The sequence below is a fragment of the Trematomus bernacchii genome, unplaced genomic scaffold (genome assembly GCF_902827165.1).
Source record: "Trematomus bernacchii unplaced genomic scaffold, fTreBer1.1, whole genome shotgun sequence".
In the NCBI taxonomy this organism is placed as follows: domain Eukaryota; kingdom Metazoa; phylum Chordata; class Actinopteri; order Perciformes; family Nototheniidae; genus Trematomus; species Trematomus bernacchii.
This window is the reverse complement of record NW_022987732.1, coordinates 1,354,084-1,425,442: the sequence shown is the minus strand read 5'-3', so window position 1 is coordinate 1,425,442 and position 71,359 is coordinate 1,354,084. Positions and strand designations below refer to the sequence as shown.

The 71,359-nt window shown below is 39.7% G+C and overlaps 5 protein-coding genes across 5 annotated transcripts in view; 3 read left to right on the top strand and 2 right to left on the bottom strand.

Moving 5' to 3' along the window:
• LOC117494746 overlaps positions 1-11,791 on the bottom strand; it is a 15,353-nt gene extending 3,562 nt beyond the window's left edge. Inside the window, exons 1-21 of the mRNA XM_034145694.1 lie at positions 11,636-11,791; positions 9,183-9,455; positions 8,286-8,477; positions 7,731-7,912; positions 6,985-7,108; positions 6,289-6,408; positions 6,126-6,185; positions 5,816-6,003; positions 5,079-5,447; positions 4,482-4,546; positions 4,206-4,287; positions 4,005-4,118; positions 3,046-3,417; positions 2,448-2,512; positions 2,172-2,253; positions 1,971-2,084; positions 1,213-1,372; positions 992-1,104; positions 401-465; positions 125-206; positions 1-37 (exon numbers count right to left, since the gene is read on the bottom strand). The exon at positions 1-37 is cut by the window's left edge and continues 77 nt beyond it. Coding sequence (XP_034001585.1) covers positions 1-37; positions 125-206; positions 401-465; positions 992-1,104; positions 1,213-1,372; positions 1,971-2,084; positions 2,172-2,253; positions 2,448-2,512; positions 3,046-3,417; positions 4,005-4,118; positions 4,206-4,287; positions 4,482-4,546; positions 5,079-5,447; positions 5,816-6,003; positions 6,126-6,185; positions 6,289-6,408; positions 6,985-7,108; positions 7,731-7,912; positions 8,286-8,477; positions 9,183-9,455; positions 11,636-11,791 — 3,015 coding nt within the window. The remainder of the gene's footprint in view (positions 38-124; positions 207-400; positions 466-991; positions 1,105-1,212; positions 1,373-1,970; positions 2,085-2,171; positions 2,254-2,447; positions 2,513-3,045; positions 3,418-4,004; positions 4,119-4,205; positions 4,288-4,481; positions 4,547-5,078; positions 5,448-5,815; positions 6,004-6,125; positions 6,186-6,288; positions 6,409-6,984; positions 7,109-7,730; positions 7,913-8,285; positions 8,478-9,182; positions 9,456-11,635) is intronic.
• Positions 11,792-18,613: 6,822 nt separating this feature from the next.
• Positions 18,614-49,714, bottom strand: LOC117494779 (SWI/SNF complex subunit SMARCC1-like). The gene is given in 30 exon segments (XM_034145738.1): positions 18,614-21,558; positions 23,158-23,221; positions 23,223-23,284; positions 24,224-24,542; positions 27,480-27,614; positions 28,839-29,017; positions 29,619-29,772; positions 30,828-30,883; positions 32,568-32,631; positions 32,633-32,730; positions 34,269-34,527; positions 34,994-35,053; positions 35,261-35,371; positions 36,190-36,343; positions 36,830-36,943; positions 37,074-37,145; positions 38,235-38,356; positions 39,271-39,308; positions 39,430-39,489; positions 40,103-40,233; positions 42,404-42,522; positions 44,222-44,347; positions 44,668-44,743; positions 45,882-45,951; positions 46,242-46,311; positions 46,448-46,540; positions 47,101-47,182; positions 47,395-47,480; positions 47,620-47,739; positions 49,486-49,714. Coding segments are annotated over 30 exon segments (3,375 nt in total). The 5' UTR covers positions 49,675-49,714; the 3' UTR covers positions 18,614-21,466.
• Positions 49,715-53,265: 3,551 nt separating this feature from the next.
• LOC117494771 (fucolectin-1-like) lies at positions 53,266-56,652 on the top strand. Its single transcript, XM_034145731.1, has 6 exons — positions 53,266-53,455; positions 53,717-53,784; positions 54,561-54,846; positions 54,975-55,129; positions 55,633-55,912; positions 56,062-56,652. The coding sequence occupies exons 2-6, from the start codon at positions 53,721-53,723 to the stop codon at positions 56,210-56,212; spliced, it is 936 nt and encodes a 311-aa protein (XP_034001622.1). The 5' UTR covers positions 53,266-53,455; positions 53,717-53,720; the 3' UTR covers positions 56,213-56,652.
• A 720-nt stretch (positions 56,653-57,372) lies between these two features.
• LOC117494765 (pentraxin fusion protein-like) lies at positions 57,373-61,564 on the top strand. The gene is made up of 6 exons (XM_034145724.1): positions 57,373-57,548; positions 58,428-58,524; positions 59,063-59,348; positions 59,507-59,661; positions 59,870-60,155; positions 60,383-61,564. Exons 2-6 carry the CDS (start codon positions 58,461-58,463, stop codon positions 60,531-60,533), a joined length of 942 nt encoding a protein of 313 aa, XP_034001615.1. The 5' UTR covers positions 57,373-57,548; positions 58,428-58,460; the 3' UTR covers positions 60,534-61,564.
• Positions 61,565-64,675: 3,111 nt separating this feature from the next.
• The window catches only part of LOC117494745, a 15,923-nt gene continuing 9,239 nt past the window's right edge, over positions 64,676-71,359 (top strand). The window contains exons 1-8 of the mRNA XM_034145693.1: positions 64,676-64,731; positions 65,238-65,334; positions 66,147-66,432; positions 66,629-66,783; positions 66,992-67,277; positions 67,509-67,656; positions 69,817-69,945; positions 70,843-70,939. Coding sequence (XP_034001584.1) covers positions 65,271-65,334; positions 66,147-66,432; positions 66,629-66,783; positions 66,992-67,277; positions 67,509-67,656; positions 69,817-69,945; positions 70,843-70,939 — 1,165 coding nt within the window. The 5' untranslated portion in view covers positions 64,676-64,731; positions 65,238-65,270. The remainder of the gene's footprint in view (positions 64,732-65,237; positions 65,335-66,146; positions 66,433-66,628; positions 66,784-66,991; positions 67,278-67,508; positions 67,657-69,816; positions 69,946-70,842; positions 70,940-71,359) is intronic.

The window sequence follows — 71,359 nt, the reverse complement described above, 5'->3', positions numbered from 1 at the left end:
TCTTTTCTTGCTCTCCGGTGAATCCTTGACTCGCTTTCTGCATTTTAAAGAATGTTTTTTTAGTTTTTAACCACATGAATTGTAACAGTGAGCTTCAAACAGTAACAAATATAATAACACCTACTTTGACACGATGTGGGACGCTAAGAAAGTGTCCCACGTCCGTTTTCTCCCCGGTTTTATTTCGGCCACACGGATCGTAGTCTCTGGATAAAAGGACAAGGAAACAAAGCAAAGGTCAATCAAAAACTGATTAAATGAATCACCAGATTCTTAGATTCATCCGCCTGTGAAACATCCCCTCTTAGTTTCAGATTTAAGATCTGCACCAGCTGTGTGTAAGTATAAACTATAAACTACTACTAAAATTATTATTTATGAACAGTTGTGTTTTGCCTACTTTTTGATGTCTGGATGATTTCTGTGTTCCTGCTCTTGCTCGATGGTCTGTCTCTCTCCGGGCTGCTGCATTGACAAACAAATGGGTTTTAATATCTCCAATTATAACTGTAAATATCATATCATATAAAAAATGAATTATTGCGTTAATTCTCTATTTAAACAATATTTAGAAATGTTGTGTTAAGATATGCAAACAAGGCATTATATCCTTTCAAATGAGCTAGTTTACATTTTCTTGAACAAAGATCTTTCATTATTAAGCAAAAACAAAACATTGACATATTAAATTCAAAGGTTTAACTAAAGGAATTTGTTAATATCCATTAGTATCACTACATAAATCAGAACACACTGTCTAAAGCCATACAATAAATCACAATTTTTGATCAATAAACTACTCTGTAAAAACTTTCTAGAAAATGGCTTTTAAAGATGTGTAAAGTAATAGTAATATGAAGTAAATGAAACACCTCTGTGTGTAATTTGCACGTTTTCTCTCTACTACACTGATAGAAAACATGTAATAGAAGAAATGTCCTAAAATGGACCTGTGTGTGTACATAAAGATCTCCGGTCCTACAACACTTACCTGTCGTCACCGCGGGGTTTTCTCCTCGATGATTTCCTCAGCGCCTTCCTCCCGGTTCTCTCTTGTTGGCAGGGTGGAGGCGCAGTGCTAACTTGCAGCGGCGGGGACACAGGCTTTACAGCAACAGGCGATTGAGGAGGGGGTTGTTGTTGTTGTTGTTGTTGTTGTTGTTGTTGTTGTTGTTGACTCTCTTCATCGTTTATGTAGAGGCTGTCCGATACCTGGGACGAGATGCCCAGGATGAGGGGGTGTTCTTGGGTCCTGAACCAGGCGGGGGGGCCCTCTGCTCCGCTGGTGGAGGGCGACAGGTTCATCTGACCCCCGTCAAAGCCCTCACTCTGATCCAGGCAGACCTCCATCTTTTCACAGCTGGATTTCACGCTGAAAAGAAGAAGAAAAAACATTGTTAAAACTAGGGATGCTCCGATCGCCAATTTTGAGGCCGATCGCCGATCGCCGGAATCAGTATCTGCCGATACCGATCGCCGATCCGATCGAGTGGGCGGGGCCTAAATGGAAGATTTAAACATCACTTTAAATCTTCCATTTAAAGTGATGTTTAAAACTCAGTTAATGGGGCTCATTCACTGGAGCTTCCACAAACAACAATCAACTTAATTATTACATTCAAATTATGTATATTATTCAAGTTTACATTCACTTTGGATAATACCACGGGAGAAATGAGCAAGCGCTCTCTTCTCCTCTCTCTCCCTCTCTCTCCCTCTCTCTCTCCCCCTCTCTCCCCCCCCTCTCTCCCTCTCCTGACAGCCCGTCAGTATCGTCTCATGCAGCTCGCTGATCCAGTAATGTGTGAGGCCGACAGTGAAGAATAAACATATTTATAACTAGTTTAGCTTGTTCCAGAGGTAGATAAAATAGCTAAGTGTGTTAGGTCTAACTCTTGTGTGTTTCGCTCCGCTCACCGGTTTCTATTCTATTATATTCAAACAGTACAGACAAAGAGAAGAACACCTACCTTAATCCTGAGGCTACAAAAGTGTCCCACGTTCGCTTTCTCCCGGGTTTTCTTTCAGCCTCAGAATCATCCCTTTTTCTTTTCTTGCTCTCCGGTGAATCCTTGACTCGCTTTCTGCATTTTAAAGAATGTTTTTTTAGTTTTTAACCACATGAATTGTAACAGTGAGCTTCAAACAGTAACAAATATAATAACACCTACTTTGACACGATGTGGGACGCTAAGAAAGTGTCCCACGTCCGTTTTCTCCCCGGTTTTATTTCGGCCACACGGATCGTAGTCTCTGGATAAAAGGACAAAGAAACAAAGCAAAGGTCAATCAAAAACTGATTAAATGAATCACCAGATTCTTAGATTCATCCGCCTGTGAAACATCCCCTCTTAGTTTCAGATTTAAGATCTGCACCAGCTGTGTGTAAGTATAAACTATAAACTACTACTAAAATTATTATTTATGAACAGTTGTGTTTTGTCTACTTTTTGATGTCTGGATGATTTCTGTGTTCCTGCTCTTGCTCGATGGTCTGTCTCTCTCCGGGCTGCTGCATTGACAAAAAAACGGGTTTTAATATCTCCAATTATAACTGTAAATATCATATCATATAAAAAATGAATTATTGCGTTAATTATCTATTTAAACAATATTTAGAAATGTTGTGTTAAGATATGCAAACAAGGCATTATATCCTTTCAAATGAGCTAGTTTACATTTTCTTGAACAAAAATCTTTGATTATTAAGCAAAAACAAAACATTGACATATTAAATTCAAAGGTTTAACTAAAGGAATTTGTTAATATCCATTAGTATCACTACATAAATCAGAACACACTGTCTAAAGCCATACAATAAATCACAATTTTTGATCAATAAACTACACAAACCTCTGTAAAAACTTTCTAGAAAATGGCTTTTAAAGATGTGTAAAGTAATAGTAATATGAAGTAAATGAAACACCTCTGTGTGTAATTTGCACGTTTTCTCTCTACTACACTGATAGAAGACATGTAATAGAAGAAATGTCCTAAAATGGACCTGTGTGTGTACATAAAGATCTCCGGTCCTACGACACTTACCTGTCGTCACCGCGGGGTTTTCTCCTCGATGATTTCCTCAGCGCCTTCCTCCCGGTTCTCTCTTGTTGGCAGGGTGGAGGCGCAGTGCTAACTTGCAGCGGCGGGGACACAGGCTTTACAGCAACAGGCGATTGAGGAGGGGGTTGTTGTTGTTGTTGTTGTTGTTGTTGTTGTTGACTCTCTTCATCGTTTATGGAGAGGCTGTCCGATACCTGGGACGAGATGCCCAGGATGAGGGGGTGTTCTTGGGTCCTGAACCAGGCGGGGGGGCCCTCTGCTCCGCTGGTGGAGGGCGACAGGTTCATCTGACCCCCGTCAAAGCCCTCACTCTGATCCAGGCAGACCTCCATCTTTTCACAGCTGGATTTCACGCTGAAAAGAAGAAGAAAAAACATTGTTAAAACTAGGGATGCTCCGATCGCCAATTTTGGGGCCGATCGCCGATCGCCGGAATCAGTATCTGCCGATACCGATCGCCGATCCGATCGAGTGGGCGGGGCCTAAATGGAAGATTTAAACATCACTTTAAATCTTCCATTTAAAGTGATGTTTAAAACTCAGTTAATGGGGCTCATTCACTGGAGCTTCCACAAACAACAATCAACTTAATTATTACATTCAAATTATGTATATTATTCAAGTTTACATTCACTTTGGATAATACCACGGGAGAAATGAGCAAGCGCTCTCTTCTCCTCTCTCTCCCTCTCTCTCTCCCCCTCTCTCCCCCTCTCTCTCCCTCTCCTGACAGCCCGTCAGTATCGTCTCATGCAGCTCGCTGATCCAGTAATGTGTGAGGCCGACAGTGAAGAATAAACATATTTATAACTAGTTTAGCTTGTTCCAGAGGTAGATAAAATAGCTAAGTGTGTTAGGTCTAACTCTTGTGTGTTTCGCTCCGCTCACCGGTTTCTATTCTATTATATTCAAACAGTACAGACAAAGAGAAGAACACCTACCTTAATCCTGAGGCTACAAAAGTGTCCCACGTTCGCTTTCTCCCGGGTTTTCCTTCAGCCTCAGAATCATCCCTTTTCCTTTTCTTGCTCTCCGGTGAATCCTTGACTCGCTTTCTGCATTTAAAGAATGTTTTTTTTAGTTTTTAACCACATGAATTGTAACAGTGAGCTTCAAACAGTAACAAATATAATAACACCTACTTTGACACGATGTGGGACGCTAAGAAAGTGTCCCACGTCCGCTTTCTCCCGCGTTTTATTTCGGCCACACGGATCGTAGTCTCTGGATAAAAGGACAAAGAAACAAAGCAAAGGTCAATCAAAAACTGATTAAATGAATCACCAGATTCTTAGATTCATCCGCCTGTGAAACATCCCCTCTTAGTTTCAGATTTAAGATCTGCACCAGCTGTGTGTAAGTATAAACTATAAACTACTACTAAAATTATTATTTATGAACAGTTGTGTTTTGTCTACTTTTTGATGTCTGGATGATTTCTGTGTTCCTGCTCTTGCTCGATGGTCTGTCTCTCTCCGGGCTGCTGCATTGACAAAAAAACGGGTTTTAATATCTCCAATTATAACTGTAAATATCATATCATATAAAAAATGAATTATTGCGTTAATTATCTATTTAAACAATATTTAGAAATGTTGTGTTAAGATATGCAAACAAGGCATTATATCCTTTCAAATGAGCTAGTTTACATTTTCTTGAACAAAAATCTTTGATTATTAAGCAAAAACAAAACATTGACATATTAAATTCAAAGGTTTAACTAAAGGAATTTGTTAATATCCATTAGTATCACTACATAAATCAGAACACACTGTCTAAAGCCATACAATAAATCACATTTTTGATCAATAAACTACACAAACCTCTGTAAAAACTTTCTAGAAAATGGCTTTTAAAGATGTGTAAAATAATAGTAATATGAAGTAAATGAAACACCTCTGTGTGTAATTTGTACGTTTTCTCTCTACTACACTGATAGAAGACATGTAATAGAAGAAATGTCCTAAAATGGACCTGTGTGTGTACATAAAGATCTCCGGTCCTACAACACTTACCTGTCGTCACCGCGGGGTTTTCTCCTCGATGATTTCCTCAGCGCCTTCCTCCCGGTTCTCTCTTGTTGGCAGGGTGGAGGCGCAGTGCTAACTTGCAGCGGCGGGGACACAGGCTTTACAGCAACAGGCGATTGAGGAGGGGGTTGTTGTTGTTGTTGTTGTTGTTGTTGTTGACTCTCTTCATCGTTTATGGAGAGGCTGTCCGATACCTGGGACGAGATGCCCAGGATGAGGGGGTGTTCTTGGGTCCTGAACCAGGCGGGGGGGCCCTCTGCTCCGCTGGTGGAGGGCGACAGGTTCATCTGACCCCCGTCAAAGCCCTCACTCTGATCCAGGCAGACCTCCATCTTTTCACAGCTGGATTTCACGCTGAAAAGAAGAAGAAAAAACATTGTTAAAACCAACGTTCCGAGTCAGGATGTTACTCCACTTTACAGTACTGATAGTTAGTCGTTTTTGCATGCAGTTATTTCTGAACTATTGCGTCACTTGCACATCTCTCTTGCACTATTTTTATGTTATCTTTACGTCTTCAGTTTGTTGCAGTGTTAAAGAAGCCTTGGATTTAGGATTTTAATTCTCAGAGCTACACTTTTACTATTGTGCAGACGACAATCAAGTCTTTTGAATCGTATCAGAATCAAAAGTAAATAAGATAATGCATTGGACCCAATCAGCGTGATGCGGCCTCTCTTTCTTGTTGCAGATATTCTACAACAGTTGTAATGAGGACTCACTAGAAGCTGTTCTGGTGGTTTTGAGCGAGGCGGTTCAAGGTGATGAAGGGATGCTGAAGAAGATCGCTGGGGGAAATCCTCCGATCGATGTCCAGGTGAAGCATCTTCTTCAGCAGATCCAGGAACACCTTCCGGTCTTCAGTTTCTGCCACGTTGTCTTCGTCCAACAGGTGGCGGGGGGGTTTTAACTGAATCAGAACAAACCAGGAACATTATAGTTAAACCTCTATTCATCTCGGTGGATCATGGAAACAGATTTACGGCAGATGTTCTCATGTTTAACAGCTCATTTTCAAATAGTATTTCCTACCTTTATTATACCATTCAGCGATTTGAATTGTCTGGCACTTGGGTTGGTTTCTCCAGACTGCTGAACGTTTTAAAGATAAATTATATAGGATTAGGTAACCTGTCTCAAAAGGAAATTAAAAACAGTAAGATATTTTAGTTTAAAAGCAACTCAGTGCTGGTACCTTCAATATCCAACGACGTCTCCCGCTCTTCCTTCTATAATGGAAAAACCAATGCGTGTGGACGCCTTTGACCATGAGACGAGACGGAGGATGACCCTGAGTCTGCACTATATGTCGCAGCTGTTGACAAAACACAAACAAAGTCAGTTACACTTACATCAATATTAGGATTTTCAAATAACATAGAAGTGCTTCAGAAAAGTTTACAAAAAGCCAACGTTTTACGCAGTTACAGTATCTCCCCTTTCAAAGAGGCCCTACTATGCTTTCTAGGAGTTTCCCACCGTTTTTTCTGTTGCATTTTATGGTGAAATACACACATTTGCTCTCTTGCACAGAGGTACAGATCGATACGTCTCTGATGTCGGGGCATAAAGTATATTTCTATAACCAGGAAGTCATTAGCTTAATCTAATTTAGGAAACATTTTAAGTAAAAAGTGTTTCTTAGTGAGAGAGCAAGGCTAGCGGTTTGTAGCTGCGGTCAGTCTTTATGCTAAGCTAAGCTACTGGATAATACATTTGAGCGTGGTATTGATCCAACTCCTGGAAAGAAAGTGAAATGAAATGTTTCTTAAAGATATTGTTTAAGCTACCACGACTAATATAAAGTGTTCGCATAATTGTGTGCGTGTGTATCCTGCTTATTATCCCTTCTACATAATAAATTAAAGTTCTGCAGTATTGCTACACCCACCATTTCGTGCTCGGTGTCTCCAGGGTAGAGCACAGCGCCCGCAAACAGCTCCGCGGCGATGCAGCCCAGAGACCACATGTCGATGGCTGACGTTGTGGGGAATCCTAGGATAATCTCCGGGGACCTTAGAAAAGACAAATAAACATATATCGTTTTAGTTTTGAGTCATTTTACAATTTAGTTTGCTATTTAACTTCTTAAGCATTAAAGGTCCCCTATTATACTGTTTTTCATCAATACATCACAGGTCTCAGATATATACAGAACATGTCTCTGATTGGCTGAAACACCAAACAGATCATTGCAGCATCCCACAATCCCCTCTGTTTCAGCCCTGTTTCAAAAGTGCTGATTCTCTGTCTGTTACTTTAGATGAAAATAAGGAGCCCCTCCCCACGCCCCTCTGAGAGAGATTTGGTTACAAAGAACACAATGGTGCTCTAGGAGGAGATTCAGGGGATAAGGTGGGGAGGGGGTTACCTTAGTTGGTGATTGGCTAATGGTTACACAAGACAACACATTGTTATGACATCATAAAGTGGCCAAAATCTGATCAGCTCATTTTCAGACAGGTTTTTATATAAATGGATCAGGACAAAAAGAGAGAGAATCTTTGTTCCTGAAACTTTCAGAATCTCTTTACACAGAGGGGACACATGTTGATGTAGAAAAGAGACATGAACAAGTGGATTTCTTTGCACAATAGGTGACCTTTAAATCTTCTTCCCCCGCTGCTGGTTTCTCACCTGTAATGTCGTGTCTGCATGTAGTAGCCCAGCTCCGACTGAGCGACGTGACGCGCCATGCCGAAGTCGATCACCTTGATTCTCCACGGCTGCTTCCTGTGGTCCAGCAGCATGATGTTCTCCGGCTTCAGGTCCGTGTGCACGACTCCCAGACTCTGGAGCAGCTGCAGCGTTACGGAAACCTGAAATATAAGATCACGAATAAGTCTTTATGCTAAGCTAAGCTAAGCTACTGGATAATAAACACACATTTGAGCGTGGTATTGATCTAACTCCTGGAAAGAAAGTGAGATTAAATGTTTCTTAAAGATATTGTTTAAGCTACCACGACTAATATAAAGTGTTCGCATAATTGTGTGCGTGTGTATATTTTTATCCCTTCTACATAATAAATTAAAGCTTTGCAGTATTGCTACACCCACCATTTCGTATAATCAGTTGCAAAAATGTTGCTTAATTCTTGCAGGCAGGATATTTCTTATCAGTTCTGTGGAAATGTTCAGATGTTCTCTTGTTTTTCTTTATAAATGTGTGTGTGTGGAGCATCTAGCGTACCTGGTACAGGATGGGGCGGATTTCGTCCAGCGCCAGCGAGCGGTGAGGTTTCTGATAGAGGAAGTCAAACAGACTCGTGTCCAGGATCTCAAACTCCAGACAGACGTGTTTCCCGGAGACAAACACATCGTTGAACGTCACAAAGTTAAACCTGTCAGAGTCAAACGCTTTGAGCACTTCCATTATCTCCATCTGGGGAACAAACGATTGCATGTTGAGAAAATACATCTTTACAGGGCAAGATGAAATACAGTTAAAATGATGATGGACGTCCATTTGAAGTATTAATAACATAAGAAGTAGATACATCGTTACGTCTACCTCGAGGGTCATTAGTAAGGTTCTGTATTTATACCTCACCCATTTTATCCATTCTTCTTTAAGTATATGAACTTGATTTCCAATTGTCATGCCCATTTTATATATTGCTTTGACAAGATCCTCCCATTTATAGTTAATTATTGCAACTCTAATGACTAGGAATAAGTGAAAATCTTTATTTATTGTCGTCTAATTGTGTTTTTTAGCAGGAAATGTGGGGTTTTATCTACAGAAAAACCCCAAAAAGCACATTATCTCCAGGATTTTGAAGATTAATTTGTATTTATTTGACTTTTAGTTGTGTTAAAGTATTAAATAATAATCTTCCACATATATTATTCCCAAGAGTAAGATGTATTTTGAATGTTTCTGCTCTTTACTTCCCAGTCGGTTGATGGTATAATGCAGAAAACGAACTTGATGGTTCATTTGGATTATCACAACCAAACCAATTTAGTTGTTTGTACAAAGCCATGAGTCATTATTATGGTTATAACTTATAATATAATAAATCTATTAATAAGTCAAGAAATGGGAATTGGGGAAACCATAGATGTGATCAGAGTTGTTCCCTACCTCAGTCTTTGCCTCTGGTGTTAAGTTCTTTCCCTTCGCGATCTTCACAGCCACCGTCCTGTTGGTGGCCATCTTTAAGCACTTAACGACTTTCCCAAAGGTGCCCTCCCCCAAAAAGGACTGGATCAGGTATTGGGAGGAGGGGGAGGAGAGGACACCCATGGGTTTGCACACTCCCCCTGAAGGAAAGTAGCATGAGGAGGAGGAGGAGGTGGTGGAGGAGGTGTTCGTCTCTGCATCAGGTGACGGAGTTGAGTTGGGGTCTCGGTAAGACTACAGGAGGAAGAAGAAAGAGTGATTAACACATGAAGTCACATTTTGTCTCATCAAAGTCTTTCTGAACTATACAAAACTAAAATATAGCAAAAAGTCAATACAAATGTCGGCTGATTTCACAATTTGGACGATTCAATTCGTGCTTGAGCTATTTTTCTACTAGTTTGAACATCTCAAAATGACATTAAATGACATTTTACTGCTTTTTTGATAAGAATAAACACATTATTTGTTCATTTATAAACCTTAACTAGTATTCAAGATGGATTGGAAGTTGTTAACTCATCTTGTTAGTGAAATATATTAACATATTACAAAAAAACAAGCGCTCTAATGTACAGTCAATGCGAAAAAAGTGGGACTCATTGACAATTCGGATGTTTCTTTTCTTGCTCCTGCTATTTTTTTGTTTGTTTTTAACGTCTTTGTTAACAAAAACAACATTCAAATTACATTTAACTGCTTTTTTTGATAAGACTAAACTGAATTTGATGAATTAAAAAACCTAAAATCAGGTGCAAGATGAAGTAGAAGTTGTTAAATCTTCTTGTTAGTGAAAAAAAGTGTGATACAATGGGATTATAAGAATATATTTTAACATAAAATCGAATTTCTTTGTAAGAAAACTATTATTTTTATGTATTTACTACCAGATTTGATCAACTCACCATGTTGTCACTCGTGTTACTAATCGTGTTTGAAAGTTTTGTTGAGATTAACAAAGTTGAAGTTTCTCCTGGTTGTGTTAACCTGACTGAAGACAGAGTCCAGGTCCAGCCGGAAGCTTCCTTCTCCTGAACATTCCACGGCTTTGTTACGTCACATTCCAAATGGAATCTTAGTTTGGAATGTTCCGGTTGTCATAGCATCGAATAATTCTAAATTAGAACAATGGTGGCTAAAGGTTTTGGAATGTTTATATCGCTGCTAACAAACAATAAAATGACAATTAATAACTATTTGTAATTAATAACTGTGCGACTGTGGCTGCGAGGGGGTGCGTTTGTTTCCACCAGAAGGTTGTGGGTTCGATCCCAGCATTGGCACATTGTGTTTTTATATTTGTATTGTTTTTTTAAAGTGCAGCGCGTTTCTTCTAATGGACATTTTTTTGGTCCGTTGTTACGTGTTTGCCTCTGTCAGCCACCGTACAGGGATTGTAAATGAAGGAACTGTAAATTAAATATACATGCATAATAAGACGTACAAAATATTTAACACTAGTTAAAAAACCTTAGACCTTAGATTTGTATACAATAAGACAGAGATGAGCCTGTGATTGTACACATCTATTCTTAAAGGTTCCATGTCATGCTTTTCCGGTTATTACCCGTCCCCTTGTGTGTTATGAAGGTTTTTCTGCATGTCAACGGTCTGCAGAGTCACAAACCCTCAAAGTACACCCTGTAGCGAGTAAAACTCTAACACAGAAAATACCTGTCTATGCTGCCCCAGAACGCCTCGTTGGAGATTTCTCTTTTTCTTCCTGGGTACAGTGACGTGCCCATACCCAAATGGACCAATCCGTGGAGCCTTTACGTTAAGTCTGCGCAGCCGTTACTTTAAGTCCGTGGATTGGTCCAAATTGACCAATCCACGAACTTCCTCACACACACACACACACACACACTCAATCTTTTCTCAGCTGCAGCTCCGCCGATTTCTCCTCCCTGAGACGGTGGGACGCGGCGAGGCTGTGAGTCGGTGTGTGAGCACACACACAAACTTCCAGCCAGGCTGCGGGTGTGTGTGTGTGTGTTCAGGCTGAGTTTCGCTGTGTCTCGCTGTCTCATAGACGGCCACTGGGCTCATAGCGAGGGGGGGGGGGGCAGGAGCTCCAACAAGCCGTTTAGGACAGAGAGTGAATACACATACTATACAGAGATGCTGTATGAGAAACCAATGCGATTTTGGAAAATTGAACAATATACATCTATTTTAGTATACCTCAACAATGGGATTATGATCAGTAGAAATGGCCATGACATGGGACCTTTAAATATCTGCCACATTCGTGCTGAAACACAAATAATATTATTTTTGATAAGTTATTAATTCATCTCTGAGCCGGAAAAAACAAAGATTTTAGGTGCATTATTGTTGTAAGTGTATTTAAGATCATTTAGTAATTGTCTTTCTAATGCTTTTAGACATAATTGTTGGTCCTTGTCGCTCACTGTACCTCGGATGGAGTGAGACAAAGGACAATGAAAGACAACAGCTCTGAGGAGGAGGAGGAGGAGGGCAAAGAGGAAGGCAGCGTGGGAGGAGGGAGACGTCTTGAGCGGCTCCTTCAAGCTCATGAACTGCTGGCCTACTTTAGCCTTCTCCATTTTTTATGACACACACACACGCACAGTGTTCATAAAGCACATATACACACACACACACACACACACACACACACACACACACACACACACACACACACAGCCATCACAATGCAATGTAGTGAGACTGCAACCTGTAAGTGTGACATGGACACAAACACATGTAACCCTCATAAGCATACAGACTCTGGGAAATGTAATCTATGAAAATGTGCATGAACACACAAACAACCTGCAGTATTGACACATTAGAAGTGTTTTAGGGTCAGCTGTCTGTGCAGGTGTACTCTCTCTCTATATATATATCTATTGGTCAATACGGACATTTCAGAGGTTGTTAATACCCAATAGCACACGGCTGTTAAGCAGAATAGTGCTCATTGCTAAGGAGGATCAAGAGAGAGAAGGAAAGAGGTACAGAGACAGAGCGCTGGACGTCAGAGAAATCACCAGAAGAAGGCAGACAGGAAGCAAACACCAACAGGAACACGGTATTGGCTCTGGCATTATTTAGGACTTGTTAGTGGAAGAGAAACTGTGGACAGACTTGGACAGTTACAGAAAACATCGATCAGTGCTGCCGTTCATTTTAAGTTACGTTGATGTCACAGTTCCAGCCTTGGTACGCAGCGGAGCGGTGGATTGTTTCCTTAGCGGTAGCTCAATAAAATAATTTCGATTAATAATAGGAGTCAAGTCTTTGGTTTATTTAGTATGTGGCCATGCACCGCCTCGCTGCACATTATCCCTTACGTATGTGATGTATATCAATGAAATATTCTATAAGTACTTTGTACATCCATTTACTCTCACTCAGGTGTGTACATTTTGATTACCTTCTACCCAGTTCACGTTTAATCATACTTAACATTTGGGCAGCCAACTGGCCCCTACATTACGCACTACTGACACAAAACAGCGCATGCTCTTTTTGGAGGAATATGATGGAAACCATGACAAAGAAAAAGAGATGCAGCTCCAACAAATCTGGGAAAGTATTTACTCAAGTGTTAAGCTGGTGGAGGGCAATTCCTAGCATGTTTTTTGTGTCACATGCAAGACTGTATTTATACGCTAACGGTTTCAATAGACATTTTAATTTTTTAAGATCATATGGAGATCATATAAAAATCTAAAGTGCCTCTCATCATCATGTCCTACATTGTCCCACACAACCCTACCACCTGGCCTGTTGGCACCTGGTCACCCTAAGTAAGAGTGTCAGGGATGGTAACAGAAAAAAACACTGAGAACGCTTGAGTTGTAAAGTGTAAAGCTCATCAGCAGTGGCAGATTCAGCGCAGATGTTGGAGGCCTGAGGGAGCGGCCATTTTAATTATGAAACATTCTGGGGAAAGAGTGTGTTCGCGCGCGCGCGCGCGCACACACACACACACACACACACACACACACCCACACACACACACACACAACACACACACACCACACACACACCACACACACACACACACACACACACACACACACACACACACACACACACCACACACACACACACACACACACACACACACACACACACACACACACACACACACACACACACACACACACACACACACACACACACACACACACACACACACACACACACACACACACACACACACACACACACACACACACACACACACTATATAGATATGCTCACGTATGAACATATAAAGCCACAACAGGCTGCTTAACAAGTCTTTAAATTGAAGAAGAGGGGAAGAGTTAAGGACTTCAAATGCTGATTGGTATTTTTATTTGTATAAATAGTCCCAGATATATTAAAAAATATATCTTTCCTTTGTTGGTTTATTTACTCTCTACACAAGCAGGGGGGCTGCATGAGGAAGAAGTTAAAAGGATGGATGCAACTGGAGAATATAAGGGATTGACTGAGCAAATACAGCTGAGGGAAATAAAAAATGTAACTGTTGTCTATCGAGAAAACAGAAAGTAGTTCATCTTATGATCTGCAAAAAATTATCGCAAGATAGGTTTTTTTTTAATATAAAATTCATCCAAATAATTAAATGGACATGCACAGTAATAATACAATCTTAACGTGACACAGAAGCAATGTCATGTGACACGTATGAAGTGTTTAAATTAGGTTTAATTAGCTTTTAACACCTCTTAAATGTGATGCATGTTGACATAAGAACTCCATATTTTCAGCCACACGTGATCTGATTGTTTGCCAAATACTCACGTGAGAGTAAATCTCAGCAGACACCTGTCAATCATGTTCCTCTCGCTGTCAGCCTCATTCTTGTCAGGCAAGGAAAAGACAGTCAAAACCTGGAGGAAAATGAAAAACAATATCTAAAAATAGAGAGATCTGACACCGGCATGACTGCACATTGTGAAAAGAGACTCTCAAAGGTCAGGGTTTGTGTCAAGTCAAAATGCCCTTGTGTAAAACACTTGACCCCTACTTCCTCACTCGCTGTCAGACGTGTTTTCAGAAGAAGCATCGGCAAAATGTAAATAGGGGATAGGGGAAAGTCGAGGGCAGCAACAAGAGCTGAGAGGTTTGAAAGTCAGATCTAGGACTCTTTCCAATTTGGAGGAGTTTCCTTTCTGGGACAATAAAGTATATCTGTTGTGTAAGATCAAGTTCTCTCAAAAGAAATTCGCTAACACTTTATATTAAGGTACACAAATTCACCATCAACTAGTTGTTATTTAACATGCATATTAGCAGTATATTGGCTCTTTATTAGTCAGTATTATACACTTATTAATGCTTTATTCTATATGACCATATTCTACAAGTAATAAGCCATTAGTTAAGAGTTCTAATTAGTGCTTATTTATTGTAAGCAAGGAAGTTGTTGTACATGAGTTTTAGTCTTAATATGCTCTGCTCAATATGGGCCTAATAAGGCAGCAGTACCACAAGAATAGTAATTCTCCCATAATAACACTTAACAAATATGATCTATTCTTATGTAACAAGACATGAAACTATAAGTGTTAATTGTGTCTAAATAACTAAAAATGTGGTATTTCTAACTCAGAATTCCCTATTTTAAAGTGAAGTCTTATTCATAACAAATAAGCTAGTAGTTTGACTCTAATATGTTAATTAACAACTAGTTGATGGTGAATAAGTGTACCTTAATATAAAGTGTTACCAAAACATTCAAATAAACCTTTAAGTCAACATGCCTACCTGAACAAACGTGTGCACAAAGTGTGCTTCACAATGAGTCTTCCAGAAGATACTAGCTAGAGTATTAGCAGTAACCATGGTCATTGTTTATGTTCATAAAGATACTTTTTAAGGAGTGATTTTTGAGGGATGCCCCAAGGAACAGATCAGTGTTGCCAACTTGGTGACTTTCCCCAAGTACTTTTCTTAGCAAGTTTTGAAGCTAACACTGCTAGCTACATCAATCGGTTAGCATCATCGGCCTGGGTTTTCTGGTTTGATAATTTAAAAATATGACTTACTCTTGTTAGTTTACCCAATTGTACTTACCCAAGCTTTAAAAGGAAATGTATAATAACCAGTAGTTATATACAGTAATAGTAAGGTGTCTCTAAAAAAAAGGATTAGATAGATAGATAGATAGGTAGGTAGGTAGGTAGGTAGATAGACAGACAGACAGACAGACAGATAGATAGATCGGTAGATAGATCGGTATATAGATCGGTAGATAGATAGATATATAGTACTTTATTGATCCCAATTTGCGAAATGTTTGCGTTGCAGCAGCGTAAGAGAAATTAAGACACAAGAAATAAACAGTCCAAAATATTTCTGAAATAGAAATAAAATAAAAACGGCATCCCTCTCCATGTTAGCATTACTAGAGGAACGCCTGTTGGTCGGCCTTTACTAACGTATTTTATGTTGTAGAACAAAATAAGGAAATCTTGTAAACTTGTGTTAACCGCAGGCCTTATTTCAGGCTTCGAACCAAAAACACAACTTCGAGACGAGAAAACCGGAAGTGGTAACATGCTGACTCATTTCCAGGTTGTAGGACTCATTCCCGCACCATGCACTCTATGGAGAGCTCGGTCCACCTCTTGCCTCTGAGACACTAAACATTTCCCCAGCTCCGCCCCCTCCTCTTCCCATCCCACATAATCACCCTCTGGCTCTTTATCCCTCTCAACATCCTCGTGGTCAATCTGCCGGACTACGACCCCCCCTCCCACCCCCTCACCAGATGACAGCGCTGGTTGAGATTAGGTTTTCAACAGGACTCACATTTTGCACACACAGATGCTAAAAACAACCAAAAACATGTTCTCCCCTCATGACGATGACGTGCCGGGCAAAAAGCCCCTGGTTCAGGGCTTGCTGTAGCAAATTGGATAAAGAAATACAAAAAGTAATCCTATGGCTCCAAAATGAAAAATGCAGCGTCAATCCAACACGGTTCACTCTGTAACCATGGTGATTGTGTATATTATAATGTACTTCTAACATGTAGAAACATAGTTTAACTGTATCACAAGTAGATCAGTTACATTTAATGTACTTTGAATGCACTTTAATACAGGGGTATCTTCTCTTGCACTTGATGTATCGATGCTGCTATTTTGTATTATCTTTTAAAGCATTTCTTTATATAGACATTCCTTAAAATTAAATCACATTGATAAGGAATGATGTGATAAATGTTTGACTTAAAGGTAGGGTATGTAATTCACTTCAGAAACACTTTTTGTTATATTCCATGGAATGCTCTTAACATCCTGATTGCAATGAATAAATTAAATGCTTTGACAATAAATATATACAAATATTTCATCTGTGGAATCTGTGGCGCTGTAAAAAGCACGACCAATCATCTGAGCCGGCTCGGCTAAAATAACTGGATGGCCTACCTGCCTGTCAGCCTTCCATCTGTGCACAAACTTATCTCGTGCCCTCATTGGTCATGTGCGCTTTCGTGTGTGTTGGAGGAGGGGCTCTGTAAGGAAGTCTGAAGGAAGGGGCAGATTTTTTCCGGTTGTGTATTTTCAAATTCTAGCGCACTCGAGCTGGTTTCTCCATTCTTACCTACCCTACCTTTAAAGCTTAAAAATCTAATAAAAAAAATATATTCCCTGATTTCCTACAAGTCATTTTGATTGATCTAATACTAATTTGTATGTTTAACTTAATTAACATTTATTGAATTATACATATAAAAAAAATAACCTGAAAAGAAAAAGGTATTCTCGTTTAACCACAAACGATCAAAGAGGGATACATAAAAAAAGACTTTTACAAATAAAAATGAGACACACCCAGCCTAGAAAGCCTGTGATGTCACTGGTTCACACACACAGCATTTCACACACTGACGCTGTGCAGATGTTATGTCGCGGCGTCTCTAATCCCAACACAAAGGCAGGAGAGACACGAGCAGATAATCCAGATCCTCCCGGAGCTGCAGTCTGACAGGAAACAAACAACAAAAGCAGAACACACAGAAACAACCTTCATCTCCAGATTACCGTTTTCACCATTTACTCGATCCATCTGTGTTTTTACGGCACTATAATACTCAAACACGATGTTTCCTTTTTCTATTTTAAGAGTTGAATAAATATAGTTTGAGTTAATCCTGCTCTCATAATCGAGACCAGCGGTGAAATAAGTGCACAGATCATTTGTTTACGTTACAGCACCAGCAAAACATGTAGAAATACTATTACAAGTCCTTCATTGATTGCATGTATATTTTAAAAAGGGGCCTATTATGCTTTTTGGGGTTTTCCCTTTGCTGTTTACGTTTGTGTGCATGTTAATGGTCTGCAAAGGCTAAAATCTCTAAGCAGTTGACCAATCACAACAGAGCCGGCCAGCTAACCAATCAGAGCAGACTGGGCTCTGGTTTCAGACAGAGGGTGAAAAGAGGTGCTGCAGCACAGGCAGTATGAGAAAAATAAAGAGCTTTCTGAACATTAAAGCATGGAGACAGTAGAGGCACGAAATAGAATACAAATATGAACCTGAAAATAGGGACCCTTTAAAGTCAGCTTTAAATATTGAAAGAGTGTGCAAAACCTTTTTCCATTTGGATTTGGGCACACAAGCTGTTTGTAAAAGCTTATATTGCACCCTTTTATGTTTGTGTTAATGTCCCACCGAGTTGTTAATGCAGGTTTTCTTTAGCAGCATGAGCCAATTTATGTGCTCAAATGTAATGCAGTGGCTCGAAGTCACACTGTGCCGGTTAAGCTTCTGACCACAGTGTGAACCAACACATGTTTCCTTAACCTGGATCAGCCTTTAAAACGGGGTTCTCACCAATGACTTTTCCATGACCTTTACCTGATTTTCCATGACCAAAAAAATTACTCTTCTCAGCGGTACCACTGAAAATTGTTTATTTTAACATGGAACAGGAAAATAAGGTCTGCATATGAAACATGTTGTGCCTATCTAAAAACAAATCAAATGGTAGGCTTACTAGCTTCTACACGCTAAAGCAACTCAAATCTCTCACCAGCAAAACACCTCGACAGTTAAATGCCATTTTACGCTTCATTACTATACGATACAGTATTTATTATCATTATAGTATTACTATTTCGGCGATTAGATAAAATATAAATTATATTTGATGCAACTTTAGTTATATTTCCATGACTTTTCCAAAACTTTGGGAAAAATATTGTTTTCCATAACTTTCCCAGGGCCTGGAATTTGCATTTTGAATTTCCAGGTTTTTAATGACCGTACGAATCCTTTTAAAAACAAAATACAAGCTTCCACTTCTCCCTCGTAGGAAAGGGTAAGCGTGTGGGATTCAGGCCGTCTTATGGAAGGGAAATGTATTAAAAAGAAAGAAATCGGGACATCCATCTCATACAAAACACAGTTTATTCAGTGTCTAGGTCCAAGTACCAACAGACCCCATACAAAAGAAAAAAAAACAACATATGCTACAAACTTCCAAAGAACAAAGATAACTTCCATCTACACAAAACTTTCTCCGTTAAAAATACATTACCATTAACACAAGAGTATCGATTAAGGATAATATATGTTGGGGGTGGTGGGGGGGGGGGGATTTCCGTCATATTTAAGTGACATTACATAACAAGCCTGGATAAGATGCTGAATGGGAAAGGAGTCGAATGAGAGTGTGTCTTAATCCTCCAGCAGACAAGAAAGAGGGCAACAGTCAGTGATGCAGCAGTCATGTGGGCAGGGAAGGTACAAAAAGAAAGGAGAGGTAGCGAAGGGATGCGCAGAGAGGTAGCAGAGAGCGAGAGGAAGATTTCTAGAAGAGGTAGCTAGCGGACAAACGAGGAAGAGGTAGCAGAGATGCTAACGGTGCTAGCGAAGAAGGGAGAGGAGTGGTTTTAGTCACAACTTCTAATCAAACAACCTTGTTGGAGATTATTATCAACCTGCAGACCTCACACGTCTGTTTTATTAAAAAATTATTATCCGTCTATTGGTAGAAGAATATCCCACCGCATGTTCCTTTAAAAGCCGTTCTTGATCTTTGGATTGCTCAACAGTCGTCATGGAATTGTGATTGTTCAATTTTGAGCATTTTAAGGATTTCCATGATCCTTGGGCATCTGCAGAGGAATATGACCAAAGCTGCAGATCAGCTACTTATTGATGTTCATGGTTACCGAGTCCATCTGCTGTTTGTACATTAACTTTCAGATTGAATTTTTAACCCAAAATTGACAAAAAGTAGATAAATAATGGGAATTCAAACATTGAAAATACTAGAACTGCTGAGGAATATTCTGTAATACAATTAAGATTAGTACTATTGGATCTTGTAGTGAGAATATACCAAATATCTGCTTGTCATGGTATTACATCTCTTGACAAAGAGAATATGGCAGATTATTTTCTCTACATTTCAGGCAATAAAAAGTCAGAAATGATGCTGATTTCTACAAATGTCTATTTTTGTCAGGACAAACAGTCCGAAACTAAAATATTTTTTGTCCAACAACATTTTAGGACCAAGAAACTCTGAAAATATTCTCATTTGAAAACTGTAAACAGAGAAGATTTGTTATTTTTTGCTTGAAAAATCTCAAAATGTACCAGACTAATTCAGTTCTGTCGCTCGACTACTCGATTAAAGCTCCTTAAATAACCATTTGGTGGTTGTCCTCGTTGTTTATGCACTTTTTGCATTTACTTAACCCTCATCAGTAACAGAATTTAAAACTAAGGCGTGGAATCATGATTGCTTACGATGATACACAGGAATGAGGATATTGCTTCCTGTTGCTCGTGGCTAAAAAGCAAACATGGCTGTGCATTGAAGTGTGTGTGAGAGAGAGGTGGGGTTAGCGAGGTAGGCAGCACTAGGCGTGTGAGCAGAAGAGGAAGGAGAGGAGGGGGTTAATCGCTACAGTATCAGCACCTAAGAAACATCTAGAAGCCCAACGCGCTGTTTCAGTCGAGCCGCATCACACTACCTCTCTTTATAAGTGTGTTTTAATGCATGTGTGTGTGTGTGTGTGTGATGGTCCAGTGCTTTGTGGCAGGGTCAGGCCGAGTCGGTGTGTGTGTGTAGCCTCCAGTGTGAGCCTCAGCTTAGCTTACATTTCTGTGTGTGTTTGTGTGGCAGAAGGATAAATACAGTTTTTCTCTGTCTTCCCTATTATGGCGTCTCGGTTTGTGTCTTTTGATTTTAATGTTTTTTTATATTATCTTCAACAAATCCGCAGCCATAAATAGATTCTTCCTTTGTTATAGATTAGCATTATCATAAATAGTTATGAGGCTTTGTGTTCAGAGCCAAACTCAGACAGAAATCAGAGATGGTTTTGGTTTGGAAAATAAGATGTAGTATGCAGCCAATCCTTTCCTATTTCAATTCAGACAGGAGACACTTTTGTTTGTCGAAGATTATACAAACAATGTAATCATATTCAGCCTGCACCCAGTTGGGACAAATATGTCCAGTAGCCATATTTGTTTGGGTCAAGGAACAGCGATGTACCTTTTAAAACAGATATAAAAAAAGACAACTTTATTTTAGATATGACTTTTTGTGGCGAAAGAGACTTAAAAATGTATTTTGCTCTGCCATGAAACACTTGAACACACATTCACAGACACACATAGAACTTCAGTGTATCACTAAAAGAGGGGCAAGAGGTAGATACTCGACAAGACCAGAGCAGGCTGGGTCACCTGTGTGTGTGTGTGTGTTTTATTTATATTCATTTATATCTTTATGTGCTGCTAAGCCTCCTGCCTGTGTGTGTTACAGCTCTGAGAGCACACACACACACACACCCCTGCATGTCTCTCTCTAGCTCCCCCTAGTGTTCAGCTTGTAAAAAGAGGCACCAGACACGAAGAAGTGTGTGTGTTTAGAAACAGGAGGGGGTTACAGTGTGATTTAAACATTAAAAAGGAAAGGAAAAAATGAAATAGACACTTTTTCTGTACACACTCATTCTCTCCAGTCTTCATCCGAGCAGAAAACAGTGTTTATTACTAGACTACCCTTGCCACTGTGCCCTGAGAGGAACTCTGGGTGGGTGTGTGTGTGTGAATATAGGGTTACCCTTGCCACTGAACCCTGAGTGTGTGTGTGTGCGTCCTGTAATCAAATGTATTGTCGCTTTGAGGGAAATATGGCGAGCCAGTAGCAAAGGCCATCAAAAAGATGTTACGAGATAGTTTTATGTGTGTGTGTGTGTATGCGTGTGTGTGTGTAGGTCTTAGTTGTCAGCCACCCGTCCGCTGGTGGGCGCTGGAGGACCCACAGGCACCACAGGGACCGCCTCAGGCTGTGCAGGGGGGGGGCCGGGGTCTGGAAAACAGAAAATATGTAGTTTTTAGATCAGGAGAGGAAGAAACTATTTATAAAAAGGTGAAGGAAAATCCAAGATGGTTTCCAAACTGAGGGCAGACCGGGCGGCAGGTCTAAATCTGTGGGTGGGCTTTTGATCTCTGACGGCGGGCCCAAGGTAATAATAATAATAAGTGATGCGGGAATATTAGGTTATTGATCTTGCTGATTAATTCCAAGCAAATCTCCCTATCTATATGTAATAATTGTAATTTTGACACTCATTTACATGCAAAGAACATGTCAATCATTCAAAACCTCAACGTAAACACAAACAAGCTTGTTTATTTTGAATAGTTAAAGGTCACCTATCATGCTATTTTTAGGCAATAGCATAGGTCTCAGATATAAATATATAAAAAACATGTCTATGAAGTGTTTTGCTCCAAATACCAAACAGATCACCCATTCTAGCCATGCCTCATATCCCTCTATTTCACTTCCTGTTTCAAAAGTGCTGGTTTTGGGTATAAAGCTATTAAAAAAATAAATGATAAATAAAAAAGGAGGGGGCTGAGCTCATGCGGGACCCGGCAGCTACTGTCTAAACTAAATACTGCGGTGATGAAACGCCATATCATGGATTATCAAGGATTATTTCTGAAACAGTATGGAGCTCAAAGGCTTTCTCTCTTGGCGGTTATACCACAAGGTGAGTTCCTTTTTATTTCCTGCTTCTTCACACACATGCTGTCCAGTACAGGTTAGCTCTGAGTGTTAGCGATGCTAATGTAAACACAGACCATATTACGTCCAAAACAGTCGGGCATTGTTTCTGATAGCAACGTTTCTGATAGGGCCGTGGGTCCACATTTCAGATATTACGTCATATCGGACGCAAATCTGGATCAGCTCCGTTGTACCCCCGTTTTTAGAGATTTGGGTACGGAGGAAAAGAGAGAGGGTTTTATTTTCTGACGCTGCGTGAATACACACGGGGACACATATTTATGTATAAAAGACATCAAAAAGTGCATTTTGCATGATAGGTCCCCCGGCTGGCCGGGTCCCATCGGTTTTTGATTAAAAAAACAAAAGTGAAATGTTGGCCTGACCAGATTTACTTTAAATGTTCAATAAAGTCTGAAGAATAAATTATGTCGAGCAGTTAAACAACATTTCCCAATTTATATTCCTGGATAGCCAGAAAGTAAAGGTTATTCAGCTGTTTTATATTCCAGGGTTTCCCACACATAGACTTTACTTGGGCGGGCTGCCCAGGTATATTAACGGCCGCCAAAGTATATTTCGCGAGCCATTTCATTTTTTTTTTTTTTTTTTTTAATCCGTCCGCGAGCACAACGCCATCTGCGATCAATGTTCGCTCTGCTATCGCGTGAAGGGTCTGCTAACAAGAAGCGTTTTCTATACTTATTTGAACATGTATTTATTTTTCAAAATGATAATTTCTTTTTTGTTTTGTAAAAATCTTTTCCCAGTTTTTTTTTTTTTTATAGGATATGTATATTTCGGTTAACCGTTTTTTTGGGGGTCGAATATTCGAATATACATTTGCTTTCAAATTCCCATCCCTAATGAAAGAGGGGGATTTGCACTCACACATGCCGTTGGGAGCTCCAGGGTGGCGTGGGGGCATCATGGGAGGCATGCCGCCGGGGGGGGGGGCCGGCAGAGGGCGGGCCGGGCATCATACGACCCGGGATCGGCTGGCCGGGTCCCATCGGTCCTGAACATATAGAGGTGACGATTCAGACATGTGGAGAAATTGTGGAGAGGTTCCTTTTTTTAAGTCCCCTTTAGGCAGAGGTGAGAAACAACAAAGGGTTTCGTTGTTGGGTTTCTTTACTGGTCACAAATAAATCTTCTTTCTGTTTTAATGCAAGTATTTTAGAGTGAGTGATAGAGGGGAGAATCCAGAGTGCTCCGATTGCTAATTTTCCGGCCCGTGACTTCATTTTATGTGGCCCCGCAAGAGCTTGCAAAGAATATAATATGTTTATTATACGGTTACAGAAGCACGTTGCCCATAAACTACATGTCCCACAATGCATCTCAAATTTGCCTTTTTCTCAGAATCTGACGTTTTTTTCAAAATATAACTTTTCTTTTTTTGTTTTGACTTTTTAAATCATTTTGTGTCATTCTCACTGAAGAGACTTGCAATTATTTGCCCTAGACTTCTGCTTTCAGACGTAATTAATTATGAAGTTATACCCTATCCGATAATAATCCAATGCAGAGGCAGTAATGTAATATAATCAGGGGTGCACATAACAGGTACGCATGCGCGGCAACAATCTGAAATGCGTACCGTCACTTGTGTCACAAAGCGCATTTGCTTACCGACGTACTTGTGAAGCTTTTCCAGAAGGCGGTTAGATCACCGGACGACAGAGTCGGTCTCCGTGTGCACAGACAGGGCAGCTGTTAACGTCGGTCTGTACAGCAGCCCTGCACTAAAACAGCTGATCACAACGTTCAGACGCTCTGTGGTCACGAAGCTCTGTACTCCACTACCACCACCACCCCCGTTGACATTCGCGAAGCTCTGTACTCCACTAACACCTTAATTGTTGTCAACCTACTTGGAAATAAACCTGTTTCTGATTCTGATAAAACTCTCTAAAAGCAGGAACAGTGGCCCCCTGCTCCGTCTGTCTCTCACCTGTCTGTCCCGGGTGGTGGGGGCCCATTTGGTGGTGTCCCATGGAGGGGTAGCCGGAGTGCATGACAGCCCCAGGAGGAGCCACTCCATGGTGGGTCATTGGTGACCCGTGGTGAGGAAGGGGCCCTCCGGGGTGCATGCCTGATGGAGGGGGTCCAGATCCAGGAGCCTGCCCCTGCCCTTGAGCCTGGGCAGCAGCAGCAGCAGCCGCGGACGCCTGCTGCTCCATCTGCTGCCTCGCCTTCATCTCGGCGTATTTGAGCTGCTCCATGTGGAAGGCCTGGCGCTCGGTGAGCAGCTGCTGTCGCTGGAGCTCCAACTGTGAGGAGAGAGAGGAGGAAACGTCAAGAAAGATGACTCTTACCAACACCAAGAATAACATTCTGCTCTCTAACATTTGCTGGGGAGTTAAGTAAAGTGTATTTATGTAGCCCAAATTCACAAATTACATATTTGCCTCAAGGGGCTTTACCATCTGTAGAGTACAACACCATCTGTGCTTGGACCCTCGACTCAGATTAGGAATAACAACATTTAAGTAAGTAAAACATTGATGAAAACCTCAGCAAAAGAAACTGAGGAGGGGTCAGATGGATAGACATGTAATAGATGTCATGTGCACAGAATAAGCAATATAATAAATGTACAGCATTGATAAAGAACGCAGTTAAAGATACATGTTAAAGATGTCTAGAGGGGAATGGGTGTTGACCCTACAGAGTCCATGAGAGGATCACTGGGTCTTAGGGGTGTAACGGCTTACATATTCGTACCGAAGATATTCGGTATGGGCCTTTCGGTTCGGTACCGAAGTGTACCGAACGAATATAACGTTTAGCGTAAAAAATTGAGAACGTGAAAAAGTTTTTTGGAAGTAATCTCAGGTGCGTTCAAATTTAGTCAGTAGTTTGAGGAACTGTCGAAATGGCGAACGCAGATAAAGTTGAGCTCGAAAATCCTCCAGCATCATTGAAGTCTCCGGTTTGGGAACATTTTGGTTTCACAGTTACGTGGACAAGGATGACGGACAAAGACAGGTGGACCGAACCAAAGCTGTTTGTCGGCATTGTTCAACTTAAATTGGTTACGCGGCTGGAAATACATCAAACTTGCACACTCATTTTGAAAAGGCATCACCCGAACGTGAATATCACCGGTACCAAAAGAAAAATGACTGAAGTGCAAACCCAACTCCCACTAGCATTTAAGCCTCCACCACTCGCAAAAAGTTCAGACCGAGCCAAAGCTATTACAAACGCCAAATATCCTTATGTTGCCATGTTAGCAAAGCGCTACCTGGCTGTATCTGCTACCTCTGTCCCTAGCGAGAGGGTGTTCTCCACAGCAGGAGACATTGTTAGTGCCAGCATATCTGCCCTTTCGGCAAGCAATGTGGACAAGTTAACAAAAATATTTAGTGATAATTTTTTCAGCTCTACCGAAAACGTACCGAACCGTGACCTAAAAACCGAGGTACGTACCGGACCTAAATGTTTGTGAACCGTTACACCCCTACTGGGTTTCCTTAGCCAACTAAAGCAGCCTTTTTTGCATTTTAATAGTCTGCAAAGGCTAAAACCCCAAAGCTAGAAAGTCTGAAAGGTTTCCCTGACCTTCTGTCATCTTCAATAATCTTAGAAATATAAAAACAAAAGTGTTGGCATGGCTAGATTCTAGCAGTCAGATTCTCTAAATTATTGAATAAAGATCCTTTTTTTCCGGTTATATAAAGCTCAACGACAGTATCCTGCACATTTGCACACTTCAGTGGCGTCGGAGGAACTGGTGCATGTGAAGACTCAGTGTAACACCGTCCTGTGTCCTTTTTCTGTTCCGTTCTGATCCCGTGTTTTACAGCATGGCAGCAGCAGAGGTTTGATTTATCTCCAGTCTTTGGAAAGCTTATGTAAACCAGAGTCCTTTTCATGCACTATTTACAGCTGTGAAACTGGGCTGCACTCCCAATGCCTCCTCCACGATGAAAACACAGTTTTACACTCTCACTGGCGTCTCCAGGGAGTGTCCACTGGCAGGACGGACACACACACACACAGCTGAGGGCTATTTATTCGCGCTGAAGAGGTAGGCAACAGTTTCAGTTGCCTGTCTATAAACAGTAGCTGTGCTCTGGAAAATGTTTGTTCTCGATTCACATCCTTCACAAAAGAAGTGATTCGGTGTCTCCTCTTGAATTACTGAGGAAGATTTAGACTCATTTAAAAGCCACTTGTTCAGTAGCCAACATTTACCAATGAACTCCGAATGTTTACCTTCTACTTGCAACTGGGTGACAGAAGGTCGGTTTTGGATAGTAACAGAAATCTGTGGTTTAATGAACCCGTTAAGCCCTGAGCCTGAAGCTCTCAAAGCAACTATATATGAACTCCGTTATTGACATAAATATGAAGATGGATTATCAGTAATCATTTCAGACACATTGGATTAACCTTCAGCAGCGGTTTTATCATTTTAATGCAATTGAACACAACTTTTGATCAAAACAACAGCTAAGGGTAAGACAATGTCCCGTTTTTGCTCCGTAAAGCTCCGTGTTGTGATGTCTGTGTTTGTTTCCCCTGTCGCGAGTTCTGATCGCTCAGTGATGATACTTATACCCCTCGAATCTGTGGAATCTCAGCTTGCTAATCGATATCTTGTTTGTGCAGATCTGATATGTAATAAGGGTATTTATACCTAGAGTTCTGTGCTGAGTGCGTTAGCATTTTTTCGCTCAGGGCTAATTTAGACGCTTCTTGTGAGACTTGTGTTTTGCTTCGGTAAGAATTGTTCGTATCGTCAGTTAGCTGAGTTTCTTCCCGTTAAGTGAGTATGACACATTAATAGGTTTTTAAATGTTAAGGGGGCCTCCGGGTTCAACAGGTTAAAAGGGGACATATGATGCTAATTTTCAGAGGGATGTTAGACTTTGCAGACCATTTACATACACAGAAACCTAGAACAGGATATTTCAGGATAGAGATCACCCCAAAAAGCATAATAGAGCCTCTTTAAGGTTAAATGTCGTTGGATTAAGCCCCAACATATATATTTACACTTTAGTGAGAGGTGCTACGTGAGCCTGCTGCCTCTTTAACAGATCTCCTTCATTATTAATAACCGTAGCTGAGAGCACTAACTAAGTGTGTAGTGGTGAAATGTTAATGCTTGAACAGCAGCACAGGGTCAAAGTTGGCCGATATCATTTAATCTCCAATTCAACACTTGTTATATGTAAACTGCTTTTTTTCAAACTCACAGCCTCTTTCTCGCGGTCCATGATGGTCTCCAGCTCCTCGAAGTGCCTCAGCTTGATCTCCAGCTTCTTCATCTGCGTCTCCACCAGCAGAGCCACCAGGGACTTGATCTTCCTCTCCTCCACCGCCGCCAAGTGCTGTGAGGAAGAACACGAACCATCAGGATCTGATTCATTCCCTAAACAATTTGCACATATGGTACTCACACTGCCTCGACATTTAAAAGTTATAAAACAACAACTTTGCACACTTGCAGCTGTAAGTAAACCATTTTCCAATTTGGATCTATAAAGTAGGGCTGTGCGATTATGGCAAAAATCATAATCACGATTATTTTGGTCAATAATTGATATCACGATTATTAAATACGATTATTCATTGACTTTGAAAACATCCATTTATTGAACTTTTAAATACACATAATAATTTGAACAGTATCTTTTTAACTGTTGATTTCCCCGAGCGTATAATTCAACTGAAAAACCAATACAAAAATAAATGATACATTTATATCTACATTTAAATAAATAATATCAAAATAATAAATACCAATAAACAAGATCAACAAATATTTTGGAGCGCACTTCAACAAGCTACTAAACATATATAAATATGATAAATACAAATAAATTAGATCAAATATGTTGCAGTGCACTGTCACAACCTAGCAAAGCAAAAATAATCGTTTTTTTCGATTATGTTGTTTTCGTAATTGTGGCAGGCCAAAATCGTAATTGCAATTAAAATACGATTAATTGCACAGCCCTACTATAAAGTATATCTAAATCCAATCTAATGTTAAATACTGTGATTACTCTTACATTTTTTTATATTATATAATGAAGTTCATCTCAGGAAATTAAATGTACTACGTTGAAAGACTTTTTACACATTTCCCACATCCTGTGCAATTATTCCTGGAAACAAACAGAAATTCTAATATATACTAAGAAAACCGTAGTGCATTAAAAAGGAGGCCAACACAATTATGAGAACAGCATTTCCTCACTCTGCAGTTATTTTTGAAGAATTTAAATAAATATACTCTGTTTAAACGCTCTCTAAAAAACCAAAAACACCACTATTTACAGATTGCCCTTAACAAAATATATGATTCCAACATAAAATAAGATACATTTTTCAGCGCACTCAAAAAGGACAAAACAATATAAAAGCAGAATGTCTACTCATGAAGAAAAGAGTGAAAGTTGTTGCTTCACGTCTTCTGCATTCCTGTCTATTGTGGCCATAAGACACAAACTCAACAGGATCCAACCAATGACTTTCAGCAACGTTTTCAACATGACAACAAGGTGAACTCTGGGTAAATCAGATGTGTGTTTGCACTCCTGTAATCTCACCTTGGCCTTGGTGGCAGCAGATGCCAGAGCAGCGGCGGCCGCGGTGGCGATGTTCCCCTCTCCGATGTCGTGCTCCAGTTTCTTCCTCTTCTCCTCTACCTCGTCAGTAACTGCCTTCTCCTCCTTCTCCTTCTCCGGCTCCGAGGACGACGTCTCCATGGACTCCTCTTTGTCTTTGTCTGACAGGGAGGGAGACCGAGACTTAACGACTACTTTAAATTAAACAAGAAAAACCTTCTGCACTCCGGACCGGGCTCTCGTATATTACAAGTAGGAGTTGATTAGTTATCTTAATTGACACATTGAAACAAAATACTTTAGTCAAATCTATTAATTGTTAAAGAAATGTGTTCAAAACTATATATCTTTAGGTTGGACTGTTGGTCGAACATATTAAAGTATGTAACAGCATTACTGACAATTTCTTTTAACAATGTATTGATAACTGGACAAGATAGTCGCTTGAAACCATGTAATCTTCATTATGAATCGATATTTAAATGAATAGTTATTTGCTGACTTATTTACGAGATCATGGAGGGGTGCAGGAATGAGTCCCGAAACCTAGAAATGAGTCAGCATTCTAGCAGTTTCGGTTCCCAAAGAATGTTTGTGGCTAATACAGGTTTAGTTCTACGGGACACGAAATGTCAGGGTGTTCTGTCAGGGAAGTAATGATAACTGCTAGGTCAGCACACAAAAACACATCCTCCAACATACAACGATGTACTAGAAGCTTGTGGATTTATTTGAGCATTTGATCCTGATTCTCAGTGTTACCTGCTGGAGCCGCCTTGGCATCCCCTCCCTCTTCACTCTCCTCCTCGCGCTCCGACGACTCGGACCCCTCCTTCTTCACCTTGTCCGCGGCATCGGTCTTGTCGCTCTTCTCCGCAGACTCGCTGGGCTTCTCCGCCTCGTCCTTCAACTCCGCCTGAAGGAGGAGGAAACAGAGGATAAGTGGCCGTGTCAATGCCACAGGTGAAAGAAAATAGACTATGTTTAAAAGCTTAAAAATGTGTTTGAGAAAAGATAAAGAGAGATTTTGTGTTGCATGAAAGCTGCATAAATGAGAAAATGAAACACCTTTGGGTTGCAAAAGCACCACTAAACCCACTGAAAATATATAAAATGGTCTTAGATACGTGACAAATGGCCTATATAAACAGGGGTGCACATAACTTTCTTAGTGAGTTACTCAGATGAGTACCAGGAGACAGTGTTTGGGGGGGGGGGGTGCTAAACACACCAACGTTAACAGCAGCCGACTGTCGTCCAGTGATCTAAGCGCCTTCTGGAAAAGCTTCACTTAGTGACACAAGTGACGTTACGCATGTCAGATGTTTGCCGCGCATGCGTACTAGTTATGTGCACCCCTGTATATAAAGTAATTGATAGTGACTTAACAACATGAAATAATGAAGTAATAGTTGGTAAATGTGGTTCTAATCAGGTGGCATGGAAATATCGTGATCCTTTCCACTTTTTGAACGACAAACGCTGTGATTTAGAAAGAGTCGGACACTGGTTAATGGATGCTAATGAGGAAGCTATTAACAGACCGATCTGACAAGCTGGGACAATGTGATCGTAGAAAAAACTAATGTTTATCAGATTGGCCTTTCAGGACCAAGTAAAGTCGAATAAAAAAACTGTACTTTTAGAAACAGAGTAGGAGAAAGGTTTAAAAATGAAAATGCATCAGGAAGTTGTTCAGCCTTTCTCTTTGGGAAAGGAAACTTTATATTTTGGGACAGTTTTAAAAGATTTATGCATTTGATACGACTGCCACGGACAGGGTAGAAAGTGCTCAGTGACAGACGAATGAAAATGTTTGTCTTCATTTTGACAATAAGAAATGGTCTATATACTGAATGCTTTGAGTACTTATTAGCAGAGGTTACCGTCATGTGGTTCACTCGCTAATGCAAAGCAAAACTGATTGTCTTTGACATTTAGTGCACATGTAAAAACACAAACAAAGCTTACCTTATCGGCCTGCTGGGAGTCTGTGTCTGCGTCCATCTTCTCTGCCTCTGGGGTTTCTGCAAGAGTAGAGGAGACTTGAGAAACATGTCAGACTGAAACTGATCAAAAAAGGGTCCAGATTTTTTTTTTTGTAGCTTATAATGCTGCTGCTTAAAACCAAGGGCAAGGGCAAGGATCAGATTGCGTTAACACATGCATATTCAGACAAAGAAATTACAGATTAATAAAAAAAATTATACGACTAACAGAATGGGGCAGCAGTGCTTTATCATCCAGTTTGATTTTAAATGCATTTATAGATTTATAGAGGGTAAGACCAGCAAAGAAATCGTGTTGAAGTGAATAAACTTTTTTGAGAGCAGGAAAGGTTGTGAAGCATTTGCGCGCACACACACAGACACACACACATGAATACATGTGTACAGTTGAGTGTTAAACTATGTCACGGGTGCACTTGAGCGTGTGTTAAGTGTTTGAATATTGATTTCTGGGATGTGTGTGTCGGTCAGATGCTTCAGGCCACTCTACACATTTAAGCTATTGATTGTAACTGTGGCTCAGGAGGGCTTTAATTCAGGTTGAGCAAATGATTGGTGTGTGTGAGAGAATATGTGTGTGTGTGGAGGAGAAGGGAGAGGAGGAAAAGATCAAAAGTGAAAGAGAGGGTGAGTGAAATAATTCAAGAAAGCACAGAGAGAGAGAGAGAGAGAGAGAGAGACGGAGAGCAGGATTGAGAGTGGAGATGAGAGAGAGAGCGAAGAGAGACGAGAGAGAGATGAAGAGAGGGAAGAGAGAGAGTGAGAAGAGATCGAACGAGAGAGATGAGAGGAGATGATAGAGGATGAGATGAGAGAGAGAGAGAGAGATAAGCACATGGTAGGGTGTGATGACCCAGTTTTCCCCCTCCCCCACCTCTGCCGCTGTTGTTTTAATCCACTGGTGCGAAAACACACACCAATGTTAGTGTGTCGCTAAGCCCCTGCTGGTGAAAACTGACATGTGTATCGCCCACAAATGTCAAATCATCTTCCATCATATTTAGGAGGATAAAAGACGGTCTATTCTATTCCAAGATGGAGGAAACAAACAAGGATGGGAGGATAAAGAGATGCTTTCCACTCCTCGAACATGCACACGCACTAACACTTCTACTGCTACTATCTGCTGCCCTCCTGTGGCTACATACGTTACAACACATAAATAGTAATACATTTCATGTGTATAAAACTAAATGATACGTTTCAAGACTTGGAAAGCTTTACACTTATGTACCATTTTGAGGTACCACTCTACTGCTGTTTGGAGGAAATATTGTACTTTCTCCTGGACTACATTTATCAGACAGCTTTAGTTACTTCTCAGATTATGAACTAAAATATATATCTAAGAAAATAAACTGAAAAAACAAATGGGCCATTACGCTTAACGAGTACTTTTACTTTTGGTACTTTAAGTATATTTTGATGCCAAAACCTTTCGTACGATTTTGATTGCATGACTTTCACTTTTAGCAGATTATTTTTACAATTAAATAATAATAATAATAATAATAGATTCAATTTGTATAGCGCCTTTCAAGGGACCCAAGGGCGCTTAACATGGTGAACAAACAAACGGGCAAAGTAATAAGGTACTTCTTTAACCTTTGACTACAGGCGACAAATATTTATACATATTTCATTTAGTTTAAAAAAACAAACTCGTGCTTCTAGTTTTCCACACTCGTCAGGTTCTGCTCACCGGACTTCTCCGGTTCCTCGGGGGCGGTGCCGGCGATGCCGCTGCTCTCCAGGCCGAAGGCAGGGGTCCACCTTCCCGGTGTTGCGGGCCGCCTCCTGCACCTTCTTCACGTGAGCCTCCACCAGCTCAGCCGGGACCTCCTCACGCACACGAGAGAACTCCTCTGCACACAGAGAGCATGTTTATTAAGTCAAACTTCAAAACGGACTTTAATCGTCTATTTTTTTACTGCAGTGAGAGTTGCCTAAGGTATTTCGTTGTACTTTGTATAATGACAAGATATATTCTATTCTAATATTGATATGGGTATGAGAACTGGACCATTAATTGTAATCACAATATGGATTAGTGCAATATCCAATTCACAGTACAGCGCAATGTTTGATAAAGGCAAAATATCTACTTAAGAATCACAATTGCAAAATTGGTCTAAATAATCCCACTTGGTATTTCCCCCATATTTTGAATACATAATGCACATGTGTCAAACTCAAGGCCCGGGGGCCAAATCAGGCCCTTGGTGGATTTAATTTCGGCCCGCAGGATAATTTCTAATTACTATTAGATCTGGCCCGCCGGTATATTGCACGCACACCTTCACTCAATCCTGAGGGTCTCCTCAGCTCAGAGCCTGACCCCAAACATTGATGAACTTGCACCCAAGATGAGATGCCAAGTATCTGGCTTGAACTAGCATCACAGAGCAGCACACTGAGTTTAATGGATGTTTCCTTCTGCACTTTTTCTCTCACGACAGCAGGGCATGTTTGGTCTGTTTCTTTGAGGGAAATTGTTTTTTTGAAGCTGTTGTTGGCCTGTGGAAAAATGTAATCATAAGAAATGACTCTGCAGATAGAGCCATAAGAAATGAATGCAACTGATTATTTAATGTTTAATGTTGTTTTTATAGGCAATAATTTAAGCTTTGTTAGTTCCAGGTTTAATATGTGCAATAAGTTCATTTCAATAAGTTTTGCAATAAACATTGAACCAGTCCAGGCCCTCGACTAGTACCCATTTTTTAATTTTGGCCCACTGTGTATTTGAGTTTGACACCCCTGGCCTAATGGGTACAATTACTATCTTGCATTTGTAAGACCTCATTATCTATAAAGGATTGTTTTAAGATAATGTTTATTCTTTAGTCAATGTATTTAGAAATTAATTATTTTAAAGTTTTTAAGTTTACAGCCTCGAATGCTCTAATTTTTGTGATTTACAATTGTTTTTTTATTATAATTATTGTACGTGCATCTGTAGATCTAAATCAACTAATAGAAAAAAATGAATCACATAAAATGATTAATGGTTAAATATTCACTAGCAGTATTTAAATCAATTGAAATTAGCTCCACATGTACCAGCTGTGATGAACACAGTTAATGCAGTGGTGCAACAGAGTGACTGCTGCCACCATTTCCATACAGAGATTTTTTTTAGGCTTGCAGTTCATTTAATTTTAGGACTATAAATTAGTAATTTGGTACGACTTCAAATGGTTGAACTTTGGGAAGCAACTGTCAAAAATAGTTATCTATCAGTTTCATCACATGTTAATATTATTTATATATATATACACATTTCCACAAATTAACAATAGATATCCAATAGAAAGTTCATAAATATCTAATTTGCAGAGCTCAAAAGACATTTCAAAAATGTGACTCAGCAGTTTTATCCTCCACCCCCATCAGTTCTCACCTAGCGCTGCCTTGGCTGCAGCAGACGCCACCCGGGGGTCCACCACGGAGGCGAGGAAGGCCACGGTGCTCATGACGGGGTTTCCAGACTGGCTGAAGGGGATGGGCTGGTAGGCCAGAGGGCCCAGAGAGGCCTCGGTGCTCTCCATGTACGGATCCTCGATGGGCAGCCGCAGGAAGTGCAGGATACACTCGTCCTGGGTGCGCGACCCGATGTGCTCTGACACTTTGTTCCAGTCGTCCTTGAACATCTCCAGGGCCTGGAAGGAGTGGAGGGGGGGGGGGGGGAATTAAACACGTGTCAGTCTTTATATCTGGTCAGTATGTAATATTTATAGGAGGTTTGCAGGAGAAGGAGGACAGAAATACAGATTAAAGGGTCGTAAGGAAAGAGAGGATGGAGTTTTATGTACTGTGGAAAAGAGGGGAATTTAAATGTAAAGGTGAGAAAAATAAAAAGTCAAATAAAAAAAAAGGAATAAATGAAATACAGGGGCTTAAAAAAAGAGTTTAAGAAGGAGGAATATGAAGGACAAGTAGGTGAGAAAATAAATACAATTGAAAAGGAAAACAGGTGACGACAAGCAAGTAAAATAACCATCTTTAATATCCATAAGTATTCATGACAGCTGATTAGAGGAAGTTTCAGCGCTCAGCACTCACACATATTTACAATTCAGAGTATTATTGTAGCTTTCTTTGGTCTCTAAGGTCTTTGAGACTCACCTCCAGCAGCAGAAGAGTCTCCTGCTCGGTCCAATCCCTGGTGGAGTTGGTAGTTTTGCCCTGTGAGGAACAACAACAAAATCACATTAAAATAGCAAAATAACCTCCAAGATAAGTAGGAATATATATGAATACCCGTTTAAGCTTTTTTTTTTACAGTTTTTTTTAATTAACTAAGTTTTAAGAAATCATTCCACCACCTTTCAAAATAAGTCAAACTAGAACAATTTATAACTTAACAGGTTTTAAAGCTAGTAGCATGCTGACCTTGAGATTTTTCTTGTTGTAGAGGTCGGAGCGCAGGCCGTAGTTCTGCAGGTCGATGGACTTGTCTTTGATTTTGTCTGCGAAGTTTGGCATCTGCTGTTGAGGGGGAATCTAGAGGGAGGAAACAACACATGAGCAATGATGGCGTGGTACTTCTGCCTGTGGAGACATTAAAGGGGACCTATCATGCAAAATGCACTTTGTGATGTCTTTTATACATAAATATGTGTCCCCGGTGTGTCGGGGAACTCACGCAGCGTCAGAAAATAAAACCCTCTCTCTTTTCCTCCGTACCCAAATCTCTAAAAACGGGGCTACAACGGAGCTGATCCAGATTTGCGTCCGATATGACGTAATATCTGAAATGTGGACCCACGGCCCCATCAGAAAAGTTGCTATCAGAAACAATGCCCGACTGTTTTGGACGTAATATGGTCGGTGTTTACATTAGCATCGCTAACACTCAGAGCTAACCTGTACTGGAGAGCATGTGTGTGAAGAAGCAGGAAATAAAAAGGAACTCACCTTGTGGTATAACCGGCAAGAGAGAAAGCCTTTGAGCTCCATACTGTTTCAGAAATAATCCTTGATAATCCATGATATGGCGTTTCATCACCGCAGTATTTAGTTTCAGACAGTAGCTATACCCAAAATCAGCACTTTTGAAACAGGAAGTGGAATAGAAGGGATATGAGGCATGGCTAGAATGTATATATTTTTATATATATATCTGAGACCTATGCTATTGCCTAAAAATAGCATGATAGGTGACCTTTAATACCAAATTCTACTGTGTGTTATAATGCTAGCAGTAAAATAAGATATGAACAATACGCTGAATTGCACTGAAGCGGTCTCAATCGTTTTCTCCAATTTAACGAACCCTTTTTATTCTTCTTTCACTTTGTATATATTTCAGTCAGTCTTACCGGAGGGGGTCTGTGGTTCAGGGGAATGAGGCCAGAGGGTGTGTCAGCCAGCACGGTGAAGTGGGGGGTGGGTGGGGGTCCCATGGGCAGCGGGCGACTCTCGGAGTCCACCTGGTAGTTCACCAGACCCCACTGCTCCAAGAAGGCATGAACCCTGGAGAGAAAAAATATATGATAAATGTCATTTTTGTCCAGATTATTTCCATGTATTCATACAGAGTCAATTCTGTGGGGATTTTTCAAATGTTGTTGATCGAGTCCTATGAGGAAATGTATACATCTTGAGTGGCACAGTGGGTGTTAATGGTATATTGTTGGTTTCCCGATGTTTAATACCACAAAAACGACATGTCAAGCAATAAATAAACATATTTCAAAATGTATTAAGTTAGCATTTCAACTACATTTTGTACTTTTTGAAATAAAAACGCTTGTGGAATGAAAACAGGAAATCATCTCCTTCATTCTTTTATTGAAAATGTAAATTAATTGAAACTGAACTAAATAAAGATGTTCTGCATTGTCTCTACAAATGTTTTTCTGTTTTTTGGTAAAAACAGGGGAAGGAGCTGCCTTTGCAGAAGTAATATAGATATTTGGTTAAATTACAAACTTGGTAAAAAATAAACCCTGTGCTCACCTCATGATGGCACAGACGTCTCCTGTCAGGTTCCTGCGACAGGAGGTGGAGGTGAGGTACTCCTGAGGGTTTAGCCGGTACGTGTCGATCATGAAGTTACGGTAAGCCAGGAATCTGTGAGAAGAACCACAAAGAGATTAGTATGACAAGACAGGAAACAGATCATCATGAGTCTACATCAACAGATTGTACAATAATTATACAAGTATATGACACATGTCTACTGTGTTTATATGGAGCTTACATCTCTGGAGTTTTGGACTTGTTCTTTCCGTTGAAAAACTCGGGCAGGGCTCTCCTCTCGATCTCATGGATGCTATAAAAGAAAAAAACATTTCGGTTAAATACTTAATGAATTTAGGAGTATTCATTAACTATGGCTCATTGTTATCTGCTATATAATGACAGGTATAAATAAATACTTATACTATATCTAAGGTGTGAATTAGGGATGCTCCGATCGCCAATTTTGGGGCCGATCACCGGAATCAGTATCGGCCGATACCGATCGCCGATCCGATCGAGTGGGGGCTATGGGACCTTCCATTGAAGGTTAGCTCAGTTAATGGGGCTCATTCATTGGCGCTTCCACAAACAACCAACATAATTATTACATTCAAATGAAGTAAATTATTCAAGTTTACATTAACTTTGGATAATAACACGGGAGAAATGAGCGGAAGCGCTCTCTTTTCCTCTCTCCTGACAGCCTGTCAGTATCTCATGCAGCTCACTGATCCAGTAATGAGTGACCAGACAGTGAAGAATAAATATATGTATAACTAATTTAGCTTGTTCCAGAGGTAGATAAAATAGCTAAGTGTGTTAGGTCTAACTCTTAGTGTGTGTTCTGCTCCGCTCACCGGTCCGTCACAGCGGGTGGAGCTGCAGGATTTCTGCTTCACACACGTTGCATACCGCTATTTTACTGTTTTTTTCGGACACCTTAAAATAATGCCAGACTGGTGAAGCCATTTTGACGAGCTTGTTTTGCAGCGCACAGAGAAAAGTGTCATGTATTTTACGTCATGTGATCGGCTCTCCTGGTCGGCCTTTATAGAGAGCACCGATCGATCGGCCGAGAGTGAATATCGGCCGATATCGATCGGAGCATCCCTAGTGTGAATCTTCTCAAACCTTCACATTATATGATATGACTGCCATAATAGTGACCTATTTTTATCTCAATGATCTCCAACTCCAAGTAAAATACAGCATGATGTAAATAAATAGACTGCAAATAATACGTGACATCTAAAAACAACTATAATACCCATTTGAAAGCACATTTAGGCCTAAAGTTGTCCTTATATCCCACCAGAAAATAAATAAATAAATCACATTTTGTAAAATAAGCAATATTTGTGCAGTATTGTCGTGTTTATCCACATTCCCCAGGTCTTACCAGTTGTAGTCGAACCAGGCGCTGTAGCTGGGGATGATGATGTGGTGAGTCTGTTCGGTCACGTTGTCCTCGCTGGCGTCCATCAGTCGGTTGATCTCAGCTTTGCCCTGCTCCTCATCATCCTGCAGCATAACACAGATACCGTCAGCATAAAGAAGATACGTTTTATATACGAATACACATTATAAAAGTCAAATTTCCTAAAGCTTTCTTAACAACAAAGTGTTTGCACGGATGAAAAATAAACTGAGCTTGGAGCAATATTTCACAGAGGAATACAAATATATTTCATCTTATTTCTTTCCCCAATTATGACTTCGGGAAGACTCGATCTCCAACGTCAGGAAAAACATCCTCAGTAAAGATGAATATGGGAATAATATTGAAGGAAGGCAGACTTTGAAAACTAGACTAAAAAGAGAAAAACGTTTTGACCTGATCTGGTTGTTAAATATCAAAAAGACAAATGTTCAAAATGACAAATGGCTAATTATAAGTAATTATTTTCCATATTTTAAATGTCTTTTTTTCCAGGCTTATACATTTTATTTAAAGACATTTTATAATGTGTATTCCAGGCACAGATTATATGGATTATGGATTGAGTCCTATCATTAAATTGCATACAATCCTGTCATCAGCATGACTAAACCATTTGGGGTCTTTCAAACCATCTTCATGATGAAGACATAGTAAGGTTAAAAAGTTCCTTTGTTGGTCAATATAACTTATTATTTTGTAGCGAAAACTGTAACTTTTTTCTTTTCACATCGTTACCTTAATGTTTTTGATTACATTTTTTAAAAAGGTGCATATGATTGAAAACGAAATTCCCATAAAAAGTGTATCATGGCTCTTCATGTGGGAAATGCATGAGAGCATTAGTCAACAATCACTGAGGTTAGACTGTGACACATTTGGGCTCTAATAACATCTGGTGGTGATTTGTAAATGCTTCTAAAATGTTCCATCCCTCCCATTCACACCAGCTACAGTATTTAGTTTGATGGAGACAGAGAGTCGTAAATCATCTCACCTTTCCACCAGACAGCACAGAGTCATCCTCCATGTCATCTGGAAGTAACAACAGATTTCCATCATAAGGGCAGAAAGACTCATTCTAATCACTGTGTTATTCTTTAGAAATGTTATTTTAAACACAACTAACCAAGTCAATTATATAATAGATACATACCCAGGTCAGCCAAAGTCCCTCCTTTCACCGGAGTACTCTCGTTGTCTTTCTTTGAGTTTGCTGTGTATGGAAAAAGAATATGAGAAAAGAGACGATTGAAAAGGGTAAAACATATAAGTTAATTCCGCCGTGGGTATGGAGGCATTAGAGACACTGTTTGGAAGAGAGGACACTGAAATAAATGGAGTGAGAAATACTTTTCGTGTGTTCAGGGGAGAGAGAAGTGATTTTTGGAAAAGTGGGACATTTCAGATGGGACTTAATGGGAGCAGTTTGAAAAGGATTACATGTCTGGCTCCTGAGGCTTTTTTCCTACTTTTTTTAACTGGGATATGGTGAGAGTGTGTGTGAGCGTGTGTGTGTGTGTGTTGCAGATGAAGAGGAATTTCTGTGCGTGGCTGTTCTTATCATTCTCATTTCCCCAGTTTAAAATATGCTCGGATTGGTTAGCTGACCAGTTCTGTTGTGATTGGTCATCTGCCTAGAGATGTCCCGCCCCTTAGCCTAACTTGTACAATATGTTGGAGCGCTAGCCAATAGAAGCGCAAATGTTACATAGTGATGTTATTACGTTGGGATGTTAGCCTTTGCAGACCATTTACATGCACACAAATCTATAGAAGCACACGACAGGAAATAAAGTCTCCAGCTCAGCCCCACTATCATGACGTACCGTTCTTGGACACACTGCCCTCCTCCATGCTGGCGCCAGCGGAGGAGTCGTCCATGTCCTTGTTCAGGTCCTCCTCCGTGTCCTCCTCCTCGCCTCTGTGGCCCCGCCGCTTCCAGGAAGGGGTCTGGTTCCTAACACCAAAGACAGAGTCATGAGTCAACAAAAATCTATTTGAGACACATTTGACAAGATCGAGCATTTTAAAAAAAGGTGTTACACATTTTTTTCAAGCAATTTAAACGTGTGTTTAAGATCATTTTTGTTGTCAAAAGTCATAAGATTGTTACAATGCAACGACAGAAACTTAAGACAAAGACACCAACAGTCTCTTGCACAGATCACTAAATATTATTTTGCTATTAACAACCAAAGTTATGATGTGTGACACCAGTCTAATTAGTGGTTAAAATAAAAAAAAGGGGAAACATTTGTTTTAAATGCAATAAGACTTTGTAACTCATACAACTCAAAAAAATAAAATACATTTAAGGATTTCCAGCACTTGTAGAAACCAAGCCTGAGCACACGACTCAAAGACATTCTGTGTTTGGACTTAGCTTTGTTATTACTCTTTTAATGTCTAGTGTGGTATCATTTATTTTCATTTCCAAGTGCATTAACATCTATGGTAAGATTAAAAAGGATATGTCTAGTAATATTCTACATTTGTTCACACCAAACCCTCTATAAGAGCTCAAAACCACCAATGAAACTCTAATAAATCTTAAAAACCCATCAAAAAGCAACACTTTTGCACTAGGTAGCAAGCTAATCCTTTCCATGAATATAGCAACTGCTTTTTTGGAGTAAATGCCACAATAATCCACCACTTAAAGTAGTCCCAAACGGATGCAATATTTAAGTTACATTTCAAGGTTCAAGGCTTTTATTGTCAAGCCTTGAAATGCAACTTAAATATTGCATCTGTCTAGTAATATTCTAAAAAAAAAAATTCACACCAAACCCTCTATAAATAGCTCAAAACCACCAATGAATCTTAAAAACCCATCAAAAAGCAACACTTTTGCACTAGGTAACATGCTAATCCATCACCATGAATATAGCAACTTCTATTGGACTCGATCCCACAATGCCCTGCATACGGGAGAAGCATCAAATGAGTATTAATCCGCCACTTAAAGTAGTCCCAAACAGATGCAATATTAAGTTACATTTGCCACAGCTCATTGTCACATCACTCTTATATATTTGTAATTGTTTCTAATACTTTTTCCTACAAGTTCCTTTCAGTTATTATGCTCCAAATATCTGGAACAAACTCCCAGAACCCTGCAGGTCCGCTGCAACTCTGACTACTTTTAAATCCAGGCTGAAGACTTTTCTTTTTGCCGTTGCTTTCAATTGAACTATTCACATCTTACTCTGCACTGTAACTTTAATTCATGTACCTTTGTTATTCATGTTTTATTATCTTTGCTTTTTAATGAATGTTTCTTAATGCTCTTAATGCCTTTCATTTTTGTAAAGCACTTTGAATAGAGTGGTGCAGGGATGACGTATTTACCAGGAAGTAAGCTGCTGGTTCCCTCGACAAAAAAGCAACGGGATTTCTCCATAGGATTTTGGAAAATATCTCGAAATAAGGAAAACGAACCTGTTTGATAAATGCACGTTTTGTTCAGCCGGATAATCTACACATGTCTACCCTACTTTTATAATTGTCGAATCATAAATCTAATGGCCAGAAGCAAAATGCTAACGTTATGCTATAAACAAACTACATTCGAGTACCACAGGGTCGCACGACTTCAACGTCACTCCAACTTAAGATCCATATTCAAAGATACAGATTCTAAATGGTACAAGTGGAAGCGTTTGATTTAACAGTTTGCAGGAGGCAGGTACTTGCTTTCAAGCAGAACAGGGGCAAACAAACTTAGCGGGAGTGTTTACGTGTTCGGCGTAATGACGTACAACGTCCTCGACAACTTCTGTAGTCCTATTCAGCCACTTGTTAACAACCATTGTTTTTCAGACACGTAAACTCTTCAAAACTCACCAGTGTCACTGCTGATGTATTTAATGTCGTAGAACAAAACGTGATCCGTCTCTTCAATGTGTCTCAACCACAGACCTTATTTACAGCTATTTTCCAAAATCCTATGGAGAGATCCCATTGGCTCTGAGACGAGGGAACCCATAGTGGTAAAATGCTAACTCACTTCCCGGTTTTAGGACGCGTCACTGCACCACTCTATTGCCTTGTGTTGAAAGGGGCTATATAAATACAACTTGCCTTGCCTTACAAAAGGAAATAAGAATACAAAATGGCCTCCTTACCCCTTCTTCCCTCCCTTCTTGCGGGACTCTGCGGGAGTGCTGGGCGGCGAGGGAGAGCGCCTCCTCTTCTTGCTGGCGGAGTTGGCCTTGCGCTCCTTGCGATCGGGTGTACGGGAAGACTGATCAGACAAACCCCGTGCAGCGCAGAGGGAGCGAGGGATGGAGGATGAGAGAAAGAGCCGCAGAATGAGAGGATGGAACGGTTGCACACACAAGGAGGGGAGGCGGTGGGAGAACGACGGCAGGGAGTGGGGGGGAGGGAGGATGCAGTGGAGGTGGAGGAGACGACCAGGGTTCCTGTAAACTGTCCGCTATTTCAAAATGCACCCGAAACTTTACGTTTGTTTGCGGTCTAAGATTTATCCGAAATATAAGTCAACACCTAACTTTAGTAATGACTCTTACTAGTTACTATACATGCTTTTTATATTTGAGCACTTGCTGTTTTAGGCCACTTTGCACCCAGTAAAACAAATACTTTGAAATAAACCAGGTTGTAAACAGCTGTGCATTGTGCTAGACTCAAATTAGTCCAAAATATCCTCTCTTTCACCCAGACATGTACTTTTTTGTGTGCATTATGGTCAAAGATGTATCCGCACACCGATCAAGTCAGCACCTAAGTTTTGTAACAAGATTGTTTTTGTTTTCAAACTTTCATTTTTATTTGCTTTGCGCCCCGTAAAACAAATATAAGTAAAACAAAATATTTTGAGTCAAACCAGCTTCTTATAAGTTTGACAGTAAGCATAATGTTAGCTGGAGGGTATTTTCATAAATTGTCAAAGACCTAAGGTTCATCCCAATGTCCCTCCTCGAATCCTCTCCCCTCGGTGACTTGACCTGGAAATCGATCGGGACACGCCATGTTGAAGGACGTCCCAATCGCTTAAATGCACACTGAGGAGTCGAGGAGGGAGGAGGCTTCCAGAGGAGACGCTAGACAAGGGTTTGGCAACATTTTACAATCGAAAGAGACATTTTCCATCCTCTTCAAACTAATTTAAAAAAAAACTTGTCTGGGTCTTATATAATTATCATATAAAGACACAAAAACTATAGTTAGTTTAGGAAATTATAGAACGACAGCACGAAACAGCGCTTTGTGTCCAATATCATTCCTGACTCATCACAGGCGATTTCTTGAGCCGAATTACTGTCCTCAATGTGTTGCACTTTTAATAAACTAGACAAAAGATATACAGTATAGTGTAATTTTCCCTCTCACATGGCCTCTAACTTTAGTCGATTAAAAGCTTTGAGTCTGTGCAGCAGATCAATTGTGGTTTGTAAAGCTACTTCACCAGCTTTTATTCTGATTTTTAAAACCTTTAAATCTTTTTCCAAACATGGACAGAAACCCTGAAACAAACTAGGAGACACAGAGCGAGTAAAGGTTTGGAAAGGATGGGCAACAAACAGACAGACAGACGGATAGAGAGATAGACAGACAGACGAAGGAGGACGGCGTCGGACTATTCACAGCTTCATGCAACAAAACACAAAACCTGCAGCAAAACACACTTACACACAAACCACCATTCAGACTGAACTCAAAGTTTTCCATCACAAACTTTCCATGCAGTACAGCATTCATGACCAGTATTAGATATTTAAAAAAAAAAAAAATGTATGCCTTTTGTTGGTTATTTAAAACACTTGTGAAGTATATAATCAGATATGTGTTGCCGGTTTTTAACAACACCATTGTTTTCAAGCTGTACTGACTAGAAAACATTCAGATTTGTGATTTTCTGGGACTGAATAACATACACTCACACACACACTGTCTCACACACACACAGGACAGTGAGCTACCTCCTCCTCCTTGGGGAAGATCCTCTGGCGGAAGTTGACTGGCTTCTTGTTGTCGTCCACCTCGTAGTCTTCCTCGTTCATCCACTCATTGAACGAGTCGGTGTCTATAACCCACTTTGCATGCACCTGAGTGGGAAGGAGACAGAGTTTGTGGACAGTTCTTCAACATGATCAAGTCTGAGTTTTAAAGGTGTATTATTCCATCCAAGAAGTGTCACATCAACACTTCTGCCCTGAATTTCATCAATTGGAAATAATGTACATTTGACCAATTATTTAGTGCTGCTGGACACAATGACTGCTTGTTCACAAAAGCAGCAGCTATTCGTCCCCAATTGGTTTTGTTTTGAGATAAATATCCCAATACAAATGTTAAAAATGAATTGAAAGATATTTTTCTCTATTAATGCCAATGTCTTTGTTAAAATATATGAGTTTGTTTTCACCTTCCATGGCCGGTCGTTGCTGGGGGGGTCCTCCACGTCGCCATCCACCTCTGTTGCTGACACCCAGGTATCATAGCTAATAGAATAAATAAACAAGCCAGCGGTGAGTACAAGATTCATGAACGGACATGCTGTACCCAGAAATAGAGAGGTTTTCTTATTAGAATGAAAAACATAATCCTCCCAATTAATTTAAGATTAAAAAATATGGATATGTATTGATCAGTGTAGTATGGAAATTGAAGGGGTGGGAATCACCAGGCTCCCCACGATACGATTGCGATACTTAAGCAGTGATACGATACTATTGCGATACTTAAGCCACGATACAATAGTATTGCGATACTTAAGCCACAATACGACACTATTGCGATACTTAAGCCACGGTACGATACTATTGCGATACTTAGGCCACGATACGACACTATTGCGATACTTAAGCCACGATACGATACTATTGTGATACTTAAGCCACGATACGATAGTATTGCGATATTGCAAATCACATGGCTCATATCCATGTCCGTCTTCCCTTCCTGGTTAAAAAATGTATTTGCAATATGTATAGTTTATGTAAATAACCCAATTTGTGTTCTTTGAACCTGAAAAGGAGATGGCATTGTTTTTGTTACTTTCATTGCAATTGTATACATGTCTTAACGTAACTTCCAGTTTTATTTACGACTATCTTTCGGAGGGATATGCTACAGTACAGTTTCTATAAAAAAATAATTTAAAAAAGAAGTTTCTATAATGAAATATCAATACTTGGCGCCCGTGTATCGATACAATATCACCACGCAAAGTATCGTGATACTATGCTTTCCCCCACCCCTTGCAATAAAATGAAAGATATTCAAGAATCTAGGTTATACAAATACCCAATTTAAAGCAAAAATCTTCTATAGCAGCATTTCTTTATTAACTATTTAGGATATCCAAGTAAACAATCTTCATCAAATCAGTCGAGTAACTCGAAAATGGAAACTTAGAAGGAAATGTTGAAAAGAGTGAATATCTTTCTGAGCAACATGTTATTTATCAGGTTTAGTCAATTTAAATATGTGTCTGTTAAGTCGCTTCGGAAACATGCAAGCTGTTTCGGTGGCTTAATGACAGATGGAGGAAAATCAAGGGAAGTAAATATGTTTGAATGAAAACACATATATGACACAGTGAGATCTGTGAGCCTCTCTATGCTGTTCTCTACTCACCTGTCGGGGGAGAGACCCCAGTGAACCAGCACCTGTTTGTCTTTCCTCGTCACAGGGCGCAGCCACTCATCTGCAACATACACAAACCAATCGCTGACAAATACACACTGGCCAGTAAGCTATACGAAATACAACTGCGTAAACTAAAACATATTTGCAGTTACAAAATAATTGAAAACCCTGGGAAAATGATCATCAGCCAGATATTTGATGTTATTTGTAATCATCATAAGAATTTGTATTTTCAACAGCTTGCAAAAGGACTCATATTTGCCATCAGGCTAAAAATGAATACGGCCCATGAATTGATACCGTCAAAAATGTGATCCAATCCGAAATTAAAGACAATTCAACCCCTACCTTCTTCTTGTTGGGATGTAGAGGGGTAAATGTGGTGGGTGGCCTTTGACTTGTCATCAGTAATGGAGCCCTGGAGAGGATAGAGTGGAGGAAATGACAATCAAAAGATAAATACAACAGAGTTTGCCGTTAGAAAGACAACCGCTCTACTTGCCGGACAAATCAATGTCTGAGGAAAGGTTTTTATGTAGAAGGTTCAGGCTCACCTGGTGCCGCTTGACGATGTCTTTCAGCTTACTGGCTTGTTTCTGCTCGATGTCCGTCGACAGGAATACGGTGGGTCGAGTCAAGCAGTTATTCTACAAGCACAGAAATAAAAAGTTAGGACCATAAACAATATATTTAATCCCAAAAACAGGATCTAGAAGAATAAGGTTGATCATGTATCTATCCATCTAGCTTGTTTTGGGGAAAACTGTACATTTACAATAACAAAAAAACACCAGTAGAACTAATGCATTTAGGTTATTTCGCAAAGTAGCAGATAACTTTAAAAACGGTACAATCTGGTCTCAATAAAGTGCAGCTTCATTGAGCAATACTTGGCGTTTTGAAAATATTGTTGGGCTCTTTCTAAAAGTGCTGGATTATTCAAAAAGCAGCATCATCAAACAAAAATCAAGTGTATTCACTCATTACAGAGCAGCAGACTTCTTAATGTAGTTGTGTGGTGTTCTTTTTATGTGCATCGTGTCTGAACTGTACGTTGTGCTTTGCGTGGTGAGTGTTGTTTTCTTGCCGATTCCAAAGACACATTTTAATTTGATTGTACATTTAATAGTCAGTAAGGTAATCTGAATTGGGGACACGGAAATGCTCCTCAAAGCAGCAGCTTGTGTTTGGAGAGTATGGGTCGTACCTGCACCAGGTTCTTCTCCACATTTAGGAACATCTCCACGTTCCTGTCCATCCGGGAAGGATTCTGCAGGTCAAATCTACGCCTGGGAGTGATTAGAAAGGACAATTAGACATATAACGAAATAGGGTTGTAATAGAGTAATACAGAACAAACAACACCTACAACACAGAGTTTAGTAAGAGTGAAAACAAACGAGTGAACGTGTCAAAGCAAAAACAGGAGCATATTTGTGATAACGGAGCCAATTGGTTTGCTTTTAGGACTACATACTGGTTTCAGTTTTGGTCAACTCACCACCCCTGCTCGCTCTTAAACTTGTAGACCGACCCTAGGATGTGACAGAGAGCACCTCCGGCCTTGAAATCCAGGAAACACTTGGCCTGAAGATAGAAGAATAACAATGAGGATATACAATGTCAGCACTCAGATATTGCCTTCTATACATGTCATTAAAGCACAGACAGAAGGAAAGTATGTTGTTTTGAGGAAAAACAAAATGTATGTGTTTGATGTGCTTACAGGTAGCTTGGTAAGAGCAGGATTGTTGACCCTGCGTCCGAACGCGTCCTCCTGGAACTGCAGCAGCTGGACCACCAGACCCGCCAAGGATTTACTGGAGGGGGAGTCATTCTGCACATACTGGGAGCAGACAGAAATAAAAACATTAATAAAACACACATACACACTCCAGGGAAACTGATACACATACGAAAGCTGCACAATTAGTCCCATACACTGTATCACATGTGTACTTTATCACAACTCTAATGTCAATAATTGAGGGGGGGAAATGTACCGTTGAGTCTGTAAGTAAAACAAATGTATTAATAAACCACCCGAATAAATAATAATGCATATTTACAGAGTGCTGTTCCCAGTGCTCAAATATGCTTATTTACACATGTAAGACATCCTATATAGGCTTCTTGAAAAATACATATAATTGACTATGAATGACAAAACTGTTCATTTGTTAAAGTGCTAAATGTATCAATTTAAAAATCATGTGAAGTTGCCAATATCGGTGCATTTTGTAATCTGAAGCACCCGGTTTAAAGTGATTACTCCTGCTCTGGCATAGAGATAGCTGCATTGTTGATACAATGACACAATCTGGCTAGGAGAAATTAGGACAAACCAAAGTATTTATAACAAGGACAGTGAGAAGGAGAGCCACTTCTAACCTTAAAACACATCCAACGTGGCTGTTTTCGGGAACACTGATTGCATATAAACAAAGCCAAGCAAAGCTCTGGGTTGGCATTTGTGAAGAAGCATGTTTACAAGTTTAGTCCCAGATGTACATATGTGTTTAAACCTAACTTAGTCTACACAACAGCTTTCAAAATTCCCCCATCAAGCTTTTTGTCTTTTACTTCAACATGCAGGGCTATGGGGCATGTCAGTGGGTTTGATTGAGAGCATGAAGGGACAGGAGGAGCTTTCTTTGTTTAGCTAACTAAGTGGAGCATGCACAGTGTGCTATGCTGTGTTGACAAAACTCAAAAACGCGCACTCTCCAGCCACAAAACAACTGCTCTTGCAAAACGCACACCATACTCTGATGCTTGTGCATTGAGTACATGGGCATTCATAAGAAAAAAAAAAGCGAACGCTGGGTTATATTCAGGTTGTATTTTAAGTTGCTTGATAACGCTGGGTCCCGTGACAAGCGAGGGTAACATTGGGTTAGCTTCTGAGGCCTTTGGCAAGACTCAAAGAGAGTTTTGTTTAAAATGTTTGAATCGATTAAGGTTTTTTACACATTAATTAAAACATAAATTGCAGAAGCTCCCATTTCCGCGCCTTTATAAGCATTTTCGCCCCGTGTGTTATTGTAACAACACTGAAGGAGCAGTTACAGAAATACAATAATACACACACTTTCTTTTTGTACTGTGCAATAATCACTTATTTGATAACAAAGACAGATTATAATGACAAAACACCATGATATGTTCCTTATGTCACTTTTCAATCGCGTCTACTCATTTGTAGCCATGGTTGTGTACTAATGGTTGTCTATATTATTACTAATGAGTGATTTTCTTCTCTATATTTAATAAATAAACGTACTATTTATGATTGCATGCCCTTTTTTTATTCACTTTTGCTGTAAAACCGTTCATTTCCCCGCTTCGGGACATTCTGGTTAGCTAGCTAACGATGAGCTAGCTAACACATAAACAGCCCCAATCATGTAAAGAACGAGTATTTAAACTCATGCTAACACGAACATGTGCTTACAATACATCCCTGCACGTAAAGACAAACACTTGTAAGAAAAGCTTCGTCTTTATCTGTAGTTTGTGTTGCTAGCTAGGATAGCAGTTGGGATCCATTGTGCCAACGGGCCGTCATAGAAATCAATGGAGAACCAGCTACCTTCTTGTAGTGTTTTCCGATCCACTGCCGAACCGTCTCAAACTGCGATATCGTCTCAGAACTTTCCCAAAATTTCGCAGACGGACCGCCGTCTTTCTTCCTCCCCACTGCGGTGGTCCCGCCGCCCACAGTGCCCGTCGCCGGTCCGCCTGAGCCCGTCGCGCCTGCCGTTGTCGCCGCCGTCGCCATTGTGTGTTTTGTTCGCTGCGTTTCTTTCTCCTCCACGGCCGCGTCGCTCAGCGTGCAAGTTTTCGAATGATATTGCGCAGCCGCAGACGGGGTTTACACTCACATCTCGCGAGACTCGTTATTATAGGGCTTTATGGGAAATGTAGGCAGTTACAGGAATCTGAATCAGAAAGAATCAGGTGTTTAGCCAGGGAGGTTTACACATGCGAGGACACTGCCTTGGTGTACATGGTGCAAAGATAAACACAGTTAAAGAAGATAGAAGTAATAAAAACAACCAAAGAATGAAATAAAAACTATTATTAAAAATCTATTAAAAGAATGTATGCGTTAAGTTACAGAAAATGATTTACATATATCTGGATAAACCAAAAAAAAACAGTACATGTGTGCAGTATTGTTATGCAATGTGAAAAGCTGTGTACTGTAGATAATAAGAGAGGCATCAGATTGGTTTGTGTAAGTCTTGCATTTCTCTATTTTAGAAAAGATAAAAAATTAAAAACAAATATTTATAAGAATAAGAATAATACATTTAATGTATATAGGCAGGGCAAGTTATTTATAAGGCAGCTTTATACCTCTTTCACCTCTCTGCTCCATAGTTTTTCTCTTCTGTGTATATTTGACATTTATATATTCAGTCTAATATTTAATATTCCATCCGTCACATACTTATGTATATATAATACCTTGCTTTATATCTTATTATTGTTCATTTGTAAATTCAACATGTATATTTTCTACTTTCTTGTTTATTTCTTGTCTTTTAATTTTTATTGTACAATGCCATGTCTTTTTATGCTGCTGCAACACAAACATTTCCCAAATGGGATCAATAAAGTTATATCTTATCTTATCTTTCAACACAAGGCAATTCAAAGTGCTTTACAAAACCTGCGGTGTCTCACAGAGAGATACTGCAGGTCCTTCTTTCCTGCAGCGGTCAGACTGTACAACCACCCTGGTAGACCCCACACACACATATAACAACAAAGACTAAAACACTCCTGTTGTGCAATACTACATATGTGCAATATACTGTATATCAGGGGTCGGCAACCTTTTTGATATGAAGTGCCATTAAAAAAAAAAATTGTTATCAGCGTGCCAACGATCGAGAATTATCAACGGAGGGGGGGGGGGGGGGGGGGGGGGGGTTTGAGGAGCTTGACGCTGGTGAACTCTCAACAGGAGGGCGGGGGGAGCCTCGCTGCGGGGAAGCAGTGTGTGTGTGTACCTGTCAGCACAACTTACATGATGCCGAATTTAACAAACACATTTAATTAAATTGGTTTAAACGGCATAATAATAAGGACGATCGTCCGTTCTGTGATTCTCCAGAACACACATGTTATGATATTAGGGTCAGGCAGAGTGAGATGAGATCGCTGTCCCTTTAAGAGAGAGAGAGAGAGGGGTGTGGCGTGTGCATGTGTGTGTGTGGATGGTAGAGCGACAGTGAGGGAGCGTGTGTGTGTATGTTTCTGGAAGTGAAACGAGGCAGCAGAAAAACAGAGGTCTGTGATGTATTTTGTGAAACAGAAGAACAGCTAAATAAATGCAACGGCCTCCCCAGAAGAGCTCGCCTCTCTCCAGTCATTTAAGCTAAAGTGGGTTATTGAACCTGAAGCTTGTTGCTTCTGCCCTCCTCGACTACGGTCTGGGAGCCGACAGGAAAGTTCAACACACAGATGGCCAGTCCGCCCCTTTGTAGCATATTATTTCAATGAGAGATGAGCAGATCGCCACTGGGCTTTCAACTAAAGACACAGCCACGCAAAAACTGCGGCATTTGTAAAGCTCCTTATGGGTACTGCAATTGGTACAGCCCTGCACCACGGAGGAAAGCGGCAGAAAGTCACCTGGAGTTAAACAGAGCGGGGCTGCGTTGCGTGCATGGCTTCCTTCTGCAGGTAACGGGGAGACGCGCTCTGGCGGCGGTCTCGTTCAGGATCCGAAAATACAATTTAAATATTTTGCACACTTATTCGACTTATTCCTAGTGTGCCACTGGTTACGGTGCCGCGTGCCAGGGGTTGCCGACCCCTGCTGTATATATACAGTAAATAGCTGTGCAATTTATTCTACCACCTTTTATTCTTTCACCTGGCTGTTATATCGCTAAACTGTTATTGGTACTGGATGTGTATCTTGTAAATTGTGTAAGTTTTAATATTTTGTTCTTATGCATGCTTCTTGGTGATATTAAGCTATCTTTGGCTCTCTACTGTAACGATTGTAAATGTCCCCCCTGTGAGACAAATAAAGGTATTCTGATTCTGTCATGGGGTTATAATGCCCACTGAATCCAACTGTATTTTTTTTAGCACAACACCTTTAAACAATAATAACATGTATATGTTTTATTGGTATTTATTACACTCTGATCATTCATACAGAAATAAAACACATTCTCAAGGTGTGAATTTTTGTATTATTATGGACCTTTTCTCCACTCTTCTGTCCTCAAAGGGTTTCACACTTCATTGTTTGTTTGCCTTTTAAGCATTAATATTACATTTCGGAAAATACAAAGTACAAACGTTATCTAACAAAGCCGGGAAGTTGTGACTTATATGATTCTCATGGCGGCGTATCAGCAACATCAATGGTCTCCGACTGAACTGTTATCTAGTTGTTCTGGGAAGTACAAGCGTATTTAGGTTGGAATTAAAAGTGAAGTTCACTTTATCTAGATTCTGGATAGTTGTAAAAAGGGATTTGCTAATGTTGTCATTGACTGCTCTTAATCATTCTTAATTCCTCCCAGATAATGTAATGTTGTATTGTGGAGACCTATACAAACAACACATTTTCAACATGTAGCTGCTGGTGCATCCATCAAGTTACAAAATACATCTTCACAACGTTCTCTGACCGCTCCATCTTTTACTACGGTTTCTCCTCAACTCTGCAAAAGGCAACAATGTGCAAATGTTAAAATACTTTTTGATTTATAGATTTGCCGATACTCAACGACATATTAGTGTTTCATTTAAAGACAATTTGACAATGCATGGCAGAGTGACCAAGTCAATTAGGTGGCATGTCTATTATGTTAAATCAGCCGAGACACAATACATTAAGGTCAATCAGTTGGCACATAAGTTCATGACATTTTCAGTGCTTTTCGAGATGTATTTTGTATATTTATGGACTGATTCATGTGGTTTCACACTTCATGTTTTTTTTGCCTTTTCAGCAACAATTCCTGAGAATTCAAAGTTCACTTATTATCTTAGAAAACCGGGAAATCGTATCTTAAATGATCCACATGGCAGCGTATCAACAACATTAATATGCTCCAGTTTTACTGTTTTATCTTTGATTATCTGACCAGGAAGTACAACCATATTCATTTGGAAACTGCCAATAAACACCAAGTGTACGGTGGCACAATTGTTCAAAACAAAAGGTATCTTATATAAGCAAAACAAGTCATAAAAGTGCATGCTTATACCTTAATGCAATTTACATTCAACTCATTTTGTAACCTGAAACCAGATTTAGTTGAAGATTGATTGTGTTAAATCTTGAAAATACAATAAGAAAGCTGGCACCAGGCAACATCCAAGACAACATCCCTGACGAGAATAAGCCTTATCTATATCCAAGGACAATGTTTTATTTGATAAATCATTACTAATTGACAACACATGCCATGATAAGACGTACAAGATGAATAAATATCCCTGTGTGGTCTGAAGCAAATCACATTCATCAACACAACACAAAGAGCCGCTCCTCGTCTTCTTCTGGATTTATTCTGCAAGTCAAGGTATGTGGTTGTTAAATAATGATGCTTTCAAATATACAGAGTGGATGTTTTTGATTCATTTCACATTTGTTTGCTTACTCTGCACTTGACATGCAGTGCTAAAAACATGTAGTGACATAATTTATACTTTTTTGGCTATTCCATTTATATGCACTCTGGATATCTGACTTCTGTCACAAAGAGAATCTGAGATATATTTCATACAGTAATTAAGAAAGATATTTTTTTTTGTGTAATGATATAATTGTCTGTCTCAATCAGAACGATGAAACAGACGTCAGTTCTGTGTCTGCTGCTCCTTCTGGGAACAAGCTCAGCTAACAACTATCGTAAGTAGGACCTGGCTGTATTGATATTAACGTTGTTATAAAACTTTTATGTCTCCCTGAACATTAATATGTTTGGATTTTTGTTGGAGTGATGTTTTTGGAGTTTCACAGCAGATGGCTGTTTTCACATTCATCTTAGTTTAAGATGTGAGAGTGCAAGAAGGATTTCTTCACACCCCATCATTACAAGGTCTTCACCGTAGTTTACCAACATTTTCTGAATCTCCCTCTGGAGGGAACACAGGGATTTTATTCTTTGCTGACCATTTACATGCACACAATCCTACAGTATATAACACGCTACAGGATGCGTTAAACCCCAAAAAGCATAAATGGGCCCATTAAAGGAATCTTTTCAGGCCAACGCGGAGGTAATTGTTATACATCTGTAAAAATAAAAACGATCTTTAAACCCACTCCCTCCTGCAAACAGCAGATAGACACAAATATAAACTCACTGGTGACAAAGCAAGATGTTTATCGCAGTAGTTGGTAGAAACCAAAAACAGAGGTGATTTCAAAAGTGAATATTTGAATTACCTTCATCAGATTGACATAACCAGCTCTGAATGAATCATTATGTGGCTGTGTAACTGCTACATGTTTAAGTTACCAACTGATTGCAAACAAGTTCCTCAACTTGAAAGGTGATGATGTGTCGATACCCAATTTGTGTTGGCTGCCCCCATAGCCGACTGGAACATTTTAATGCAGGTTTGTTATTTAAAAAATGTTTTACATCAAAAATAAATGTATTTCTACGATCTCATTCACAGAGAATGTGGCTTTACGTGGAAGAGCGAGCATGTCAGAGCGTATTGCCGACTTGTATGGATTTGCCTCCAATGCTATTGATGGAAACCATGAATCTAACTACTCTGCTGGATCATGCACTTCCACTGCTGAGATGGCCAACCCATGGTGGAGAGTGGACCTGCTGGAGTCCTACATCATCACCTCCATCATCATCATCAACAGAGGAGACTGCTGTGCAGGAAAGCTCAACATGGCAAGGGTTCACATCGGCAACTCTTTAGAAAACAACGGCGCTTCAAACCCAGTGTGAGTGATCGTAATGTTCTAGTTACAGGGTTTAATTGCTCTTTGAAATACTGCCTTAACTGTTCTTCTGGCAGGTCAAATGTTGGCTACAAAAGGATGTTATGAACTGCTTCCTCTGTCTCTTTTAGGGCCGGTATAATTTATCACATCCCTTCAGGCATGTCTTTAAAAATGACTTTTACCGAACATGTGGAGGGACGTTATGTGACCGTGGTTCTACGTGGTTTAAAGAAAACCCTAACACTCTGCGAGGTGGAAGTCTACGGTTACCGTGTTCCAACAGGTGAGATTTAAATATATTTGGAGAGCCAACAAAGATTTCATTTAGTAGGTAATCAATCTTGCTAATTGTCTATACAGCTGAAGTCAAACCACAGTTTGAACCACATTTGGCACATCTACTGTTTCTTAACTCTGACATCTAGTTTTGTGAGAAACAACAGCTACAGTAGGTTATTTTAAATTAACATCTTGAAAATGATTCATGGGCAATATCATTTGATAAATAATTGGAGGAAACAGAGGTGACAATTTGCAAATCTGTCATATATACTGTGGACACCGACATACTGCATAACAACATTTATTTCTACTGCTGCATCATTTATCATGATCCAATTAACAACTTTCCATGACCTTTTCCTGCATTTTCTTCTTTCCACTGGAAAGGGTATACTTTTGCAAATAGACAGAATTGTTGTTTTAGGATATACTAGAAAATATGCTATCTATATGAAGGAAAACTGAGTATCAATGCTGATGTTTGCAAATGTGTTCTGTTTGCAGGAGAGAACCTGGCACTCCAAGGAAAAGCCTCACAGTCATCACTGCATTCAACGGGCATTGCTTATAATGCCATTGATGGAAATCGTGCCAGCGACTGGGCAAAGGGTTCTTGTACACACACAGCACACGATTTGAACCCATGGTGGCGACTGGACCTGGGCAAAACCCACAACATATTTTCTGTTAAGATAACCAACTACAAAAATTGGCCTTTGCATATTAATGGAGCAGAGATAAAAATTGGAGATTCTCTTGATAACGATGGCAACAATAATCCGAGGTACAGTCCATTAACTTTATTACTACTGTAGCTCTTGTTATAATGGATATCACTATATTTGTAACCACTGTAAAGTATCTTGAAATTATGTGTGTCTTTAGAGAATCCATGTATTTAAATTGTCATTAACTATTTTCTTCTTCTGCTAGGTGTGCTGTGATCTCAAGCATCCCTGGAGGTTTCACGGAAACCTTCCAGTGTAACGGGATGGACGGTCGCTACGTCACCATCGTCATTCCTGGAAGAAGCGAGTACCTGACACTCTGTGAGGTGGAGGTGTACGGCTCCAGGCTGGATTAGGTCTGAATAGGTTCAAAACGTGTATCAATGACCTTTGATACAGCTGATGCTCTTGTACAGACTTGTGTTGCAATGATAGCTTAAGCTTCACTTGCTAGCTGCAGATGGATGGGAGTTCGAGCTTTGTATACCTGAGCCACTCCAACACAGAAAGGAATGTGACCTGCCAATCAACATGAACTATAACAGGATCATGTTTTAACCATTATGCTTTTTTATCGTGCATTTCAACTGTCTCATTCATCAATCAAGCAATCAAGTCAGACCCTGGACATTCAACACAATCATGTAACAATTCATTGAGATCATTCAGTTTCCCTGAGTCATGTCAGTAATCAGTGTGGACAATCAACAACGTTTTTAATGCTTTTATATTTTTATTGTATGTTTGTATAATATGTATCTTGCCAAATATTAGGAACAATAAAGGGTTAATGTTTTCCACTCTACTTTTTAATGTGTATTTCAACTGTCTAATTTATACAACATGTGGCATTGCGTGGAAAATAAATCATGGGATATTATAATCAACATTGCATTAAGGTCAATCATTTCTAATTATTAATGGAAATCATTATCAGTGAACAGAAATCTAAATATAAGTCCATCACAATTTGATCGCCTCCCTAGTTGTTTTTGTTTTTGTTTTACTTTTCAGCCCCAATATTATATTCCTGAGAATGCAAAGCACACACATTATCTAATCAAACCAGGAAGTTGTGACTTAAATGATCCACTTGGCAGTGTGTGGCATCTTTGTTTATCTGACCAGGAAGTACAACCAATTGTATCTGGTCTATAAACAGGTGATTGTATTCATGCTAACCTTTTCTATTCTGACACAATACTGCCTGGGCAGGGAGAAAAAGAAGCTTGACACAATAGTACACAAAGCATACAAAATGATTCGTACTTAGCTCTCATTTCTCTCTGAATTTTGGGAAGATAATTGTATTTAAGCATCAGGTTAATCACTTAAGGATTTAGCTCTATAGTTGACTTAGTACACTTTCTCAATTAGCTGCCATATTATATTATTTATGTTGATTATTTGACTAGTGTTGACCTGTGCCCTGTTTTATAACTGGATGCTTTTATATTTGAATGAGAAGTATCTGTTGACTTAGCAATACAGTTTTTCATTTCTTAATCCAAATGAGCTTTATCTGCCCACAAGGACAAGATAATCTGTGGGTAAATCATCAATGAATAACAACATGTACCATGATAAGATGTGCACATAAATATCACTGTGTGCTCCACATTAAATCATATCCATCAGCACGGCATAAACAGCAGCTCCTCGTCTTCCTCCGAGTTTATTTTGCAAGTCAAGGTAAGTTGTTTTAGTTGAATAATGATGCTTTTAAAAATTGGGCGGTCAACTTTAACGCGTTAGCATTACCACGTTTGAACACGGTTTTTAACTTGAATTACCTTGCATTGAAGAGGCAACAAAGCTGTCCAGTTTCCCTGCGTTGCACAGGAGGAGGATATTGCTCACAACATGATAGCAGCAGCAAGAATACGACCATACGAGCAAATGTGTAGCGCACATACAGAGGGCAATCACAGCGACTTTGATTATGCTTTAGCTATGGGAACATTTCCAGACATCATGACCTGAAAAAACTGAAACGTTGACTTGTGTTATGTCAACTAATTTCACATTGCTGTATTAGGTTAGTTGAAAGCAATAATATTAAGTTGAACCTAATGTTTTTTATTTAAACTTGATATTATTGCTTTAACCCTAATACAGCTATGTGAGATTTGTTTACATAATACATTTAATTAAAGTCAACGCTTCAGTTTTTCAGTGTGCAAATAATTCAATAATCTTTAAAACTAAGCTAAAATGTTATAATAAAGATTAACAAAAAAAGTATCTTTCTCGTTTGTTATGCATTTCTTTACTACAACACCACCTATGTATATTATCTCTCCCCAGAAGACAAGGAAATACTAGCATTTATTTAGTTGTGATTAATCATAATTAATCAGATTATTGTTGTGATTGATGCTAAATTATTAATTGACAGCACTATTTTAGATATACAGTTCTGAGGGTTGTTTACTCTGTGTTAAAATACATATAATAATCCCATTCATCACCAGTTATTCCTATACTTATAGTTAACTTCTGGAACATGACTGTTGTAGGTCTGAGATGAATTGCATAAAGTAATAATGATGACAATGTTCATTTCTTCAGGAGTTGACTCTATCGTGTGTCTCATCAAGAGCAATGACGCACAGTTCAGTTCTGCCTCTGCTGCTCCTGCTGGGCACGTGTTCGGCTTACACCTACCGTAAGTAGGATCTGGCTTTATCTATGGTGTCTTTGTTATAAAACACTGAAGTGGTTAACATGTGGTTTGCAATTTGTTACACCACTTGGATGTTTGGGCTTCAGTGTGCAGAATGATGCGTGTGCAGAGTTTGACTCTAGAAGGCTGTTTATACAATCAGAAAACAACCTCAGATTGTAAATCCTGCATGTACTGTATGAGATGATTTTGCGACATCACAACTACTTTGGAGACAAACATGGTGCAGTGTGTATACTAATGTGATAAGGAAACCTGAAGTCTCCAGAGGAAACATACAGCAGAACATTTACCTCTTGGTAGATTAGGAGACATCAAAACTGTTCTGTAGAGGATTTTTTCACAACATAGTGTCAATAAAATATCCAGTGCTGTTGAATGGGATGCTATTTATGTGTAAATTAGCGACTGATTGCAAACAACTTTATCCAATGAACTGAAAAGGAGGTGATGTGTTCCAATTTGTGTTGGCTGCCCCCAAGTGGCCAACATTTATTTATTTCAAATGTCTGATTTACAGGAAATGTGGCCTTGCGTGGAAAAGCTAGCCAGTCACTGAGTTATCCAGACTATTATGGAGATGCAGACAAAGCTATTGATGGAAACCGTGATTCTAACTATCTTGCTGGTTCATGCACCGCTACTGTTGAGATGACCAACCCATGGTGGAGAGTGGACCTGCTGGAGTCCTATATCGTCACCTCTATCATCATCACCAACAGAGGAGACAGGTATCCAGAAAGGCTTAACGGGGCAGAGGTTCACATCGGCAACTCTTTGCAAGACAATGGCGCGGCAAACCCAGTGTGAGTGGCTTCAATGATTTCTTGATAACATCTAGATAAATTCGCTGTCTAAAGTAATGTCTCTAAAGTGTTAGAATAATGTATGACTCTGTGTTGCTACCTTTTTAGCACTGCAGTTATTTCAACTTCATGTATTTCCTCCTTTTCCTTTCTTTTAGGGTTGGTGTGATTTCTCATATCCCTGCAGGCAGGTCTTTAAACATTACTTTGACCAAACTTGTAGAGGGACGATACGTGACGGTTGCTCTACCTGGTTCAGGAAGACTCCTTACACTCTGTGAGGTGGAAGTGTACGGGTACCGTGCTCCAACAGGTAGGAATTGATAACAAAGCCACTTAATACTTCATTTTCGGGGTGATAAATCCTCATCTATCCATCTATCTATCCTCATCTTTCTATACAGCTTACAGCACACCAGAGTTAAAACTCCATTAACTTGAATGAACAACAAAGGCAAAATGCAGAGCATCATGAAAACTATTTATCAATGCTGATGTTTGCAAATGTGTTCTGTTTGCAGGAGAGAACCTGGCACTCCAAGGAAAAGCCACACAGTCATCGGCGCGTAATTTTGATGGCACAGCTTATAATGCCATTGATGGAAATCGTTTAAGTGCCTGGGGCCAGGGTTCTTGTACCCACACAAAGGCCGACTTTAACCCCTGGTGGCGACTGGACCTCGGCAAAACCCACAAAATATTTTCTGTTAAGATAACCAACAATCTAGATCGTACGCCAACACGACTTAATGGAGCTGAGATCCGTATTGGAGATTCTCTTGAAAACAATGGCAACAACAATCCCAGGTACAGTCCTTTAACTTTAATACTACTGTAACAAATAGTTTGGCTTTGATGAATATCTGTCATTGCTTTGGTTTTGAACAACCAATGTTTGCTCCATAATACAACCATATATTGGTTTGGCAATACTTAAGTAACTAATTTCTATGAAATTATTTTTACGGTAAGAGTTTTAATTAATTCAAATGATCTTTCAATGAGTTAACAATCACATTTTTTTCTTCTGCTAGGTGTGCTGTGATCTCAAGCATCCCTGGAGGTTTCACGGAAACCTTCCAGTGTGACGGGATGGACGGTCGCTACGTCAACGTCGTCATTCCTGGGAGAAGCGAGTACCTGCTTCTCTGTGAGGTGGAGGTGTACGGCTCCAGACTGGATTAGGTCTGAGGAGTTTCTATGTGCAACAATGATATTTGACATTGATGTTAAGCTGATGCTCCACATGCTGGTTTTTAAATCAAAGCTTAAGCTTCACTTGCTAGCTGCAGATGGATGGGAGTTTCAGCTTGGTAAACTTGATAATGAAAAAGTAATCAAACTTGCCAAATATTATGAACATTAAAGGTAGGGTAGGTAAGTTTGAGAAACCGGCTCGAGATACACTTTTTGTTATATTCCATCGAATGCTCTTAACATCCCGATAGCAATGAATATCTTAAGTGCTTTGACAAAAAATCCATTAAAAAATGTCATCTGTGGAAGCCGTAGTACTGTAAAAAGCACGACCAATCATTTTAGCCGACCCGGCTAAAATAACTGGATGGCCTACCTGCCTGTCAGCCTTCCATCTGTGCACAAACTTATCTCATGCCCTCATTGGTCATGTGCGCGTTCGTGTGTGTTGGAGGAGGGGCTCTATAAGGAAGTGGCAGATTTTCTCCGGCTGTGTATTTTCAAATTCTAGCGATCTCGAGCCGGTTTCTCAAACTTACCTCTCCTACCTTTAACAGGTTAATTAATGTGTATTTCAACTGTCTAATTTATACAACATGTGGCATTGCGTGGAAAATAAATCAAGGGACATTATAATCAACATTGCATTAAGGTCAATCATTTCTAATTATTAATGGCCATCATTATCAGTGAACAGAAATCTAAATATTTCTTTATGCTCTTATATTTGTATTGTTCGTGTGTATAATGCGTAATGCGTTTTTTCTTATTAGAATTAATGAACTACAACTACAAATGATGTGTAACAGAATGAAAATAACTGATCTTTGAATAACATTTGACTAAATTAGTAAAAAGCGTCATGTTACGGTTTTGAATTTATGTTTTCATTTTCCACCTTTGTTTTGAAATGTTTTCCTCCTTGGCCCGTTCTCATGTCTTCAAATGTTCCTCCTCGACTCCCCTCCTCGACTCCTATCCTCGAGACTTAGTCCCGCCCACAGGAGATGCGAGCGGAGGAGCCGAGGAGGGGAACCGAGGAGAGAGGAGGGGAAGCAGCAGGCGGTTAGAGAAATGAGAACTCCTCTCCTCTGAGCGGTCATTTTAAAGAGACGTCCATTAATGATGACAGGAGGCACAGCAGCCCTCTGTCTGATGGACAGATGTGTTCATGACGACTTATATATTTACTTTTAATTCATTCACAGTGCGGTATAATGAGACAATAACAGGCTACAGATGCGGACACACACACACACACACACACACACACACACACACACACACACACACACACACACACACACACACACACACACACACACACACACACACACACACACACACACACACACACACACACACACACACACACACACCACACACACACACACACACACACACACACACATATATTTATATAAATATATACAATTTCAGAATCAAACAGAGCACTCTCATAATAACGTAACACTATCAGAGACTGGATATATCCCCCCCCCCTCTCTGGTCGCTACAATGAGGGAAATAAATTACGGGCCAAAAGTTTTATTTACAAGTATTACAAGTAAGCAGAGGACACCAAACCAACTGAGACCTGTCTGTCTGCTGCATCTACGCACACACTGTACCACACACACCTACACCACACACACGCACCTACAGCTCCTAAAGCATATAATCAGGCTACAGCCGTTGTGTATTTTATTTTGTGAAGCACTAAATGGTTTTAGAAAAATATCGACTTTGTTTGTAGATATCTACTAAACTAAAGCAAATAAAGAGAGTAGGCATGTTATACTGAGTGATATGATATATATTATACACACTGCTCTGCTTTCTGCACGGACCTCACAGCTGTTCTCACTGTAAACATCGCGTCGCGATGAAAGCAGTTAATAAAATAATATCCAGGGGATGCATGCAGAGCTGTCATTGGCTGAGATCAGTCCGGCCGTGCGTCACGACTCTTTGAAACATCTCTGTTCCCGGAAATGCATCCACGAAGGAGCCGTGGAGGACCGTGGAGGACCCATCAGTGTATCCTCGGTTATAGCTCCTCCAGAGAGCCTCCTCGACGCTCGATGCTCGGTCCTCGATGTGCATTTCGAGAAATGAGATGTCCTTCAACATGGCGCGCTAAAATTCATTTCCGGGTCACTACCGGAGGAGTCGAGGAGTCGAGGAGTCGAGGAGTCGAGGAGTCGAGGAGTCGAGGAGTCGAGGAGTCGAGGAGTCGAGGAGTCGAGGAGTCGAGGAGTCGAGGAGTCGAGGAGTCGAGGAGTCGAGGATGGGACATTTGATGACATGAGAAAGGGCCCTTGTGTCTTCTCTGATCCTTCTTCCTGTGTTTGCCTTCCTGTCGTTAGTTTCCCTGGTGTGTCTGATTGTTTGATTGTGTTCACCTGTTGCCCTTGTGTTTCTGCCTCCCTTACCCCAGCTGTGTCTTGTCTTGTGATTACCCCTCTCTGTATTTAGTCTTGTCTTCCCCTGTGTGCCTTGTCGGTTCATTGTTGGTTTTTCCTGTCTCCCTCCATGTTGGTCACGATCGTTTTTTGGTGATGCTATTCCTAGTGCTACCCATGTTATCCATGCCATGCTTTTTTGCTCATCAGCTTTGTAAATAAAGCTCATTTTTGTTTCTAGACCTGTTACCTCTTTTTGTAGTCTGCATTTGGGTCCTACCTTTTCCACGCTACCTAACACGTCAGTTATGTTAGCAAAATCTGGAGGGTGTGGTTCAGTGCGTTGATCTTCCAGGAGCACTGGTTCAATCCCACTGCAGTCAGCATGTTGTAGTACCCTAAGACCCTTCACCCCAAATTGCTCCTGTGGGGACTGCCCATAGTACTGAATGTATGTAAGTCGCTTTGGATAAAAGTGTCTAACAAGTGACATGTAATGATCGGATAATTTGCACTTAAAATAAACTGTGTGCATACCCTGAAACACATATTTCTCCATGAATGTATACCAAAGCCAAGCTGCATCCTTCAAGTTGCAAAGTGCCTCTTCAATGCTGTTTCAACTGTTCCATTTATAGAGAATGTGATATTGTAAGAGTGACCAAGTTAGTTAGTTGGCATAGAGCTCATGTTAAATCAGCCAATACATTAAGGTCAATACGTTTTCTTATTATATTCATCCATGCCAATCAATGCGCACATAAGTCCATCACATTTTGATCGCTTCTCTAGTTGTTTCTTAGGCCTTTTCAGCCCCAATATTATATTCCTGAGAATGCAAAGTACACACATTATCTAATCAAACCAGGAAGTTGTGACTTAAATGATCCACTTGGCAGTGTGTGGCATCTTTGTTTATCTGACCAGGAAGTACAACCAGTTTTATCTGGGAATTTAGAGTAAACCGGGAGCTCACAACAAAAACAAGAGATATTATATGAGCAATGTCTGGATTGAACTTTTGCACGGCTCTCTTGCTTTTGCTGATACTAGACTCTTCCTCCAGATGTTTCCCTGTCACCTGTCTGTTTAAGGCCAGCAGGTGGAGCTGTTTCACACAATCTCCTCTTTTTTAAAGTTCACAGCACCATCTTCATCTTCAAACAAAGATCACTAGAGATTGTTTTTAGTGAGGCATGCAAAGAAGTGTAGGCTTATTGAGGAAGGGGATTATTCAGGTCTATAAACAGGTGATTGTATTCATACTAACCTTTTGTATTCTGACACAATACTGCCTGGGCAGGGAGAAAAAGAAGTTGGACACAATTGTACACAAAGCATACAAAATGATTCGTACTTAGCTCTCATTTCTCTCTGGATTTTGGGAAGATAATTGTATTTAAGCATCAGGTTAATCACTTAAGGATTTAGCTCTATAGTTGACTTAGTACACTTTCTCAATTAGCTGCCATATTATATTATTTATGTTGATTATTTTGACTAGTGTTGACCTGTGCCCTGTTTTATAACTGGATGCTTTTATATTTGAATGAGAAGTATCTGTTGACTTGGCAATAAAGTGTTTCATTTCTTAATTCAAATGAGCTTTATCTGCCCACAAGGACAAGGTAATCTGTGGGTAAATCATCAATGAATAACAACATGTACCATGATATGATGTGCACATAAATATCACTGTGTGCTCCACATTAAATCATATCCATCGGCTCTGCATAATCAGCGGCTCCTCGTCTTCCTCCGAGTTTATTTTGCAAGTCAAGGTAAGTTGTTTTAGTTGAATAATGATGCTTTTAATAAACTTGATATTATTGCTTTAACCCTAATACAGCTATGTGAGATTTGTTTACATAATATATTTAAATAAAGTCAACGTTTCAGTTTTTCAGTGTGCAAATAATTCATTAATCTTTAAAACTAAGCTAAAATGTTATAAAGATTACAAAAAAATTCTCTTTCTCGTTTGTTATGCATCTCTTTACTACAACACCTCTATGTATATTATCTCTCCCCAGAAGACAAGGAAATACTAGCATTTATTTAGTTGTGATTAATCAGATTATTATTGTGATTGACGCTATTAAATTATTGAATTGACAGCACTATTTTAGATAGTTCTGAGGGTTGTTTACTCTGTGCTAAAATGCATATAATGATCCCATTTATCACCAGTTATTCCTATACTTATAGTTAACTTCTGGAACATGACTGTTGTAGGTCTGAGATGAATTGCATAAAGTAATAATGATGACAATGTTCATTTCTTCAGGAGTTGACTCTATCGTGTGTCTCATCAAGAGCAATGACGCACAGTTCAGTTCTGCCTCTGCTGCTCCTGCTGGGCACGTGTTCGGCTTACACCTACCGTAAGTAGGATCTGGCTTTATCTATGGTGTCTTTGTTATAAAACACTGAAATGGTTAACATGTTAAGGTGAGGTTAACATCGCCGTACATAATGGCAGCCCACTGCTCCTAACACTAGGATGGGTCAAATGCAGAGAAACCATTTTGTTACATAGAACCTGTACTACGTAATGACAATAAATGGAATCTTCTTCTTCTTCTTATGTGGTTTGCAATTTGTTACACCACTTGGATGTTTGGGCTTCAGTGTGATGACTTGTGTGCAGAGTTTGACTCGAGAAGGCTGTTTTTACAATCAGAAAATAACCTCAGATTGTAAATCCTGCAGAGATGATTTTGCGACATCACAACTACTTTGGAGACAAACATGGTGCAGTATGTATACTAATGTGATAAGGAAACCTGAAGTCTCCAGAGGAAACATACAGCAGAGAACTGACCCCTTGGTAAATAAGGCAATTGTTTGAAAAAGAAAATGCACGTTTGTACATTACAGATTTTTCATGGAGGCTTAAAGAAATATTATTGTTGAAAAGCTCTATCAGACAACATTTGACCAATCAAAACTTGTCTGAGGAGGATTTTTTCACGACATAGTGTCAATAAAATATCCAGTGCTGTTGAATGGGATGCTATTTATATGTAAATTAGCGACTGATTGCAAAAAAATGTACCCAATGAACTCAAAAGGAGGTGATATGTCAATGTTGTGTGGCCAAAGTGGCCAAAATAAAAAAAATTCAGGTTTGTTGATTACATTTTTTTTTTTCCATCCACCAAATATTTATTTATTTTAAATGTCTCATTCACAGAAAATGTGGCCTTGCGTGGAAAAGCAAGCCAGTCAGGGCGTCATCCAGACCATTATGGAGATGCAGACAAAGCTATTGATGGAAGCCGTGAATCTAACTATTATCATGGATCATGCAGCGCTACTACTGCGATGACCAACCCCTGGTGGAGAGTGGACCTGCTGGAGTCCTACATCGTCACCTCCATCATCATCACCAACAGAGCAGACTGTTGTGCAGAAGGGCTCAACGGGGCAGAGGTTCACATCGGCAACTCTTTGCAAGACAATGGCGCGGCAAACCCAGTGTGAGTGATCGCTCAGATGTCTTGATTACAAGGTTCACGCCAAGAAATAATTTAGCAGCATCCAGATCGTGATAAATTCGCTGTCTAAAAGAATGTCTCTAGAAAGTGTTAGAATAATGTATGACTCTGTGTTGCTACCTTTCTAGTACTGCAGTTATTTCAGCTTTATGTATTTCTTCCTTTTCCTTTCTTTTAGGGTTGGTGTGATTTCTCATATCCCTGCAGGCAGGTCTTTAAAAATGACTTTGACCAAACTTGTAGAGGGACGATACGTGACGGTGGTTGTACCTGGTTCAGGGAAATCCGTTATACTCTGTGAGGTGGAAGTGTACGGGTACCGTGCTCCAACTGGTGAGAATTGATAACAAAGCCACTTAATACTTTATTATCGGAGTGATAAATCCTCATCTATCCATCTATCTATCCTCATCTGTCTATACAGCTGCAATCACACCAGAGTTAAAACTCCATTAACTTGAATGAACAACAAAGACTAAATGTAAAGCATCATGAAAACTAATTGTCAATGCTGATGTTTGCAAATGTGTTCTGTTTGCAGGAGAGAACCTGGCACTCCAAGGAAAAGCCTCACAGTCATCACCTACTTCTTTTCAAGGCATAGCTTATAATGCCATTGATGGAAATCGTGCAAGTGCCTGGGGCCAGGGTTCTTGTACCCACACAAAGGCTGACTTTAACCCCTGGTGGCGTCTGGACCTCGGCAAAACCCACAAAATTAATTCTGTTAACATAACCAACACTCTAGATTCTGTCCCACAACGACTTAATGGAGCTGAGATCCGAATTGGAGATTCTCTTGAAAACAATGGCAACAACAACCCCAGGTAGTTCACAGTCCTTTAACTGTATTACTACTGTGGCTTAAAGTTTGGGTTTGATGAATATCTGTTGCTGGTTTTGTTTTGAACAACCAATGTTAACTGCATAATACAACAATATATTGATTTGGCAATACTTAAGTAACTAATTTCTATGAAATGATTTGTACCGTAAACGTTTTCATTCATTCAAATGATCTTTAAATTAGTTAATAAACAAATGTCTTCTTCTGCTAGGTGTGCTGTGATCTCAAGCATCCCTGGAGGTTTCACGGAAACCTTCCAGTGTAACGGGATGGACGGTCGCTACGTCAACATCGTCATTCCTGGAAGAAGCGAGTACCTGACACTCTGTGAGGTGGAGGTGTACGGCTCCAGGCTGGATTAGGTCTGAATAGGTTCAAAACGTGTATCAATGACCTTTGATACAGCTGATGCTCTTGTTCAGACTTGTGTTGCAATGATAGCTTAAGCTTCACTTGCTAGCTGCAGATGGATGGGAGTTCGAGCTTTGTATACCTGAGCCACTCCAACACAAAAAGTAATGTGACCTGCCAACCAACATGAACTATAACAGGATCAGGTTTTTCCATTCTGCTTTTTTATCGTGCATTTCAACTGTCTCATTCATCAATCAAGCAATCAAGGCACACCCTAAAGGGGACATTCAACACAATCATGTAACAATTCATTAAGATCATTCAGTTTCCCTGAGTCATGTCAGTAATCAGTGTGAAAAATTAACAACTTTTTAAATGCTTTTATATTTGATTTGTATGTGTGTTTAATATGTATCTTGCTAAATATGAGGAACAATAAAGGGTTAATGTTTTTCACTCTACTTTTTAATGTGTATTTCAACTGTCTAATTTATACAACATGTGGCATTGCGTGGAAAATAAATCAAGGGACATTATAATCAACATTGCATTAAGGTCAATCATTTCTAATTATTAATGGCCATCATTATCAGTGAACAGAAATCTAAATATTTCTTTATGCTCTTATATTTGTATTGTTCGTGTGTATAATGCGTAATGCGTCTTTCTTATTAGAATTAATGAACTACAACTACATTATGTTGGAAATGTTGTGTAACAGAATGAAAATAACTGATCTTTGAATAACATTTGACTAAATTAGTAAAAAGCGTCAGTTATGTTAGCAACATCTGGAGGGTGTGGCTCAGTGGGGTAGTGCATTGATCCTCGGATCAGGGGAGCACTGGTTCAATCCCACTGCAGTCAGCATGTCGTTGTGTCCCTAAGACGCTTCACCCCAAATTGCTCCTGTGGGGATTGCCCATAGTACTGAATGCATGTAAGTCGCTTTGGATAAAACGTCTAACAAGTGACATGTAATGTAATAATCGAATAATTTGCACTTAAAATAAACTGTGTGCATACCCTGAAACACATATTTCTGCATGAATGTATACCAAAGCCAAGCTACATCCTTCAAGTTGCAAAGTGCATCTTCAATGCAGTTTAAACTGTTTCATTTATAGAAAATGTGGCATTGCATGTAAGAGTGACCAAGTCAGTTAGTTGGCATAGAGCTCATCTTAAATCAGCCAATACATTAAGGTCAATACGTTTACATATAATTATATTCATCCATGCCAATCAATGTGCACATAAGTCCATCACATTTTGATCGCTTCTCTAGTTGTTTTTACTTTTTTTTAACTTTTCAGCAGCAACCATATGTTCCTGAGAATGCAAAGTACACACATCATCTAATCAAACCAGGAAGTTGTGACTTAAATGATCCACTTGGCAGTGTGTGGCATCTTTGTTTATCTGACCAGGAAGTACAACCAGTTTTATCTGGGAACTTAGAGTAAACCGCGAGCTCACAACAAAAACAAGAGACATTATATGAGTCTGTTAAGCAATGTCTGGATTGAACTTTTGCACGGCTCTCTTGCTTTTGCTGATACTAGATGCAGATGTTTCCCTGTCACCTGTCTGTTTAAGGCCAGCAGGTGGAGCTGTTTCACACAATCTCCTCTTTTTTAAAGTTCACAGCACCATCTTCATCTGCAAACAAAGATCACTAGAGATTGTTTTTAGTGAGGCATGCAAAGAAGTGTAGGTTTATTGAGGAAGGGGATTATTCAGGTCTATAAACAGGTGATTGTATTCATGCTAACCTTTTCTATTCTGACACAATACTGCCTGGGCAGGGAGAAAAAGAAGCTGGACACAATTGTACACAACGCATACAAAATGATTCGTACTTAGCTCTCATGTCTCTCTGAATTTTGGGAAGATAATTGTATTTAAGCATCAGGTTAATCACTTAAGGATTTAGCTCTATAGTTGACTTAGTACACTTTCTCAATTAGCTGCCATATTATATTATTTATGTTGATTATTTTGACTAGTGTTGACCTGTGCCCTGTTTTATAACTGGATGCTTTTATATTTGAATGAGAAGTATCTGTTGACTTAGCAATAAAGTGTTTCATTTCTTAATCCAAATGAGCTTTATCTGCCCACAAGGACAAGATAATCTGTGGGTAAATCATCAATGAATAACAACATGTACCATGATAAGATGTGCACATAAATATCACTGTGTGGTCCACATGAAATCATATCCATCTGCACTGCATAAACAGCGGCTCCCTGTCCCCTCGTCTTCCTCCGAGTTTATTTTGCAAGTCAAGGTAAGTTGTTTTAGTTGAATAATGATGCTTTTAAAAATTGGGCGGTCAACTTTAACGCGTTAGCATTACCACGTTTGAACACGGTTTTTAACTTGAATTACCTTGCATTGAAGAGGCAACAAAGCTGTCCAGTTTCCCTGCAGTTGCACAGGAGCAGGATATTGCTCACAACATGATAACAGCAGCAAGAATACGACCATACGAGCAAATGTGTAGCGCACATCATACAGAGGGCAATCACAGCGACTTTGTTTAGGCTTTAGCTATGGGAACATTTCCAGACATCATGACCTGAAAAAACTGAAACGTTGACTTGTGTTAATGTCAACTAATTTCACATTGCTGTATTAGGTTAGTTGAACGCAATAATATTAAGTTGAACCTAATGTTTTTTATTTAAACTTGATATTATTGCTTTAAACCTAATAAAGCTATGTGAGATTTGTTTACATAATACATTTAATTAAAGTCAACGTTTCAGTTTTATCAGTGTGCGAATAATTCAATAATCTTTAAAACTAAGCTAAGATGTTATAATAAAGTAAAAAAAACCCTCTGATTTCTCTTATCATTTGCTATCCATTTCTTTACTACAACACCACCTATGTATATTATCTCTCCCCAGAAGACAAGGAAATACTAGCATTTATTTAGTTGTGATTAATCATAATTAATCAGATTATTATTGTGATTGACGCTATTAAATTATTGAATTAATTGACAGTACTATTTTAGATATACAGTTCTGAGGGTTGTTTACTCTGTGCTAAAATACATATAATAATCCCATTTATCACCAGTTATTCCTATACTTATAGTTAACTTCTGGAACATGACTGTTGTAGGTCTGAGATGAATTGCATAAAGTAATAATGATGACAATGTTCATTTCTTCAGGAGTTGACTCTATCGTGTGTCTCATCAAGAGCAATGACGCACAGTTCAGTTCTGCCTCTGCTGCTCCTGCTGGGCACGTGTTCGGCTTACACCTACCGTAAGTAGGATCTGTCTTTATCTATGGTGTCTTTGTTTGGTGCCAATTTGTGACACCACTTGGATGTTTGGGCTTCAGTGTGATGACTTGTGTGCAGAGTTTGACTCTAGAAGGCTGTTTTTACAATCAGAAAAGAACCTCAGATTGTAAATCCTGCAAGTATGAGATGATTTTGCGACATCACAACTACTTTGGAGACAAACATGGTGCAGTATGCCTACTAATGTGATAAGGAAACCTGAAGTCTCCAGAGGAAATATACAGCAGAGAACTGACACCTTTGTATATAAGGTAATTGTTTGAAAAAGAAAATGCATGTTTGTAGATTACAGATTTTTCATGGAGGCATAAAGAAATATTATTGTTGAAAAGCTCTATCAGACAACAATTGACCAATCAAAACGTGTGTGTGTTGTGGAT

Coding starts and splice junctions, on each gene's coding strand:
- LOC117494771 (XM_034145731.1), top strand. CDS start 53,721: ATGAAACAGACGTCAGTTCTGTGTCTGCTGCTCCTTCTGGGAACAAGC. Junction 53,785..54,560: donor AAGCTCAGCTAACAACTATC/GTAAGTAGGACC, acceptor TCTCATTCACAG/AGAATGTGGCTTTACGTGGA. Junction 55,913..56,061: donor GATGGCAACAATAATCCGAG/GTACAGTCCATT, acceptor TTCTTCTGCTAG/GTGTGCTGTGATCTCAAGCA.
- LOC117494765 (XM_034145724.1), top strand. CDS start 58,461: ATGACGCACAGTTCAGTTCTGCCTCTGCTGCTCCTGCTGGGCACGTGT. Junction 58,525..59,062: donor GTGTTCGGCTTACACCTACC/GTAAGTAGGATC, acceptor TCTGATTTACAG/GAAATGTGGCCTTGCGTGGA. Junction 59,662..59,869: donor CGGGTACCGTGCTCCAACAG/GTAGGAATTGAT, acceptor TTCTGTTTGCAG/GAGAGAACCTGGCACTCCAA.